At 46.8% G+C, this 64,975-nt stretch overlaps 1 long non-coding RNA gene, 22 other non-coding genes and 1 pseudogene across 23 annotated transcripts; 11 read left to right on the forward strand and 13 right to left on the reverse strand.

Annotated features, from left to right (window-relative positions):
• Positions 1 to 112: 112 nt before the first annotated feature.
• LOC148636604 (uncharacterized) lies at positions 113 to 860 on the reverse strand. Its single transcript, XR_015932089.1, has 3 exons — positions 701 to 860; positions 521 to 579; positions 113 to 351 (listed from the first exon to the last, which is right to left on the reverse strand). It is a non-coding gene; the product is annotated as an uncharacterized LOC148636604 (long non-coding RNA).
• Positions 861 to 2,201: 1,341 nt separating this feature from the next.
• On the reverse strand, positions 2,202 to 2,343 carry LOC148636605 (U4 spliceosomal RNA). The gene has a single exon (XR_015932102.1). It is a non-coding gene; the product is annotated as a U4 spliceosomal RNA (small nuclear RNA).
• Positions 2,344 to 3,636: 1,293 nt separating this feature from the next.
• LOC148636606 (5S ribosomal RNA) lies at positions 3,637 to 3,755 on the forward strand. The gene has a single exon (XR_015932093.1). It is a non-coding gene; the product is annotated as a 5S ribosomal RNA (ribosomal RNA).
• A 636-nt stretch (positions 3,756 to 4,391) lies between these two features.
• On the reverse strand, positions 4,392 to 4,555 carry LOC148636607 (U1 spliceosomal RNA). Its single transcript, XR_015932090.1, has one exon. It is a non-coding gene; the product is annotated as a U1 spliceosomal RNA (small nuclear RNA).
• A 1,300-nt stretch (positions 4,556 to 5,855) lies between these two features.
• On the reverse strand, positions 5,856 to 5,974 carry LOC148636608 (5S ribosomal RNA). Its single transcript, XR_015932107.1, has one exon. It is a non-coding gene; the product is annotated as a 5S ribosomal RNA (ribosomal RNA).
• Positions 5,975 to 7,278: 1,304 nt separating this feature from the next.
• LOC148636609 (U4 spliceosomal RNA) lies at positions 7,279 to 7,420 on the forward strand. Its single transcript, XR_015932103.1, has one exon. It is a non-coding gene; the product is annotated as a U4 spliceosomal RNA (small nuclear RNA).
• A 7,109-nt stretch (positions 7,421 to 14,529) lies between these two features.
• Positions 14,530 to 14,611, reverse strand: trnas-gga (transfer RNA serine (anticodon GGA)). The gene has a single exon. It is a non-coding gene; the product is annotated as a tRNA-Ser (tRNA).
• An 8,311-nt stretch (positions 14,612 to 22,922) lies between these two features.
• On the forward strand, positions 22,923 to 23,039 carry LOC148636611 (U5 spliceosomal RNA). Its single transcript, XR_015932095.1, has one exon. It is a non-coding gene; the product is annotated as a U5 spliceosomal RNA (small nuclear RNA).
• A 391-nt stretch (positions 23,040 to 23,430) lies between these two features.
• On the forward strand, positions 23,431 to 23,547 carry LOC148636612 (U5 spliceosomal RNA). The gene has a single exon (XR_015932101.1). It is a non-coding gene; the product is annotated as a U5 spliceosomal RNA (small nuclear RNA).
• Positions 23,548 to 23,938: 391 nt separating this feature from the next.
• Positions 23,939 to 24,053, forward strand: LOC148636613 (U5 spliceosomal RNA). Its single transcript, XR_015932099.1, has one exon. It is a non-coding gene; the product is annotated as a U5 spliceosomal RNA (small nuclear RNA).
• Positions 24,054 to 24,446: 393 nt separating this feature from the next.
• LOC148636614 (U5 spliceosomal RNA) lies at positions 24,447 to 24,563 on the forward strand. The gene has a single exon (XR_015932098.1). It is a non-coding gene; the product is annotated as a U5 spliceosomal RNA (small nuclear RNA).
• A 390-nt stretch (positions 24,564 to 24,953) lies between these two features.
• Positions 24,954 to 25,068, forward strand: LOC148636615 (U5 spliceosomal RNA). The gene has a single exon (XR_015932097.1). It is a non-coding gene; the product is annotated as a U5 spliceosomal RNA (small nuclear RNA).
• A 759-nt stretch (positions 25,069 to 25,827) lies between these two features.
• Positions 25,828 to 25,969, reverse strand: LOC148636616 (U4 spliceosomal RNA). The gene has a single exon (XR_015932104.1). It is a non-coding gene; the product is annotated as a U4 spliceosomal RNA (small nuclear RNA).
• A 233-nt stretch (positions 25,970 to 26,202) lies between these two features.
• LOC148636617 (U5 spliceosomal RNA) lies at positions 26,203 to 26,316 on the reverse strand. The gene has a single exon (XR_015932094.1). It is a non-coding gene; the product is annotated as a U5 spliceosomal RNA (small nuclear RNA).
• Positions 26,317 to 31,585: 5,269 nt separating this feature from the next.
• Positions 31,586 to 31,755, forward strand: LOC148636618 (U1 spliceosomal RNA). The gene has a single exon (XR_015932106.1). It is a non-coding gene; the product is annotated as a U1 spliceosomal RNA (small nuclear RNA).
• Positions 31,756 to 32,391: 636 nt separating this feature from the next.
• On the reverse strand, positions 32,392 to 32,510 carry LOC148636619 (5S ribosomal RNA). Its single transcript, XR_015932091.1, has one exon. It is a non-coding gene; the product is annotated as a 5S ribosomal RNA (ribosomal RNA).
• A 1,805-nt stretch (positions 32,511 to 34,315) lies between these two features.
• On the forward strand, positions 34,316 to 34,479 carry LOC148636620 (U1 spliceosomal RNA). The gene has a single exon (XR_015932105.1). It is a non-coding gene; the product is annotated as a U1 spliceosomal RNA (small nuclear RNA).
• A 636-nt stretch (positions 34,480 to 35,115) lies between these two features.
• On the reverse strand, positions 35,116 to 35,234 carry LOC148636621 (5S ribosomal RNA). Its single transcript, XR_015932092.1, has one exon. It is a non-coding gene; the product is annotated as a 5S ribosomal RNA (ribosomal RNA).
• Positions 35,235 to 37,008: 1,774 nt separating this feature from the next.
• Positions 37,009 to 37,172, forward strand: LOC148636622 (U1 spliceosomal RNA). Its single transcript, XR_015932100.1, has one exon. It is a non-coding gene; the product is annotated as a U1 spliceosomal RNA (small nuclear RNA).
• A 636-nt stretch (positions 37,173 to 37,808) lies between these two features.
• On the reverse strand, positions 37,809 to 37,927 carry LOC148636623 (5S ribosomal RNA; annotated as a pseudogene).
• A 966-nt stretch (positions 37,928 to 38,893) lies between these two features.
• LOC148636624 (U5 spliceosomal RNA) lies at positions 38,894 to 39,010 on the reverse strand. The gene has a single exon (XR_015932096.1). It is a non-coding gene; the product is annotated as a U5 spliceosomal RNA (small nuclear RNA).
• Positions 39,011 to 41,045: 2,035 nt separating this feature from the next.
• Positions 41,046 to 41,116, reverse strand: trnag-gcc (transfer RNA glycine (anticodon GCC)). The gene has a single exon. It is a non-coding gene; the product is annotated as a tRNA-Gly (tRNA).
• A 1,443-nt stretch (positions 41,117 to 42,559) lies between these two features.
• On the forward strand, positions 42,560 to 42,633 carry trnat-agu (transfer RNA threonine (anticodon AGU)). Its single transcript has one exon. It is a non-coding gene; the product is annotated as a tRNA-Thr (tRNA).
• An 18,199-nt stretch (positions 42,634 to 60,832) lies between these two features.
• Positions 60,833 to 60,906, reverse strand: trnai-aau (transfer RNA isoleucine (anticodon AAU)). Its single transcript has one exon. It is a non-coding gene; the product is annotated as a tRNA-Ile (tRNA).
• Positions 60,907 to 64,975: the final 4,069 nt, after the last annotated feature.

Here is a 64,975-nt window from a genome sequence, read left to right on the forward strand (position 1 = left end):
TCTTGCTCAGGGCCGCTGGAATGCAGGTATATTCTTTTCAACATGCTTTTACATAATATGTTGTAACAATGATTTCAAAAAGAAACTACAGAAGCCTTACAGATTAAAAATATCTCACCTTGCCAATGTGTCTTCAGGCTCCCCATGTACAAAAAGGCCCAAGGACTCTAGCAGTCTTACAACCACTATCCTGTTTGCCTCACCAGACACGATCTCTATTCTGTGGTAATCCACGATGACCCCGTTTTTCAGGTGATTCATCATGTCCTCCCTCGCCTGTTGAGAGGCCATCCTGATCTCTTCTGCCGTGGCGTGCTTCATACACGACCTCTTCAAGTGAGCGGGTTTCCTCTGAAAATAAATAATACCATCTGTGTATAGAAACAAGCTAAGACTGATTTCTTAAATTATCCTTAATTTTCTCTCTCATAGTTTGAGCATAATGATTTTATTGCATTTATAAAAGAATTGCTCATTGCTCCTAAATAAATAATGGTTTCATAAAAAAGTGAACACTTACTTGGTCTCAGTCACAGACTTTCCAATAGAAGCCATTGTGGAGTTCAGCAACTGCAGGTCCTAGAAGTGGGGAAGGAATTTTAAAAGAGAAATTGAATTACAATACAGAAGGAATGGCTGAGGGATCACTGAAATATATATATACAAATTCCAAAGACTGAGTCCATATAGAAACAACTACCTTTCATTTTCAGTATAAGAAAAAAAAACATTATCTTCCAAAGCATCATAAAATTGTCCCTTCTTCCAGACTCTACTTCTCTCTTGTAGTAGTATAGCAGACCTTTCCAGGTGAGCAGATCACAGAGTCCGAAATGAGCTTCCTCCATCAAGCAAAGTACCTGAACATGACTCTGTCTTCATAAAAGCGCCCCTGTAATAAAGAAATTAAATCCGAAATCAAGAGGGCAGTTGCCTACTGAAATACAAGAAGTCATCAATTTTAACCTAGCAACACATTAAAGGCTGAATCTATACAAGTACGATTCTAGAAATGCTCACCAGATGACGTTTTAAGAAGGAACTGCGCCTCAGGTTCCGCCGAGATCTTAACTCGGATGGCAGGATTCAGAGTCCGGAGTGCGGACTGATGGCGCACGGAGGGTCCATATACTGTGGATCCCTCAGTGATCTTCCGCGTATTCAAACCGCCAGCGTGTGACTCCCCTGTCCCCGTGACCTCATTGCTCTGCTCTCTCCTCTGTGCAGCTGAGCCCGACTCACGGTAAAATGGAAAAAAATATGCCCTCGACGTGAGATTTATTCTGGAGCGAGCCAGTGTTGCGCATAGCTGCCTTCAAAGCAGTTAACCCAGGTTCGATTCCCGGCCAACGCAGTTGCGAATGTTTTCAAATGCTGTCATGAGCCTTGGATTGTGACTAGCAAAGCGAAGCCTTTTGAAAGAGCTAAAGCACTGCAAAACGGAATTGAAGGAGAATCTTACAGGGGATTCTGAGCAGTGTCTGCATACATGCAGTCAGATAAAGGTGCTGAAAGCTTGAGCTACTCTCAATGTCATGCTGCCCTTCCCCGGAGTAAATCTGTTACATTGAAAAAATGCTTCTGGCAGGTTCAAAAAGGGACCCTTGTTAATTGGAGAAATCAATGATTTCGAATGAATTCTGTATGCGTTAAAAGACAGCTATACACAGAAAACATGCAGGACACTGCTCATGATGTTTCCCGAGCCGAAACACAGTGCGTTTTTCCAAGCCATTTGACAAAGCCCACCCACTGAAAACTGCAGCAGATCGTGTAAAGACGTTCAACTTTGTAACTACTGCACGCACAGGAAGCAGAATAAATTCCTCTTTTCAAACTGTCAAAGGTTTGCTTTGCGAACGCTGCAGGACATCGCACAATCTCTTTTGAATGGGGACAAACGATTTATTATGGGGCGCAGTAAGTACAGACGTTTAAAAAGCTCCACTCATGCCGACGATGCAGCATGAAGAAGCGCAACCTAACGTTCGACAGACAAAAGCCGGGCGCCGCTACGAGCAATATGAAATCAAACTGACAGCACACGGCGTTTCGCGCTGACTCAAAAGTGATCTCGACAGACGCTGTTCTCTGCATAACGCTGAAAGAGCTAAAGAGCGTTTCTGTTGAGACGTAACAAGCTTGTTTCTTTCTACCATGATGTTACCATGACAAAATCTGTCTTTAAACACCTTGCTCAGTCTCTGACGAGACTGTCAAAAATTGCTTTCGCCGATTGTATTGCAAACCGGCGGAAGCGGGGTATTGGGAAAAGTTTTCAACTAGCAATAATCGCGCCTCGGCTAAACCTCACAGGCTACGATACTGCCACTGCGCAAAGCTGACGGTTGCCAGGCAACCGCGGGGATCCTATGGAAATCGTTATCGATCGTCTCATGGCATGTCGTTGCTATAAGGCTTCATATTTGTCGTCTTCTTCTTCTTCTAGCTTGAGGTTTTGAAGAATTTCATGACAGACAAGGGCTCCGTTGGGAACAAAGGGCGTTGTGAGAAAACCGTTGCTTATTTTCAGCAGCAGAAATACAACCCTTTAAATACAAGATGACAGAACAATGAGGAAGGGCATGCCGGGAGGAACTCATGCACTACAGAGGAAAGGGGGCGGGCACGTACAGTTCACATTCAAGCCACAAGTACTCTTCTTGGATGTTGCACAAACAAATCCTAACGTCTTGAAAGCATTGCAGCATGTTTGTGTCCCACTTCCCGTGGCTGCGGGACGACTGACACGAACGGACAAACACAATCTGTGGCGTTTAGCGTGACATAGTCTTGCAGGCATCGTGCTGTCTCACTGCAATATTATACCACTGGAGGAAACAGTCCATCTGGCCATGAAACTCATTTGAACGTCTAGCTACAGCAACTAACAATATCATGATTTATTCAGGATGTGTGGAATCAGCACGTCCCGGAGACAGCTTCCGAAATCGTGAGCATTCTCTGGTGGTAGGGGCGTTCAAGATGCCGCTCAGGTGGGAGGTAAAGTTTAGTGGTTGGGGAGTTTTTTTGAGTTTTTCATGACCTGAATGTTAATTTTTGCTTTTTTTGACTACAGAAAAATAAGGACTTAACACTAGTTGTTTAAACTTCAGTTATAATTGAAAGAAAAAAAAAACGATTTTTTTTTAGGTTTAAAAAGTCCGATATGAGTAACACTGGGAAAAGAAAAGAGAGTGCTGGGTCTTCGAAGGAGAACTCTAAGATACCTCAATCGTATATGTATAGCACTACAAAAAAATCGATGGCAACTAAAGGGAAAAGTGAAGCAGCTGCAGGGGCAGCAAGAGGGCGGAGGTGCCGCGCGCCCGGCCGACGTGTTGGACCGGTGTGCTTTACGTGCTGAAATAAACACGCGACAGCCCCGAAATGTTTCCAGAGTGCTGTGCACTGAAGACTTGCCTGGTGCTCCTCCGTGCAGATTGTTTGTCCTCCTCCAGTGCGGGACGAGCCAACACAAGGGAGCGCATTCGCCAACATCCAGGCACGCAATGCGATTTGGAAAGCAGCTCCTTTCCAAAGAGTTGCACACGAACGATCCTTCAGTCCCGCTCGGGGGGCACGGAACCCCCGCCACACACAGCTTCAAGTAGCGAGTCAGGCGCCGGGACTTTCGCTTACGGCCACACCACCCTGAACACGCCTGATCTCGTCTGATCTCGGAAGCTAAGCAGCGTCGGGCCTGGTTAGTACTTGGATGGAAGACTGCCTGGGAATACCAGGTGCTGTAAGCTCTTGCTCTCCCGGCCAGCAGGGGTCGCCGTTGGTGCCGTAGGCTTTGGGAGGAAAACCTGCAGAATGGAAAGGTGATCTATAGCCTCATCTCTAGAGATGTTTTGTTGCTGTGGCATGTGTGTGACCCATATTCGAAAAAAAAAACCCGTCTGTAAAACGAATATCGAAGCTGCCTCTAAATCTGCAAATGAAGATGAGTCGATAAACCACTCGTTTTTCGTATAACTAGACATATATTCATTTGTTACCGATTTCATTCATTGAGCACGAATACAATAGAGGTACAGCCATTCACTGTTTGACATGTCTGCACTGGTACAGAACCGAGCAATCAGAAAACGGGTGAAACTGTCTTTAGACTCAGCATACAGTACCGAGGCCCCCCATGACCAAATAAAGGCTAACCTCGATAATCAGCCTAAAGAACGCAGACTACAGCAAAACGACTGACTTTGAAAAGGGAATGAACGTCCGGAAGGAGTAGTGGAACTAGCTTGAGATGCTTCTCCGGACCCCTAACTAAAAGCCAGCGAGAACCAGCAGCGGCGTCCACTCCTGTCGAACCGGGATCCTTCCGCAGCCACGCAGCTCGTGGTGTCCTAACCCTCCCGTATCTGATTTTGGACCAAGCACATCAGGGGAGAGCGCGAACGCAGTCCCCCACTACCAGAAATTATGCAGTCGAGATTCCCACATTTGGGGAATTCGCAGGGGTCAGCACAGCCGGAGTGCAATGGCCGAGCCTCGCCCTGGGTGAACCTCCTTCTTGATCAAGGTATCTCCCCTGCCAGGTAAGTATGAGTTAAACAGGCCCCTGCAAGCGGCCCGCACCCACAGCACAAATCGCGCAGCCTAGGCCACCTCCTCGCCCTGCACGCCACCGCCTCCTGCTGGGCCCACTCTTTCACACACTCACACGCCACACTAACACTCAAAAGTGTGGGCAAAACGAGAAAACGAGCGCGCCGTTAACTACACATCTGCAGTCGCCGTTGCGCATTCGCAGCATGTCCCGGGATGCAATTCGGCCTCATTGCGACGTGCGCCTGCCACACACCGAACAAACCTTTTCAGCAATTTCCAAAAAACGGGCCTGCTTGCCTGCCCACAAGGCTCCGTCTCTTACCTGCTCTCCAGAGCCTGCTGCCTTCTGTGCTTTTCTCTCGGCACCGCTGCAGTGCACACAACTCCTGCAGCGGGAGGGGGGGAGAAAGTTCCCGCGCTCTGCCGCAGGGAAGGCTCGCTCCGTGCGCACACGTCCTTTCGATGCCAGTCCAACAAGTGCTCCGCATTAGCTGCGTCGGGGCTCCAATGGCCACAATGCCGGGGAATGGCACCTGTAAAGTGTTAATTGGGGCACAGGAACAGCCCGTCTCGTCTCGGGGGGGCCGGCTTCAGAGACAATACAGCAAACACAGAGGGGCGGGGGAAGAAGACGACACCACACATGCGGGTACATTCAGCTCCGGCGGGAACGAGACATTTGTCGGTCTTTTCAAGTGCCGAGAGCCGAGCAATCCTTCACTTGTATCGTTTCTCCCCGGTGACTAGATCTGGCCCTGCGACTCTCGACTGGGCTCACCCCCGGGGCAGCCCAGCAGGTGTGAGCCTGGCCGGCACCCGGATGGGAGATTCCACCCCGGAAAAGCTCCGGTTGCTGCTGCTCCTGCAAGAGGTGTGACTGGGACCAGTAGGGAGCGCTCACCCTGCGGGCTGTGTGGCTCTCTTACGCCCCAGCCTCCTGATGGCGACACTCTGCTGCACAAACAGGCGCCGTCCTTCGGGGGAGGCGTCAAACCGAGGTCCCGACCCTCCTTGGCCATTAGGAAACCCCAGGGCTCAATGAATGAAATCGGTAACAAATGAATAAATGTCTAGTTATACGAAAAACGAGTGGTTTATCGACTCATTTGCAGATTTAGAGGCAGCTTCGATATTCGTTTTACAGACGGGTTTTTTTTTTTTGAATATGGGTCACACACATGCCACAGCAACAAAACATCTCTAGAGATGAGGCTATAGATCACCTTTCCATCCTGCAGGTTTTCCTCCCAAAGCCTACGGCACCAACGGCGACCCCTGCTGGCCGGGAGAGCAAAAGCTTACAGCACCTGGTATTCCCAGGCGGTCTCCCATCCAAGTACTAACCAGGCCCGACGCTGCTTAGCTTCCGAGATCAGACGAGATCGGGCGTGTTCAGGGTGGTGTGGCCGTAAGCGAAAGCCCCGGCGCCTGACTCGCTACTTGAAGCTGTGTGTGGCGGGGGTTCCGTGCCCCCCGAGCGGGACTGAAGGATCGTTCGTGTGCAACTCTTTGGAAAGGAGCTGCTTTCCAAATCGCATTGCGTGCCTGGATGTTGGCGAATGCGCTCCCTTGTGTTGGCTCGTCCCGCACTGGAGGAGGACAAACAATCTGCACGGAGGAGCACCAGGCAAGTCTTCAGTGCACAGCACTCTGGAAACATTTCGGGGCTGTCGCGTGTTTATTTCAGCACGTAAAGCGCACCGGTCCAACACGTCGGCCGGGCGCGCGGCGCCTCCGCCCTCTTGCTGCCCCTGCAGCTGCTTCACTTTTCCCTTTAGTTGCCATCGATTTTTTTGTAGTGCTATACATATACGATTGAGGTATCTTAGAGTTCTCCTTCGAAGACCCAGCACTCTCTTTTCTTTTCCCAGTGTTACTCATATCGGACTTTTTAAACATAAAAGGGTTAACCCTAAAAAAATCGTTTTTTTTTTCTTTCAATTATAACTGAAGTTTAAACAACTAGTGTTAAGTCCTTATTTTTCTGTAGTCAAAAAAAGCAAAAATTAACATTCAGGTCATGAAAAACTCAAAAAAACTCCCCAACAACTAAACTTTACCTCCCACCTGAGCGCCATCTTGAACGCCCCTACCACCAGAGAATGCTCACGATTTCGGAAGCTGTCTCCGGGACGTGCTGATTCCACACATCCTGAATAAATCATGATATTGTTAGTTGCTGTAGCTAGACGTTCAAATGAGTTTCATGGCCAGATGGACTGTTTCCTCCAGCGGTATAGTATTGCAGTGAGACAGCACGATGCCTGCAAGACTATGTCACGCTAAACGCCACAGATTGTTTGTCCGTTCTTGTCAGTCGTCCCGCAGCCACGGGAAGTGGGACACAAACATGCTGCAATGCTTTCAAGACGTTAGGATTTGTTTGTGCAACATCCAAGAAGAGTACTTGTGGCTTGAATGTGAACTGTACGTGCCCGCCCCCTTTCCTCTATAGTGCATGAGTTCCTCCCGGCATGACCTTCGTCATTGTTCTGTCATCTTTTATTTAAAGGGTTGTATTTCTGCTGCTGAAAATAAGCAACGGTTTTCTCACAACGCCCTTTGTTCCCAACGGAGCCCTTGTCTGTCATGAAATTCTTCAAAACCTCAAGCTAGAAGAAGAAGAAGACGACAAATATGAAGCGTTATAGCAACGACATGCCATGAGACGATCGATAACGATTTCCATAGAATCCCCGCGGTTGCTTGGCAACCGTCAGCTTTGCGCAGTGGCAGTATCGTAGCCTGTGAGGTTTAGCCGAGGCGCGATTATTGCTAGTTGAAAACTTTTCCCAATACCCCGCTTCCGCCGGTTTGCAATACAATCGGCGAAAGCAATTTTTGACAGTCTCGTCAGAGACTGAGCAAGGTGTTTAAAGACAGATTTGGTCATGGTGATATCATGGTAGAAAGAAACGAGCTTGTTACGTGTCAACAGAAACGCTCTTTAGCTCTTTCAGCTTTATGCAGAGAACAGCGTCTGTCGAGATTACTTTTGTGTCAGCGCGAAACGCCGTGTGCTGTCAGTATGATTTCATATTGCTCGTAGCGGCGCCTGGCTTTTGTCTGTCAAACGTTAGGTTGCGCTTCTTCATGCTGCATCGTCGGCATGAGTGGAGCATTTTAAACGTCTGTACTTACTGCGCCCCATAAGAAATCGTTTGTCCCTGTTCAAAAGAGATTGTGCGATGTCCTGCAGCGTTCGCAAAGCAAACCTTTGACAGTTTGAAAAGAGGAATTTATTCTGCTTCCTGTGCGTGCAGTAGTTACAAAGTTGAACGTCTTTACACGATCTGCTGCAGTTTTCAGTGGGTGGGCTTTGTCAAATGGCTTGGAAAAACGCACTCTGTTTCGGCTCGGGAAACATCATGAGCAGTGTCCTGCATGTTTTCTGTGTATAGCTGTCTTTTAACGCGTACAGAATTCATTCGAAATCATTGATTTCTCCAATTAACAAGGGTCCCTTTTTGAACCTGCCAGAAGCATTCTTTCAATGTAACAGATTTACTCCGGGGAAGGGCAGCATGACATTGAGAGTAGCTCAAGCTTTCAGCACCTTTATCTGACTGCATGTATGCAGACACTGCTCAGAATCCCCTGTAAGATTCTCCTTCAATTCCGTTTTGCAGTGCTTTAGCTCTTTCAAAAGGCTTCGCTTTGCTAGTCACAATCCAAGGCTCATGACAGCATTTGAAAACATTTGCAACTGCATTGGCCGGGAATCGAACCTGGGTCAACTGCTTTGAAGGCAGCTATGCGCAACACTGGCTCGCTCCAGAGTAAATTTCACGTCGAGGGCATATTTTTTTCCATTTTACCGTGAGTCGGGCTCAGCTGCACAGAGGAGAGAGCAGAGCAATGAGGTCACGGGGAAGAAGGGACAATTTTATGATGCTTTGGAAGATAATGTTTTTTTTTTCTTATACTGAAAATGAAAGGTAGTTGTTTCTATATGGACTCAGTCTTTGGAATTTGTATATATATATTTCAGTGATCCCTCAGCCATTCCTTCTGTATTGTAATTCAATTTCTCTTTTAAAATTCCTTCCCCACTTCTAGGACCTGCAGTTGCTGAACTCCACAATGGCTTCTATTGGAAAGTCTGTGACTGAGACCAAGTAAGTGCTCACTTTTTTATGAAACCATTATTTATTTTGGAGCAATGAGCAATTCTTATATAAATGCAATAAAATCATTATGCTCAAACTATGAGAGAGAAAATTAAGGATAATTTAAGAAATCAGTCTTAGCTTGTTTCTATACACAGATGGTATTATTTATTTTCAAAGGAAACCCGCGAGGATTCCCCTGGTGTGCAAGATGTGCCTGAATACTCTTGATCAGCTTCCTGTTCACTTGAAGAGGGCGTGTATGAAGCACGCCACGGCAGAAGAGATCAGGATGGCCTCTCAACAGGCGAGGGAGGACATGATGAATCACCTGAAGAATGGGGTTATCGTGGATTACCACAGAATAGAGATCGTGTCTGGTGAGGCAAACAGGATAGTGGTTGTAAGACTGCTAGAGTCCTTGGGCCTTTTTGTACATGGGAAGCCTGAAGACACATTGGCAAGGTGAGATATTTTTAATCTGTAAGGCTTCTGTAGTTTCTTTTTGAAATCATTGTTACAACATATTATGTAAAAGCATGTTGAAAAGAATATACCTGCATTCCAGCGGCCCTGAGCAAGAGGCCGCAGTCCAGGAGGAAGAGATGCCAGAGGCTGCTCTAGAAACTGAAACAGAAGCGGATAAGGAAGGGGAAGATGTGAGCTCTGAAGAACTCTATCAGCAGTAAGACTTTTTATTTTTCAGATGTATCTATTTTTTACTAAAATTCTAATTTGTCTTATAGGTATAAAATGTTTAAACCGGTGTTTTATATCCTTACAGGCCCTGAGTAGTTAAAAAGTATCAGCAGGCCGGAAGAGAGTGGCCCAAGCTGGACTCTATAGAAAGCACTCCCTGGATGCTCCTCTCCTGATTGGATTCAAACAGTACCTTACCAAGGATCTGGGAGTGGCAAATTATTCTCAGGAGGTATTTATTTTTTAAACGCATTAAAAATTAAGCAATGGTATCTTCATTGTAAATGTTTTTATTTCTTAGCTTAAAATTCACCCATGTGAAATGATGTCAGCCATAAACATCATGACTCTATATTTCCTACCTGAATCTATTCTACTTAAATTATTACATTATACACAATTTGAGTTCATTTTAAAAAGTAAAAGGTAATGAAAGGAATGCATTTTTAAAAGAAAGATAATACCGATATGCATGTGATAATCTTCCTTATATCATGTAGTGCGTCATTTGGACACTTTGTGGGCTTGAAATACAAAGAAAATCATGTTCTATGGTACAAGATAAATACAAAACTTAAGCTTTTATTTTAATTAGATTTGTTTATAAAGCATAAGCAATCATTTATTACATCGCTTCTTGAATTAAATCTTTTGACAAGAGGTAAGACTTCTATTTTACATTTAAACCCATGTTTAGCTGCGTTTTTTAGATTTAACTGAACCAATTTCTGTGTGTGATAATGTCCTTGAATTCTGACAACATCACACTAAATTACATGATATAAAACAGCTAATGTTTCTAGAGATAAAGTTTCTGGGATGCTTCTAATTACTTTTTATTACCAGGGACAGTTTAATTCACCTTGTACAGTACTGAAAGACCAAGATGCTTTTTTTAAAGTTATTTAACATTTTATAGAACTTTTTCTACTATGGCAACATGATGAGCTTGGTGAAACTTGGAAAAATACTGCTTGGCCACTTATCTTAAGATAAAGATAGGATAAAGGTTTATCTTTTGCACCTACCTGACCCCCAGGGAAGGCCAATGCTTTCTAAGTTGATGGTTCCCTACAGTAGACTGTACCTTATCTTCAAAGGTAATGTATATTGACCCAAATCAGTTTTGGAATCCAATCTACTGCCGAGATGGAGCACATCCTTTTTTCAGGATTTTAGCATCATACGTTTGGTATATTTAGTCCCTAATGCTGAAAGAAATGATCATAGAACATGACATCTAACCTTACCTGTGGTGTCTTTAATCCCTATTGCTCAATGCATGGTGTACATACTGCATACATGTGTCTTGAGAATGAGGAATGGGCCCCTGAGACAGTAATTTGCCTGTTTCACAAATGATCGTATTTTACTAGAGATTCTGTTTGGGATTCAGATGTGCATTCGGACAGCAATCCCTTTCAAGAAATGATACGTTCTGGATGAGGTCAAAGGTGCTGGAACACTGTATTTAGGATGTGTTTGCAGAGACTATGTGTCTCCTGCTTCAACGCAGTGATAAATAGATGTGCTCCTGTAATTCATTGGTACATGCCCAGGGCAGTAAGCAGTCTGAGGATTTATTTCCAGACGGCATAGAGCAGTGAAGTAGTGTAGTAGAGCAACACACTGGATCATTTTATTATTAGAATCTATTCTACTTAAATTATTACATTATACACAACTTGAGTTCATTTTAAAAAGTAAAAGATAATGAAAGGAATGCATTTTCATAAGAAAGATAATACTGATATGCATGTGATAATCTTCTTTATATCATGTAGTGCGTCATTTGGACACTTTGTGGGCTTGAAATACAAAGAAAATCATGTTCTATGGTACAAGATAAATACAAAACTTTAGCTTTTATTTTAATTAGATTTGTTTATAAAGCATAAGCAATCATTTATTACATTAATATATGTGAAAATAACATTTTAGCATCATATTATTACATACAGGTCTCTAGCTTCAACACAGTGATATATATATGCTCAGTGATTTATTGGTACATGCCCAGGTCAATAATCAGAATGAGGATTTATTTCCAGACGGGCTACAGGTAGTGTTGTGAAATACTTCAACACACTGGATCGCAGATTTAGACCCCCTGCACTCTTACTACTTAAAAACCAAAGAAATGAAGATATGTAGCAATCACATTGTAACAGGGGTGACAGTGACTTAATGCTTATACTAGTGGACTTCTGGTACCTTTAGGGTAAGGTGTTCCCTGAAGGGCTCTCAAACCCCGCATTTCAGATGCCTAGCTGTATCGCTGATGTGTTGCACCTCAGAATCACTTTTAAACCTTACCTCTGGTATCTTTAATCCCTATTGCTCAACGCATGGTGAAAGTATTGCATAAATGTGTCTGAAAATGAGCAATGGGCACCTGAGAGACTCATTTGCCTGTTTCACAAATGATCATATTTGACTAGAGATTCTGTTTGGGATTCAGTTGTGCATTCTGACAGCAATCCCTTTCAAAAAACGATACATTCTGGATGAGGTCAAAGGTGCAGGAACACTGTATTTAGGATGTGTTTGCACTTATGAGGATTTATTTCCAGATGTGCTAGGGGTAGTGTTGTGAAATACTTCAACACACTGGATCGCAGGTTTAAACCCCCTGCACTCTTACTCCTTAAAAACCAACAAATGCAGATATGTAGCAATCATATTGTAGCAGACACTCATTTGCCTGTTTCACAAATGATCATATTCTACTAGAGATTCTGTTTGGGATACGGATGTGCATTCTGACAGCAATCTCTTTCAAAAAATGCTTTTACCTTTTCGCGGCTTTGCCCTTCTTGCCTCTTTGGACAATATCTCCATCTTGTGGTCGTTGTTGGTAATGTCTAGACAATATCTCCATCTTGTGGTCGTTCTTGGTAATGTCTTCTTATGCCCTTTTTTATTTCAATTCTCTATTAGTTGATTCTAGAATCTCTACAATAGAGTTGAAAACATCAGTTTTAAAGCAGACTATATGACATTATTTATAGTCCAATTAGAAATGTATTACCCTGATAGATATCCCAACACCCGGAATGTATTGATACCATATCCCCAGTAATGCTCCTCAGGCCTAACAAGCACACTGTTGGTCTTAGGAAGCATCAGACACAGAAACGGTAACAACATCCTTCTTTCTGTTCACTCAGTCTCTGGTGCCGTGGGTCAGTGAAAGTGCGATGCGCGGATCCAGCGATCTCATCCTGTCACTCAGATGGCACAATCAGTAATTGGTGGCAGTTGATATGGTCCCTCCCAGCAGGATTGCAACATCTGGCAGGGTATCTCTTCTTCACCTACACCCACTCGCCAGGTATCCGGTCGTGTCTCCCCTCTGCTGGAGGTCCCCAAGCGTCCGGCACCTGTTCACAAGCCCTGTGCACCGCTTCAGTTAACAAACCTACAACACTTTAATAGAGAGTTATCTACCCACGGTGTCCCTTCAGTTGATATTTCCTTAGTTGGTCTTTCAGACTGTGGGTGATTGGGGCAATGTGACTTCCAACTTACCCCTAGTGAGGCAATTACAGCCTGGCACACCTTCCCAGTGTAGTCTGCCCCTAGATCAGTATCCAAGGGGCAGGGCAGTCCATACCCTGGGATCATCTTTGTCATACACTTGGGTATGTGCCAGCCCACATCACATCATCATACAACCCCACATTCTTTACACATTTGTTCTAACCACTATTAAACATCTATTAAAGGCCTCAACCTGAATTCTCCCCTTTCCCCAATAGAGGTTTCACAGGGGTCTCAGACTCCCGCTCTCCCAGTGCAGCTCATCTGGCATCTGCATCTGCATGGTTGTTACCTTGAGTTACTGGAATTCTTTATTTATTGTGTTATTTACACCTTACTCAAGCTGCTTCTGTCGGCAGCTGTAAAACTACAAATCAGTTCAGAGACAAGCCTAGTATTCTTAACTGGAGTCCCTGCCGTTGTGAGAGAATCCTATTTCTCCATAGCCATCCAGAATTGTGGCCTACATGCAACAAATACATACATTATATACATATACAGTAACCCTTTGTCCACACTTACATACAAAGGAATGGTTGATCCATCTGAGGAAACCCCAGTCTCAGCACCTGTAAGAGAGCTTGTTTCAAATTATTATAGGCGGCTTTTGTTGCGGGAACCAAGGCAATCTTGTCCTTGTACTGCACTCCCCCCTTAAGCAGATCTGTTAAGAGTTGTGCTCACCCTGTAAAAACATTGCACCCAAGCCCTGTTAAAATTTCACAATGCTAGACACAAAAGGGCCTTATCATAACTGCTTCTATTAGACACTCTAAAGCTGAAGCAACTCAGACTTGTGGGTTTCCTCGTCAGGGGAAGCACTCAGAATACTATCAACATACTGAGTGATCACAGTCAGTTGAAGCCACGTGATACCCTGTTCTGGATAGTCATTCTTTGTAATGCATAATATTCCAACCCAATAGATCTGGGATAAAACCACCCATTAAAATCTGGTACTCGGCAAGTAAAACTTGCTGCCCCAATACTCCTGTGGCCTCCTGCCGTCTCCCCATATACATTACTCTATAGCACACTGTTGAACAGAGGAGTGAAACAAGCATGACAGTAGTGCTCCAGTATCCCATAACAGAGAAACCAACACTCCATTAACAGTACATTTTTATCCACTGGACTGGGACAGACTTAGGGAGGGTACAAGGGATTTACAGGATCTAATCGTTAGGTAAACAGATCTTCTCACAAGACGTTATTCTCCCCAGTCTCGATTCTAAACCTACAGCGTTTCAGCATGTCTGAGACATTCGAATAAACCCAAATTGTTTCCTCTATTGCAACTAATTGTATAAAAATACAAACACTGTTTATCTAACTACTTTTACGTCCACCTGTACTGTACTTATACTTTCAGACGCTCTTATATTTTCCAATCTCCTTAAGTTGATTTTCGTCAAGTCTCTTTAGTTACGTCTCTAGCCAGTCCCGCTGGCTAAACACACTTACACCGTCATTTAGCTGCAAAAAGGCATTCGCGGATGCTGAAGAATTTATTTCCAAGGCAGCGGGTACAAGCGATTTGGCGTTTTAAAACCACCAGGAACAGCAAAGAGGCACGCTTCTTTCCTTGCGCCGGAACACAAGGACTGGAGGCGGACAACCTAGTCGGCAGGATTCGAACTTGCGCGGGGAGACCCCAATGGATTTCCAATCCATCGCTTTAATCACTCGGCCACGACTACAGCAAGCCCCACTGCCGCTGCGTTCTTGCTACAATCTTACCTGGATCGCGAGGCGCCGGCGGAAGCCTATTTCAAAGTCATTCTCCGTTTAAAAAAAACATTTCCAAAATACAAGCCTTGCAGACAGACACGCCTCAGAGGACTTAAGGGTGGCTTCATGTCGGAATGATAAAGTCTCCCCGTCCGGACATGAAAATGCCACTTTGTTACACACAAAAAAAGAATCAACAACAGAGAAATGCCCACAAGCATTTGAAAAGCCGCACCACGTCGCACTTGAAATAGCTCTTACATTAGTGGTAGACGCAGGAATCGCCTTTTTATTTACGCTCTTACCAACGCGATGGAAAGCAAAACAAAGCAAAGCAGAGCAAAACAAAACGAACAAACGAAAACCCTCACGTCCCACACTTGCATGTAAGGCCGTTACGTGCCCAAGCGGTATTGTATGTCATCCTAGCACTGCAGCCCGGGGCGTACGGTATATGGGAACGAGCGCACGCCACGAATCGTCTCGAATCACTCCCTACAGCTGTAAGGCACCTTGAAGTGTGCACCCCCAACATTCTTCCTTGCGCATCTGTGAAATCTAAATTAAATCTCACGTTGGGGGCATATTTTTTTCCACTTTATCATGAGTCGGGCTCGGCTGCACAGAGGTGAGAGCAGAGCAATGAGGTCACGGGGACAGGGGAGTTACACGCTGGCGGTTTGAATACGCGGAAGATCACTGAGGGATCCACAGTATATGGACCCTCCGTGCTCCATCAGTCCACACTCCGGACTCTGAATCCTGCCATCCGAGTTAAGATCTCGGCGAAACCTGAGGCGCAGTTCCTTCTTAAAACGTAATCTGGTGAGCATTTCTAGAATCATACTTGTATAGATGCAGCCTTTAATGTGTTGCTAGGTTAAAATTGATGACTTCTTGAACTTCAGTAGGCAACTGCCCTCTTGATTTTGGATTTAATTTCTTTATTACAGGGGCGCTTTTATGAAGACCGAGTCATGTTCAGGTACTTTGCTTGATGGAGGAAGCATATTTCGGACTCTGTGATCTGCTCACCTGGAAAGGTCTGCTGTACTACTACAAGAGAGAAGTAGAGTCTGGAAGAATAGACAATTTTATGATGCTTTGGAAGATAATGTTTTTTTTTTCTTTGAAATTGAAATGAATCAGAATATCAGTGCAAAAGACAAACTCTTGGTTTGGTTTAAAGAGATATGGTTTTAAAACAGACAAAATGTAGAAAACAGGTGTTTCTCACTTTTGGAAGAGAATGGACCGGGGGTAATATTTTACAAGTTATATAATAGTAAAATATTATATAATAGGGGTAATAGTCGCGAGGGGCTTCAGCTTTTTCGTGCTTAATATGGTGCGCTGTGGCCACGGCAGATATGGGATCTATAAAAGCCGAAAATTCTCCGATCATTGCCTGACACAGCTCCTCAAAGCTATTACAGACCTCAGGTCCTTGTCTAGACATCCACTCGTGGACCGCTCGGCTGGTAGTTTTCCTTACTAACATAGCCTTTTCCTGTTCGGACGCTTCGGGCATAAACTGCAAAGTATATCTCAGCTCATCAATGTAGGTCTCCACATTATTCCCTGACACTGTCGGGTCAAACCTTTCTACATCTTTGGCTAACTGCCTCAGGGAGTGGAGGTTAATTTTTACAGTTTCTCCGTGGGCAGGGAGACGGCCGTGATTTCTTTTTCTTTTTCTTTCAAGCTCGCTTCTAGGTCTCTCCTAGCTACCTCAGCCGCAGTTTCTCTAGCAGACAGGTCATCTAATTTACCTAAAACTTCCCTGAGTCTGTCTTCACTTTCCTCACTTTTCACTCTCTTTTCTCTGATTATATCCAACAACTCAACTCGCTCCGCCTTATATCTTTCTAGCTTTCCCTGAAGCGTTTGAAACTTTGTCAGCTCGGACAAAGACAGTTCCAGCTGTTTAGCTAGATTTAAGGCGAAACTAGATAGGACCTGAACTGCGTTCACAGACCCTCCTGTGTTAAGCTGGTTCGCTACCTTAGCTACTAAATCTACTTGCAGCTTCTCAATATCATCAAAGTTCAACTTTTCGATACCGCTCCAGTAACCAGGATTGTCGTCGCTAGAAATAGTACTTATAAGCGACTCCACTTCAGACATTTTAGCAGCCATTGTCATTACGTCAGAGAAACTTTAAGAGTATTACTTTTTTTCCTTTTACCAAAATACAGTATGGAATCTAAACACCCGAGCAGATGGATTTCCAATCAGCACACGTTACACTAAACGCTAGAAAACAGGGGGATTTCTTTACGCAGTTATCAGCACACCCGGTATTCGCGTATAAAAGCCACGGTGCTGTGCTGAACTTGAACTCACAGCAACATCAGTTATTCTGTGCGATTGAGTCTCATTTCATTCTAAACTCGCCCACCCAGGGACGCCATTAAATGTAGTGGTTTGATGGGTTTACTGAGACACTTATTAATTGTAGCAGTAATCACGAGGTTGTTCGTTGGGGCTTTTAGAAAATCAATCGCCAGAACAACTAACAACGCACACACACGGGTTCAATACACGAGATACATTTATTAATATAAATTGTGCACCAAACATATACTAGTCTGCCTGGATACGAGCGGCAGACCTTACTGTGAGGGTTATCAATATACAAGATATATAATCTCGAAGAGGTGCAAACACAAAGAGATACACAACAGAGAATATATGTCAATATATATCGTTCGGTTACCAAATCGCTAATCAGTGTTATTACCCATTGTTACTCTAAACTCGGAAGTAAATACATTACTCATGAATTAAATTGATAACAACTTGTGTTGAGGTACAATTGAATTCTCGAGACGCAATGTAGAACATGGGGTTAACTTATCCACTGTGTATGGATTTGGAATTTCCCGGCACGAACACCAAACCAGCTGACAAGCTCTGTTGCAGCCTCTGTTCCAGCGGTTGTCCAATGGGCGTTGTGTCGGCGTCCTCTGGCTACCAGCCAACCAGTCAAGGTGCAGCTCGGAGTAGGACGGGCGGAGGAATCTGACTGCGGCGCGCAGGGCAGTCGTTGCTCCGAGGGGATCTACCAGCAGTCCGGCTGGCTAGTAGAAAGTCTCTATGCACAGAGTGTGACCGCGAGTCCTCACAAGTCACTCTTTTGCCTGGGAAGAAACTGGTTCGTTCCCGGTCCAGCGCTGCTTCTGAATAAGCTATTCAGGTTGTCGACGAGGGTCCAACTGTAGGCTGCCGTTGATCAAACGGAGCATTCACGTTAGTAGAATTCTGAGTACGTACGGGATGCTTGGCCTCGCGCTTAGAACAAAGTCCAAGTCCCTATGCAGACAACAGCAGTTGTCACGTGATTGTCTCTGAGGATGCGCGAAAATGGCCAAGGAGAGCCCCGATCTGAGCTTGCGCTCCCTTTTTGACCAAGACACAGATGTGTGCTGATTGGTTGAGAGTTTGGCGGGCATTGGAGACCCACGTGGTATTACCACGCCCTGCCAGTCCCTGATTGGTTGGTCAAGGTGAGATATAAGTCACTTACTCTTGACACTTAAGAATGCAGTCCAGATGTCCATTCAGCACTCCCTAGACAGATAGGCGCCAATGGATGACCATTGATCATGATAGCCAGGCTTAGCTAAGTGCATCCCTGTCTGGGAGCTGTTCCCTATCAAAAGAAAACAACTTAAATCAGTCTGCATGAATACTTTCTCTGTGGCTGCACCACAGAGATGGGGGGTGAGATGGGGCTTCATTTAGGACAGCATACCAACGCTTAATTCTGTCTTATTAACAAGCATTGCCGCTACACTTGTATCCCAACTTTTGCAACTCGCAACTGAAAACCCACTGAAGCTAAGCAGGTGTGAGCCATGTCAGTACCAGGATGAGGGTGAGCTACAGGGAAAAACAAAGCTTCCAGCTGGAAGTGGTGTTAATGGGCGCTCACTCTGAGGTCTGTACGGGTCCCAATGTCCCAATATAGTGACGGAGAAGCTGTGTTGGAAAAAGGGCGCTGTCTTTTGGATGAGATGTAAAACCGAGGTCATAGTGCTCTGTGGTCATTAAAAATGACCACCAAAACCTTTGACAAAAGCTCTTGGTAATTGATGGTCTTCAATAATGCTTCTCCTTTAGGTACATTTTAAATCAGCTGAAAAATGCTGTGAAATGGGGGGGCACTTCAGGCCAGTGTAGGATTTGGGTTACAAGAACTATGAAACTGCACGAGAAAGCCCGTACACTGAATTACACGGCTTTCTATTCAAAGGACAAAAGAAATTCCCTGAGCTTGATTTTTTGCAGCACAGAGAGGACCACTGTTGTGAGGTCGGTTAGCTCAGTTGGTTAGATGGTGGTGCTAGTAACGCCAAGGTTGCGGGTTTGAGCCGCGTACGGGCCAGGTCCTTTTCTCCTCTCTTACCAAAGCTGTTAGGTTCCTTTCCGTGGTGAGATGGGTTGTCATGCAACGCTGCCACATAGCGCCGACAGACAAGAGTGTTGCGGGAGAAGAGAAATGTGTTTGAAGATTTAAGAGTGTCTTAGGTGCAGCCAAAATCAAGTGTCACAAATGCAAGTGGTTGGATTTCCATTGTTTAATGTGGTAAAAATAAGCGGAAGTAATCTGCCGGTCCGGCACAGTCTGCCATGCTTTTGTCATTTACTGTAAAGTGGTATTGAACTGGGTGTCGAACTGGAGCCTCACCATTTGCATATGTGAGGCTCCAGTTATACATCGAGTGTCACATTAAATGACAAAAATGAAGAGAGTTAAAGCAGCTGGAGAGGTTTTCTTACAACTTTTGAGCTGACAGTTTTGGAAAATGTTTCCTTCACGCTGCACTGTACAACATAGGCAGCCAAGAGTCTCCAAAACAAAACAGAATTGACAGATAGGAGAAAATTCCCACTCGTCCTGAAGTTCCCAAAATCAAGCACTGAGCGTAAACAAAGTGTCTAAGTAGCGTGGGAATGCTAACCCTAACCCTAGCGTAAAAACATGAGTCAAAGTAACGTCTAATCGGATTAGTTTCCTTAGAGCTGGTTCAGAGTTTGCTGAAGAGTTTACCCAGTGGGCACTGATTCGTCGAATATACGTATATTCACGGCGAAAATACGGCTATACGTATATATACGTCGCCTCGACGTATAATCAAAGTCGAATTGCAACCGTAAAATCGACGACATTAATAAACGCATATATAACGTCGAAAACACATCTAACACAGTGCCTGAGGCTTTTTACTGTATGTATCGTGTGTGCCGCAACTAGGAGTATACGGCACTCTGCACAGTGTACGAAGTAAATTATTTTCGCAGTAATTAATTTACACGTGTATAATAAATATAGTAAATATAATAAATTAATTACTGCGAAAATTACTTCGTACACTGTGCAGAGTGCCGTATACTCCTAGGTAAGTTAGGTACATCTTTTTGCCCAAAACTGAAGGGGCGACATTCCTCCCTCCCCCCGTGATGCCAGGCCTGTCCCCATCCTATTCCATAATGTCATTATACTGTATATAATACCATACAACAGTGACCGATCCTTACTAACTGCATGCGTTAAAATTGCACATCAGCTCATAGCAGGGGGCACATAGCCGCGATGTATTATCAATGTTAAATTTCAACCATAATATCGACAACATTAATAAACGCATACGTTGAGAAAATATCGAACCCAGCATATTTTCCGGTTATATACCACAATGCATTGCTAGTATTCGTTGGTCACCATTTTGGACACGTTTTTCAAACATCTCAGCAATCCTCTTTTGACGAGTAAGTATGAACAATAATAATACTATCTGAATACATACAGATCTTTCTTAATATTATTTTGATTAAAATAGTAAGTGAATAAGCAAAAAATGGCACATAAAAATAGTGGAGCTTTTTAAACGTCTGTACTTACTGCGCCCCATAAGAAATCGTTTGTCCCCGTTCAAAAGAGGTTGTGCGATGTCCTGCAGCGTTCGCAAAGCAAACCTTTGACAGTTTGAAAAGAGGAATTTATTCTGCTTCCTGTGCGTGCAGTAGTTACAAAGTTGAACGTCTTTACACGATCTGCTGCAGTTTTCAGTGGGCGGGCGTTGTCAAATGGCTTGGAAAAACGCACTGTGTTTCGGCTCGGCAAACATCGTGAGCAGTGTCCTGCATGTTTTCTGTGTATAGCTGTCTTTTAACGCATACAGAATTCATTCGAAATGGGGAATGGTGTGAATGGGGAAGATGACACTAAATCGTTTTGCCGTTTCTCTATTCTTATTCTATGTTGTACTTTCAAACTTTGGGTACTCTTTAATTAGGACAGACTTTATTGCTCAACTTCTATGATGCAAGCCAAATTTTATACATTTATTTCAGCTTTGAGCTTAGTAAACCGTTCATTTTTTAGATTATACTAAAGAAGATATTAATCATCATTAATTTGGGAAGTAATATTATATAATTTTCTCCTAGCTGCGGTGCTGAAGTCCCGCCCTAAATCAGCAGAAAAAGAAATAAAGGAGCACGCAATGTGTTACTTGAAGAATGCATATGCAAGGCAGGGGGCCAGGAGATCTGGACACTGAAAATACTAGGTTTTTGGTTCTAACTGTTAGGACAATTACACAGGGTTTGCAAATAGTGGACAAAAATCGTCTTAACTTCCATTGTAATATTTTTTTTCTTGGAAATATAGAAGTTGTACATTTTAAAATGTATATTTGAATCAAAATGTGGTTTTGAGTTAGTGTGTTAATGTAATTAGTTTGTGTTTGCCGTTACTATACTGTATATTGCCATATTACCAGAATTTGTAGCTGAAGTTTAAGACTAGTTGTGTTTTTTATGATTATTGCCCATATGTTGATTGTTGATTGATTGTATACAATGTATAATTTGAAATACATATTTTTCAGGTGTGAATGTGTATTTTCAGAATAAATTTCTAAACCAAATCATTGGGTTGATTTACTAGTTTCTACACCTGTAAAACCTAACTTTGATGTATAATAGACCTCTACCCATATACGTATAATAGACCTCTAAAGTTATCCGTATAATAGACCTCTAACCATATACATATAATAGACCTCTAAAGTTATCCGTATAATAGACCTCTACCCATATACGTATAATAGACCTCTAAAGTTATCCGTATAATAGACCTCCAACCATATACGTAGAATAGTCCTCTAAAGTTATCCGGAACTCCTACCATATATGTATAATAGTCCTCTAAATTTATCCGTATAATAGAACTCCAACCATTTACGTATAATGAACATCTAATCATAGACGTATAATTGACGTATAACAATAGACATATATTAGAATTTCATTCTAGACGAATTGCAGACCACATTTAGACGTCTAAGGTATGCGTTTAATAGACGTATATTATACGTCTTTTGCCCACTGGGTTACGTCTCAACAGAAACGCTCTTTAGCTCTTTCAGTGTTATGCAGAGAACAGCGTCTGTCGAGATCACTTTTGAGTCAGCGCGAAACGCCGTGTGCTGTCAGTTTGATTTCATATTGCTCGTAGCGGCGCCCGGCTTTTGTCTGTCAAACGTTAGGTTGCGCTTCTTCATGCTGCATCGTCGGCATGAGTGGAGCTTTTTAAACGTCTGTACTTACTGCGCCCCATAAGAAATCGTTTGTCCCCGTTCAAAAGAGATTTTGCGATGTCCTGCAGCGTTCGCAAAGCAAACCTTTGACAGTTTGAAAAGAGGAATTTATTCTGCTTCCTGTGCGTGCAGTAGTTACAAAGTTGAACGTCTTTACACGATCTGCTGCAGTTTTCAGTGGGCGGGCTTTGTCAGATGGCTTGGAAAAACGCACTGTGTTTCGGCTCGGGAAACATCATGAGCAGTGTCCTGCATGTTTTCTGTGTATAGCTGTCTTTTGACGCATACAGAATTCATTCGAAATCATTGATTTCTCCAATTATCAAGGGTCCCTTAAAGGATGAGTCAAAGTAACGTCTAATCGGATTAGTTTCCTTAGAGCTGGTTCAGAGTTTGCTCAAGAGTTTACCTTTCACAGATGTGCAAAGAAGAATGTTGGGGGTGCACGCTTCAAGGTGCCTTACAGTGCGTCGTTTCCGGCACAGTGTGGCTGGGTGTTTTCCGACTTATCGCACAGATTGGGCACGGCCGCAAGCTGAGAGCCGCAGGCGATGAGCCCGGAGCTGAACGGGCCCCACTGGCTCGTTTGTAAGGCCAGGTGTATTGCCAACCATGACCGGCAGCGCAGAGGCTTTGAAGGCGGCCTGGGCTCCTGCAGCTGTGCAGCCACGCACTCTGGTTTCTCTTCATCTCGTACAAATCTTTCGCCTTTTGCTAAAAATTTCCGTGGAGAGGAGCATGAATGAGTTCCATGCAATTTTTGTGCTTCCCTGCCTTCGGGTGGGGCGCAGCCTGGCTGGTCAAAGAGAGAAAACAAAAACGCTCGCAATCGGTCTTGTTATGGCGATTGTGGCAGTCTGCTCCGCGAGTCCTCGGTCTCCGGCCGTCTGATTGGCGCTCTTTTCTTTGGGGGGTGGGAAGTGTCCGGCCGCAGGGGATCTTGGGACCTCGCTTTGCATAGCGGCTTCCCAGAGTGCGTCGTTTCCGGCACAGTGTGGCCGGGTGTTTTCCGAGTTATCGCACGGATTGGGCACGCTCGCAAGCCGTGAGCCGCAGGCGATGAGCCCGGAGCTGAACGGGCCCCACTGGCTCGTTTGTAAGGCCAGGTGCATTGCAAACCACGACCGGCAGCGCAGAGGCTTTGAAGGCGGACTGGGCTCCTGCAGCTGTGCAGCCACGCACTCTGGTTTCTCTTCATTTCGTACAAATCTTTCGCCTTTTACTAAAGATTCCCGCGGAGAGAAGCATGAATGAGTTCCATGCAATATTTGTGCTTCTCTGCTTTCGGGTGGGGCGCAGCTGGGCTGGTCAAAGAGAGAAAACAAAAACGCTCGCAATCGGTCTTGTTATGGCGATTGTGGCCGTCTGCTCCGCGAGTCCTCGGTCTCCGGCCGTCTGATTGGCGCTCTTTTCTTTGGGGGGCGGGAAGTGTCCGGCCGCAGGGGATCTTGGGACCTCGCTTTGCATAGCGGCTTCCCAGAGTGCGTCGTTTCCGGCACAGTGTGGCCGGGTGTTTTCCGAGTTATCGCACGGATTGGGCACGCTCGCAAGCCGTGAGCCGCAGGCGATGAGCCCGGAGCTGAACGGGCCCCACTGGCTCGTTTGTAAGGCCAGGTGTATTGCCAACCACGACCGGCAGGGCAGAGGCCTTGAAGGCGGCCTGGGCTCCTGCAGCTGTGCAGCCACGCACTCTGGTTTCTCTTCATCTCGTACAAATCTTTCGCCTTTTACTAAAAATTTCCATGGAGAGGAGCACGAATGAGTTCCCTGCAGTTTTTGTGCTTCCCTGCTTTCGGGTGGCGGGCAGCTGGGCTGGTCAAAGAGAGAAAACAAGCACGTTTGCAATCGCTCTTGTAATGGTGATTGTGGCCGTCTGCTCCGCGAGTCCTCGGTCTCCGGCCGTCTGATTGGCGCTCTTTTCTTTGGGGGGCGGGAAGTGTCCGGCCGCAGGGGATCTTGGGACCTCGCTTTTCATAGCGGCTTCCCAGAGTGCGTCGTTTCCGGCACAGTGTGGCTGGGTGTTTTCCGACTTATCGCACGGATTGGGCACGGCCGCAAGCTGAGAGCCGCAGGCGATGAGCCCGGAGCTGAACGGGCCCCACTGGCTAGTTTGTAAGGCCAGGTGCATTGCCAACCATGACCGGCAGCGCAGAGGCTTTGAAGGCGGCCTGGGCTCCTGCAGCTGTGCAGCCACGCACTCTGGTTTCTCTTCATCTCATACGAATCTTTCGCCTTTTACTAAAGATTTCCGTGGAGAGGCGCATGAATGAGTTCCATGCAATTTTTGTGCTTCTCTGCCTTCGGGTGGGGCGCAGCTGGGTTGGTCAAAGAGAGAAAACAAGCACGTTCGCAATCGCTCTTGTAATGGTGATTGTGGCCGTCTGCTCCGCGAGTCCTTGGTCTCCGGCCGTCTGATTGGCGCTCTTTTCTTTGGTGGGCGGCAAGTGTCCGGCCGCAGGGGATCTTGGGACCTTGCCTGCATAGCGGCTTCCCAGAGTGCGTCGTTTCCGGCACAGTGTGGCCGGGTGTTTTCCGAGTTATCGCACGGATTGGGCACGCTCGCAAACCGTGAGCCGCAGGCGATGAGCCCGGAGCTGAACGGGCCCCACTGGCTCGTTTGTAAGGCCAGGTGTATTGCCAACCACGACCGGCAGGGCAGAGGCCTTGAAGGCGGCCTGGGCTCCTGCAGCTGTGCAGCCATGCACTCTGGTTTCTCTTCATCTCGTACAACTCTTTCGCCTTTTACTAAAGATTTCCGTGGAGAGGAGCACGAATGAGTTCCCTGCAATTTTTGTGATTTCCTGCTTTCGGGTCGCGGGCAGCTGGGCTGGTCAAAGAGAGAAAACAAGCACGTTCGCAATCGCTCTTGTAATGGTGATTGTGGCCGTCTGCTCCGCGAGTCCTCGATCTCCGGCCGTCTGATTGGCGCTCTTTTCTTTGGGGGGCAGGAAGTGTCCGGCCGCAGGGGATCTTGGGACCTCGCTTTGCATAGCGGCTTCCCAGAGTGCGTCGTTTCCGGCACAGTGTGGCCGGGTGTTTTCCGAGTTATCGCACGGATTGGGCACGCTCGCAAGCCGTGAGCCGCAGGCGATGAGCCCGGAGCTGAACGGGCCCCACTGGCTCGTTTGTAAGATCTGCGGCAGATCGTATAAAGACGTTCAACTTTGTAACTACTGCACGCACAGGAAGCAGAATAAATTCCTCTTTCAAACTGTCAAAGGTTTGCTTTGCGAACACTGCAGGACATCGCACAATCTGTTTTGAACGGGGACAAACGATTTCTTATGAGGCGCAGTAAATACAGACGTTTAAAAAGCTCCACTCATGCCGACGATGCAGCATGAAGAAGGGCAACCTAACGTTTGACAGACAAAAGCCGGGCGCCGCTACGAGCAATATGAAATCAAACTGACAGCACACGGCGTTTCGCGCTGACTCAAAAGTGATCTCGACAGACGCTGTTCTCTGCATAACGCTGAAAGAGCTAAAGAGTGTTTCTGTTGAGACGTAACAAGCTTGTTTCTTTCTACCATGATGTTACCATGACAAAATCTGTCTTTAAACACCTTGCTCAGTCTCTGACGAGACTGTCAAGCATTGCTTTCGCCGATTGTATTGCAAACCGGCGGAAGCGGGGTATTGGGAAAAGTTTTCAACTAGCAATAATCGCGCATCGGCTAAACCTCACAGGCTACGATACTGCCACTGCGCAAAGCTGACGGTTGCCAGGCAACCGCGTGGATCCTATGGAAATCGTTATCAATCGTCTCATGGCATGTCGTTGCTGTAACGCTTCATATTTGCGGCCGGACACTTCCCGCCCCCCAAAGAAAAGAGCACCAATCAGACAGGCGGAGACCGAGGACTCGCAGAGCAGACGGCCACAGTCGCAGTAATAAGAGTGATTGTGAGCGGTTTTGTTTTCTCTCTTTGACCAGCCCAGCTGCGCCCCACCCGAAGGCAGGAAAGCACAAAAATTGTATGGAACTCATTCATGCTCCTCTTCATGGAAATCTTTAGTAAAAGGCAAAAGATTTGTACGAGATGAAGAGAAACCAGAGTGCGTGGCTGGACAGCTGCAGGAGCCCAGGCTGCCTTCAAGGCCTCTGCCCTGCCGGTCGTGGTTGGCAATGCACCTGGCCTTACAAACGAGCCAGTGGGGCCCGTTCAGCTCCGGGCTCATCGCCTGCGGCTCTCGGCTTACCTGGCAGGGGAGATACCTTGATCAGCCTGTAGTTGGAGTAGTTGGATTGTTTTCTTGTTTTGTGGAAGCAGTGTTTGTTTTGCAGTTTGAGATGGCAACCTTTGGATCCCGCAAGAATGCTGTACGTTTTGAGCTTTTGGATGACCTGTTCATGGATCGTATGCAGTTCAGCAGAAAAGTGTTACAGAAGGAACTTGGCTTTGAACCTCGGCACTTGGATTTCATCTTTGCTCTCCCAGGTCAGAAAGCATTTGAGGTTGTATTTGGTACCTATCCTCTGTTTGAACAATGCGTGGATGTGTTTGAGGCAAAAAGAGGGAAAGTTCCTGCACTTGAGAAGATCAACTTGCAGCCTCTGACACAGAGAGAGAGGAAAACGGTGCATGTTGTTATGTTCTCGGAACTGGCAAAGACGGAGGACATTCACACCTGGCTTAACCAGTACTGCACCGTCCACCATGGAACTGAGGTTAGAGATGTTGACGGTATAAAAACAGGAGCAAGGAAATTCGAGGTTCGCTTACTACCGGACAATGTAAATGGAGGCTTAAGGCACCTGCCCTCTACAATCCGGCTGGGCGCCTGCAATGGCTATGTTTTTTATGTGGGACAACCAAAGGTGTGTCGGCGCTGTGGTGCTGTGGGACACCTGGCATCTTCCTGCACTGTGAAATGCTGCAAGACCTGTGGCAAACAGGGACATTTAGCCTCTGACTGTTCAATGCTGCCAAAGTGCAATTTATGTGGCTCGGAAGGACACGTTTTTAAGAACTGCCCTCACGCCTACGCCAATAAACTCAAAATGAGAAAGGATGAGGCAGTGCTTGTTTCAGCCAAACCGGCCCGAAAAGCCAAAGCAAACAACAAGTCAAACAAAGAACCCTTGTTGGACAAAGAGTCTCAGCCTCCAGCCAGGATCAGTCCTGCTGTGGCTCCGGGGCCGGTGGAAGAGAAATCCACTACGCTCCCACAACCGCAGACTGCACCAGACAAGCACGAGGGTTTGAAAACCCCCGAGAACAGCGAGGACCCCTCCCCCACTCCTGCTCCTCAGAACGAGGGCCAGTGTGGGGCCCCCCGGTGGAGCGGGTCCAGCGACGATACCCAGGATTCAGCGGAGCTGCTTTTCTCAGACTCTGCAAGTGCTACAGATGCCCTCCTCTCCTCCATCCAGTCCATCACGGAGGATCTGCAACAGCTGGTGGGTGAGGGGGAAGAGGAGACTGGTGCATCGGCTGCACCCCTTTCCCCTCAGTGCTCCCAGGAGCTGGACTTGAGGAAAAGGAAAAATGACTCTGTTTTCTCCCCGAGCGAGGAGGAAGGAGAGAATGGCGATGGGGACAGCTGGAACCCCTCCACCCCTCCCTCTACCCCCTTCCTTGAAATGGACTCCGTGAATGCTTTTACTGCTGCCACCCTGATGAAGGCTCATTCAGAGGATGGCTGGCAGGAAATTGGTAAGAAGAAAAAGAAAAAGAAGAAGGTAACAGGTGAGACCGAAGAGAAATGTGTTTTGTAAAGACTGGTTCCACTTTCTTATGTAATATGGCTCTAAACATAATTTCTCTTAACACCAGAGGTATCAATGACGGAGTTAAATGTCAGTGTGTCTTTGATTACCTCCAGCAGAGAGAGGGAGATGTGTTGATGTTGCAGGAGTGTGCTTTAGCCTATCAAGAGAGGTATAAAAGCTTTGAAGATAGGTGGGATAAAGGGCCTTCTGTTTGGTCAGGGGACAATAACAACAGAGCCTCTGGCGTGGCCATTCTTTTCAAAGGATGGGCTTTCAAATTGAAAAGTATTCAGAGGGTCATAGATGGCAGGTTGCTGTGTGTGGATGTGGAATGGGGGACCGTTAACCTGCGGCTAATCAATGTGTATTGTCCTACTGACGTGGGAGGAAGGGTGGAGCTACTCAAGGCACTCTCTCCCCTATTGTTAAGTAGCACAGACGTGATAGTGGGAGGGGATTTTAATTGTATCTTAGAGCACACAGACAGGCAGTCTAGCTCTCCGATAAAATTGGATTCCAGCTCACTGGCCCTGCAAAACTTAGTTCAAGACTTTAAACTCTCAGACACATATAGATGTATATATCCCACAACAGCAGGATATGCATGGTCAGGGAGGAATAGCAGCTCCAGAATTGACTATTGCTTTGTCTCAGAGAGAGTGAAAGTTGTTGGGGTCACTCTTCAGCCTGTCTTCTTCTCAGATCATCAGGCTTTAGGGTGTAGAGTGGAACTCCAGGGCGGGACTGTCTTTGGCCCAGGCCTCTGGAAACTCAACACAAAGCTGCTAGAGAACGAGGGGGTAGTATCCCGCTACAAGGAGAAACTATCACAGTGGCTGTCCTTGCAGTGTCTGTACGGGTCAGTAGGAGAGTGGTGGGAGGAGGTGAAGATGAGGACAAAGACCTTTTTCATGGCTGAGGGAAGGAAGGCTGCTGCCAGACGGAGAGGAGTGCTAGCCAGGAAACAGAGGCAGCTGCAGCGTCTCTACACGATGCTGCACAGTGGCTTCGATGTGCTCGAGGATATCACCCTTTTAAAAAAGGACATCCGGAGCATAGCCGAAGAAAGTAGTCGAGGAGTGCTGTTAAGAGGCAGAGTGCAGTTCTTGGAAGAAAATGAGAAGTGTACTCGCTTCTTTTTCAGGAAAGTGGTAGGCTCCAAGTCTGTCATGGAAAGTGTAGTTGATGAGGAGGGACGAGAGAGAACAGAGCCGAGTGCTATCCTCTCCTGCACCAAGGCCTTCTACTCAAGACTGTACAGCTCTACAGAGGTAAAGGATGAAGAAATTCATTTTTTTACCTCAAAGCTAGAAAACGTTTTGAGTGAAGAAGATAGGGAAGTACTTGAGAGGGATTTGACAGTAGAAGAGCTGAGACAGGCTATGGAGAGCTTACAGAAGGGGAAAACTCCAGGTGCTGACGGGCTCCCTAAATAATTTTATTGCACCTTTTGGGATCTGCTTCAGGATCCGCTACTGGTCCTATTCGAGGAAAGATATAAGACAGAATTGCTGCCTGACTCCTTAAGAGAAGGCACTATCTCTCTCTTGTTTAAGAAAGGAGCAAAAAATGACAAAAAGAACTGGAGACCCCTCAGCCTGTTAGGCGTGGACACTAAGATCCTGTCCAAAGCCCTTTTCCTGCACCTACAAAATGTAGTGGCCTCACTGGTAGGGAAAGAACAGACTTGTGGGATAGCAGGACGCCTGATGAGCGACAACCTGGCCTTGTTGAGGGATGTCTGTCTGTACTCTGAGGATCGCTCCCTCCCTCTTTGCATTTTAGGTGTAGACCTAGAAAAGGCCTTTGACCGCCTAAACCGGCAGTACTTAACATCGGGACTTGAGCACATGAAGTTTGGCCCCATCATGAGAAAGTGGATTAACCTGCTGTACACAGGTAGCAACAGCAGAGTCATGGTTAATGGCAATAGATCACGCCCCTTTGAAGTCTGTTCAGGGGTGAGGCAGGGCTGCCCATTATCCCCCTTGTTATGCGTTTTGGCTATGGAGCCCTTAGCCTGTGCCTTGCGCCAGGATCAGGCCATTAATGGGATACCAGTGCCTGGAAGTGGGGGAGGAGAGGTAAAGACATCTCTATACATGGATGACGTCACCCTGCTCCTCTCTGACAATGCCTCAATTAGCAGAGCTCTGCAGTGCTGTGATCGTTTCTCTTTGGCTTCCTCCGCAAAAATTAACAAATCTAAGAGTGAGATTTTTTATCAGAACTGGAGGGAGCCAAAAGAAGGACATGATCTCAGGCTGCAAGAGAAGAGAATTAAGGTCCTGGGGGTGTATTTTGGAGAAGAGATGGGAACAGTAAATTGGCAGAACAAATTGCCAATCTTAAACAAAAAACTGATGCAATGGAAGGACCGAGACCTCACCATGACAGGGAAGGTGCTGGTCATCAAAGCCGAGCTCTTGCCTGTCTTGAATTTTCTGGCTTCTACCTTCCCAATCCCACACCGTGTTGCGGCGGTGATGAGGAGATTGATGTTTCAATTTCTATGGGGTGGGAAGCAGGAAAGACTCAGAAGGGAAATAATGTACAGGCCGCTACCCTCAGGGGGGAAGTCTGTCCCAGATATTGCTACGAAGCTGCTGTGCATTTTCCTGGCCTCTGTGCTGAGAGGCTTTGCAACAGCACTTGCAGCGCGTACCTGGACTTATTTTTCCAGGCTCTGGGTAGGTAGGGAGGTGTTCAGAGTGTGGGGTGTCAGACCCAAGCTGGACGTCCCACTCTCTGACACATGCCCTGCAATTTATGGGACAGTTAAAAGTTTTCTAAGATCTCACCCAATTGGCCATATTCCCCTCCGAGATGTCAGCGTCCAAAAACTGGAAGATTTCGTTGCACCCCAGAACAATAGGCAGACCCATGTGGGCATTTTAACATCAGCCCAAACAAGGAAGGTGTGGAAACACACATCCTCTAAGTTTCTGTGCAACATTCACAGAGATTTAGCCTGGAGTGTCGTCCACCAGTGCTTACCGGTACGAACTTTCTTGTACCGTAGGGGCCTCACCCCCAGCCCTCGCTGCGTTAGGGTGGGCTGCGGCGAGGAGGAGACTGTATCCCATCTCCTGTGGTCCTGCTTTTTTGCTAAGGCCTTCTGGGCACAGTTTGAAGATTGGTTGCTGGCTCTCTCGCCCCAATTTACCCTGACCGCTGCTTTCGTCATATACGGCATCTCTCCTGTCAAACTTCCTCCTGACGTGTTTGACAGGATCTGGGCCGTGGTGAACAGTGGGAAAGTTGCCCTGTGGAGAGTGAGGAACATGGGGCTGTTCAAAGGCATCGAGATCCCAGTCAAGGCAGCAGGTAGCCTGGCCCTGTTCATCACCCGAGAGAACTATTACCTCAGAGATCTGTGGAGAGAAGGGAGGGAGGAAGCAGAAAATCTGTGGGAAATAGAGAGCATAGGTCAATATCTCAAGAAACTGTGAAAAACATTATCAAGTTTAAGTAAAGAATGTGATTTGCACCAGAAAAAAAGAAAATTGTTGCTATGTAACTGTTACCATGTCAAAATGTAATGAGATCATATATGATCATATATACTGTTTTAAGTATGTATATGAATGTAAAGCTTTCTGATTTGTGATGTCCTGTATTTTTTTGTGAAAAGAAAATAAAGTTCTTAAAAATCGAAATCGGTTCACCCAGGGCGAGGCTCGGCCATTGCACTCCGGCTGTGCTGACCCCTGCGAATTCCCCAAATGTGGGAATCTCGACTGCATAATTTCTGGTAGTGGGGGACTGCGTTCGCGCTCTCCCCTGATGTGCTTGGTCCAAAATCAGATACGGGAGGGTTAGGACACCACGAGCTGCGTGGCTGCGGAAGGATCCCGGTTCGAAAGGAGTCGACGCCGCTGCTGGTTCTCGCTGGCTTTTAGTTAGGGGTCCGGAGAAGCATCTCAAGCTAGTTCCACTACTCCTTCCGGACGTTCATTCCCTTTTCAAAGTCAGTCGTTTTGCTATAGTCTGCGTTCTTTAGGCTGATTATCGAGGTTAGCCTTTATTTGGTCATGGGGGGCCTCGGTACTGTATGCTGAGTCTAAAGACAGTTTCACCCGTTTTCTGATTGCTCGGTTCTGTACCAGTGCAGACATGTCAAACAGTGAATGGCTGTACCTCTATTGTATCCGTGCTCAATGAATGAAATCGGTAACAAATGAATATATGTCTAGTTATACGAAAAACGAGTGGTTTATCGACTCATCTTCATTTGCAGATTTAGAGGCAGCTTCGATATTCGTTTTACAGACGGGTTTTTTTTTTGGAATATGGGTCACACACATGCCACAGCAACAAAACATCTCTAGAGATGAGGCTATAGATCACCTTTCCATCCTGCAGGTTTTCCTCCCAAAGCCTACGGCACCAACGGCGACCCCTGCTGGCCGGGAGAGCAAAAGCTTACAGCACCTGGTATTCCCAGGCAGTCTCCCATCCAAGTACTAACCAGGCCCGACACTGCTTAGCTTCCGAGATCAGATGAGATCGGGCGTGTTCAGGGTGGTGTGGCCGTAAGCGAAAGCCCCGGCGCCTGACTCGCTACTTGAAGCTGTGTGTGGCGGGGGTTCCGTGCCCCCCGAGCGGGACTGAAGGATCGTTCGTGTGCAACTCTTTGGAAAGGAGCTGCTTTCCAAATCGCATTGCATGCCTGGATGTTGGCGAATGCGCTCCCTTGTGTTGGCTCGTCCCGCACTGGAGGAGGACAAACAATCTGCACGGAGGAGCACCAGGCAAGTCTTCACCAGACAAAAACCTCCAGTGCACAGCACTCTGGAAACATTTCGGGGCTTTCGCGTGTTTATTTCAGCACGTAAAGCGCACCGGTCCAACACGTCGGCCGGGCGCGCGGCGCCTCCGCCCTCTTGTGGCCTTGCGGCGTCAGAGCAAGAGGCTCCTTCTCGCTGCCCTTCCGCTGTGTTGCAGGGCCCCGAGAGGGAACCCGGAGCGCGCACTTTGTGGGGGGCGGGGGACCGCGTTCGCGCTCTGCCCCCGGTCTCTTGCGCGAGTACTAAATCTCACGGACAGGGGGGCCTCGTCATTGATTGTTACAGGTGAGACGGGGATTAGGAGGAGACCCCGACTGATGGGTAAAGGGGAGCACTAACACCAGAGGGACACCCCCGGCGTCTCTTTTTGAGAGACGCCCTGGGGTTTCCTAATGGCCAAGGAGGGTCGGGACCTCGGTTTGACGCCTCCCCCGAAGGACGGCGCCTGTTTGTGCAGCAGTGTCGCCATCAGGAGGCTGGGGCGTAAGAGAGCCACACAGCCCGCAGGGTGAGCGCTCCCTACTGGTCCCAGTCACACCTCTTGCAGGAGCAGCAGCAACCGGAGCTTTTCCGGGGTGGAATCTCCCATCCGGGTGCCGGCCAGGCTCACACCTGCTGGGCTGCCCCGGGGGTGAGCCCAGTCGAGAGTCGCAGGGCCAGATCTAGTCACCGGGGAGAAACGATACAAGTGAAGGATTGCTCGGCTCTCGGCACTTGAAAAGACCGACAAATGTCTCGTTCCCGCCGGAGCTGAATGTACCCGCATGTGTGGTGTCGTCTTCTTCCCCCGCCCCGCTGTGTTTGCTGTATTGTCTCTGAAGCCGGCCCCCCCGAGACGAGACGGGCTGTTCCTGTGCCCCAATTAACACTTTACAGGTGCCATTCCCCGGCATTGTGGCCATTGTCGGTGCTCACACGCGATAAGATAAGGCGGAGGAGAGCGGGGCATGCCCAGCGGCAGACATTCAAGGAGGGGGCAGTGCGAGGTGAGGTGAGGTGCGACACGCCGGAGCCCCGACGCAGCTAATGCGGAGCACTTGTTGGACTGGCATCGAAAGGACGTGTGCGCACGGAGCGAGCCTTCCCTGCGGCGGAGCGCGGGAACTTTCTCCCCCCCTCCCGCTGCAGGAGTTGTGTGCACTGCAGCGGTGCCGAGAGAAAAGCACAGAAGGCAGCAGGCTCTGGAGAACAGGTAAGAGACGGAGCCTTGTGGGCAGGCGAGCAGGCCCGTTTTTTGGAAATTGCTGAAAAGGTTTGTTCGGTGTGTGGCAGGCGCACGTCGCGAGCTTGCGTGGCGATCTGCCGGTCTGGAGTTATGCAAATGAGGCCGAATTGCATCCCGGGACATGCTGCGAATGCGCAACGGCGACTGCAGATGTGTAGGAAACGGCGCGCTCGTTTTCTCGTTTTGCCCACACTTTTGAGTGTTAGTGTGGCGTGTGAGTGTGTGAAAGAGTGGGCCCAGCAGGAGGCGGTGGCGTGCGGGGCGAGGAGGTGGCCTAGGCTGCGCGATTTGTGCTGTGGGTGCGGGCCGCTTGCAGGGGCCTGTTTAACTCATACTTACCTGGCAGGGGAGATACCTTGATCAAGAAGGAGGTTCACCCAGGGCGAGGCTCGGCCATTGCACTCCGGCTGTGTTGACCCCTGCGAATTCCCCAAATGTGGGAATCTCAACTGCATAATTTCTAGAAGTGGGGGACTGCGTTCGCGTTCTCCCCTGATGTGCTTGGTCCAAAATCAGATACGGGAGGGTTAGGACACCACGAGCTGCGTGGCTGCGGAAGGATCCCGGTTCGACAGGAGTGGACGCCGCTGCTGGTTCTCGCTGGCTTTTAGTTAGGGGTCCGGAGAAGCATCTCAAGCTAGTTCCACTACTCCTTCCGGACGTTCATTCCCTTTTCAAAGTCAGTCGTTTTGCTGTAGTCTGCGTTCTTTAGGCTGATTATCGAGGTTAGCCTTTATTTGGTCATGGGGGGCCTCGGTACTGTATGCTGAGTCTAAAGACAGTTTCACCCGTTTTCTGATTGCTCGGTTCTGTACCAGTGCAGACATGTCAAACAGTGAATGGCTGTACCTCTATTGTATCCGTGCTCAATGAATGAAATCGGTAACAAATGAATATATGTCTAGTTATACGAAAAACGAGTGGTTTATCGACTCATCTTCATTTTCAGATTTAGAGGCAGCTTCGATATTCGTTTTACAGACGGGTTTTTTTTTTTGAATATGGGTCACACACATGCCACAGCAACAAAACATCTCTAGAGATGAGGCTATAGATCACCTTTCCATCCTGCAGGTTTTCCTCCCAAAGCCTACGGCACCAACGGCGACCCCTGCTGGCCGGGAGAGCAAAAGCTTACAGCACCTGGTATTCCCAGGCAGTCTCCCATCCAAGTACTAACCAGGCCCGACGCTGCTTAGCTTCCGAGATCAGACGAGATCGGGCGTGTTCAGGGTGGTGTGGCCGTAAGCGAAAGTCCAGGCGCCTGACTCGCTACTTGAAGCTGTGTGTGGCGGGGGTTCCGTGCCCCCCGAGCGGGACTGAAGGATCGTTCGTGTGCAACTCTTTGGAAAGGAGCTGCTTTCCAAATCGCATTGCGTGCCTGGATGTTGGCGAATGCGCTCCCTTGTGTTGGCTCGTCCCGCACTGGAGGAGGACAAACAATCTGCACGGAGGAGCACCAGGCAAGTCTTCACCAGACAAAAACCTCCAGTGCACAGCACTCTGGAAACATTTCGGGGCTTTCGCGTGTTTATTTCAGCACGTAAAGCGCACCGGTCCAACACGTCGGCCGGGCGCGCGGCGCCTCCGCCCTCTTGTGGCCTTGCGGCGTCAGAGCAAGAGGCTCCTTCTCGCTGCCCTTCCGCTGTGTTGCAGGACCCGGAGCGCGCACTTTGTGGGGGGCGGGGGACCGCGTTCGCGCTCTGCCCCCGGTCTCTTGCGCGAGTACTAAATCTCACGGACAGGGGGGCCTCGTCATTGATTGTTACAGGTGAGACGGGGATTAGGAGGAGACCCCGAGTGATGGGTAAAGGGGAGCACTAACACCAGAGGGACACCCCCGGCGTCTCTTTTTGAGAGACGCCCTGGGGTTTCCTAATGGCCAAGGAGGGTCGGGACCTCGGTTTGACCTCTGTTTGTGCAGCAGAGTGTCGCCATCAGGAGGCTGGGGCGTAAGAGAGCCACACAGCCCGCAGGGTGAGCGCTCCCTTCTGGTCCCAGTCACACCTCTTGCAGGAGCAGCAGCAACCGGAGCTTTTCCGGGGTGGAATCTCCTATCCGGGTGCCGGGCAGGCTCACACCTGCTGGGCTGCCCCGGGGGTGAGCCCAGTCGAGAGTCGCAGGGCCAGATCTAGTCACCGGGGAGAAACGATACAAGTGAAGGATTGCTCGGCTCTCGGCACTTGAAAAGACCGACAAATGTCTCGTTCCCGCCGGAGCTGAATGTACCCGCATGTGTGGTGTCGTCTTCTTCCCCCGCCCCGCTGTGTTTGCTGTATTGTCTCTGAAGCCGGCCCCCCCGAGACGAGACGGGCTGTTCCTGTGCCCCAATTAACACTTTACAGGTGCCATTCCCCGGCATTGTGGCCATTGTCGGTGCTCACACGCGATAAGATAAGGCGGAGGAGAGCGGGGCATGCCCAGCGCAGACATTCAAGGAGGGGGTAGGGCGAGGTGAGGTGAGGTGCGACACGCCGGAGCCCCGACGCAGCTAATGCGGAGCACTTGTTGGACTGGCATCGAAAGGACGTGTGCGCACGGAGCGAGCCTTCCCTGCGGCGGAGCGTGGGAACTTTCTCCCCCCCTCCCGCTGCAGGAGTTGTGTGCACTGCAGCGGTGCCGAGAGAAAAGCACAGAAGGCAGCAGGCTCTGGAGAGCAGGTAAGAGACGGAGCCTTGTGGGCAGGCGAGCAGGCCCGTTTTTTGGAAATTGCTGAAAAGGTTTGTTCGGTGTGTGGCAGGCGCACGTCGCGAGCTTGCGTGGCGATCTGCCGGTCTGGAGTTATGCAAATGAGGCCGAATTGCATCCCGGGACATGCTGCGAATGCGCAACGGCGACTGCAGATGTGTAGGAAACGGCGCGCTCGTTTTCTCGTTTTGCCCACACTTTTGAGTGTTAGTGTGGCGTGTGAGTGTGTGAAAGAGTGGGCCCAGCAGGAGGCGGTGGCGTGCGGGGCGAGGAGGTGGCCTAGGCTGCGCGATTTGTGCTGTGGGTGCGGGCCGCTTGCAGGGGCCTGTTTAACTCATATTTACCTGGCAGGGGAGATACCTTGATCAAGAAGGAGGTTCACCCAGGGCGAGGCTCGGCCATTGCACTCCGGCTGTGCTGACCCCTGCGAATTCCCCAAATGTGGGAATCTTGACTGCATAATTTCTGGTAGTGGGGGACTGCGTTCGCGCTGTCCCTTGATGTGCTTGGTCCAAAATCAGATACGGGAGGGTTAGGACACCACGAGCTGCGTGGCTGCGGAAGGATCCCGGTTCGACAGGAGTGGACGCCGCTGCTGGTTCTCGCTGGCTTTTAGTTAGGGGTCCGGAGAAGCATCTCAAGCTAGTTCCACTACTCCTTCCGGACGTTCATTCCCTTTTCAAAGTCAGTCGTTTTGCTGTAGTCTGCGTTCTTTAGGCTGATTATCGAGGTTAGCCTTTATTTGGTCATGGGGGGCCTCGGTACTGTATGCTGAGTCTAAAGACAGTTTCACCCGTTTTCTGATTGCTCGGTTCTGTACCAGTGCAGACATGTCAAACAGTGAATGGCTGTACCTCTACTGTATCCATGCTCAATGAATGAAATCGGTAACAAATGAATATATGTCTAGTTATACGAAAAACGAGTGGTTTATCGACTCATCTTCATTTGCAGATTTAGAGGCAGCTTCGATATTCGTTTTACAGACGGGTTTTTTTTTTTGAATATGGGTCACACACATGCCACAGCAACAAAACATCTCTAGAGATGAGGCTATAGATCACCTTTCCATCCTGCAGGTTTTCCTCCCAAAGCCTACGGCACCAACGGCGACCCCTGCTGGCCGGGAGAGCAAAAGGTTACAGCATCTGGTATTCCCAGGCAGTCTCCCATCCAAGTACTAACCAGGCCCGACGCTGCTTAGCTTCCGAGATCAGACGAGATCGGGCGTGTTCAGGGTGGTGTGGCCGTAAGCGAAAGCCCAGGCGCCTGACTCGCTACTTGAAGCTGTGTGTGGCGGGGGTTCCTTACTTTTTGATGACATAACACCCAAAGGGGCTTCTTTGGAGCTGGATTCCAACCGGCATCCTAAAGTTTCTTGGCGGTATCTTTTACAGTCCTCTGTTCGGTCGACAAGGGACAGAAGGGGGCAGCTTTCCTCACACATACAGTTCAATGTACTGTAGTGTTCCTGTTCATTGAATTTGCAGTTCTGCATCAGACCTCTAACTCGTTTCCTTAGCTTGGATTTAAGCCACGAAGCAGGCTTCTACTGTATAAACGTCTATAGGAATCACAAACTATTTGAGAGGCCATCATCCCAGGGGGAACTGACAAAGTCTATCCCTAAACACCTAGCGCAGTCTCTCGAGAGACTGTCAAAAATCGCTTTCTCCTTTTGCGTTGCAAGTAAGTGAAAACGCAGTCTCAACCCAGAGCCACTTGGCAGCAGCGGCACGTAAATACTGTTACTGTTACTGCTCGATACCGACGTTAACCTACTATACCATGTTCAGCCACTGCTAGAAAATGTACGGCTCTAGTACCGGAGCAAACGACAGGAAGGCCAACGTCGAACGGGCACACGTGTCAGACATGGAGAGCAACGAGAATGGGATTAGAACCCATGCGTTCTTTCCACCGTGGGGCCCGTTCAGCTCCGGGCTCATCGCCTGCGGCTCTTGGCTTGCGGGCCTGCCCAATCCGTGCGATAACTCGGAAAACACCCGGCCACACTGTGCCGGAAACGACGCACTCTGGGAAGCCGCTATGCAAAGCGAGGTCTGAAGATCCCCTGCGGCCGGACACTTCCCGCCCCCCAAAGAAGAGAGCGCCAATCAGACGGGCGGAGACCGAGGACTCGCAGAGCAGACGGCCACAATCGCCATAACAAGAGCGATTGTGAGCGTTGTTGTTTTCTCTCTTTGACCAGCCCAGCTGCGCCCCACCCGAAGGCAGGGAAGCACAAAAATTGCATGGAGCTCATTCATGCTCCTCTCCACGGAAATCTTTAGTAAAAAGCGAAAGATTTGTACGAAATGAAGAGAAACCAAAGTGCGTGGCTGCACAGCTGCAGGAGCCCAGGCCGCCTTCAAAGCCTCTGCCCTGACGGTCGTGGTTGGCAATGCACCTGGCCTTACAAACGAGCCAGTGGGGCCCGTTCAGCTCCGGGCTCATCGCCTGTGGCTCTCGGCTTGCGGGCGTGCCCAATCCGTACGGGTGTGCCCAATCCGGAAGCCTATTTCAAAGTCGTTCTCTGTTTCAAAAAAACATTTCCAAAATACAAGCCTTGCAGACAGACACGCCTCAGAGGACTTAAGGGTGGCTTCATGTCGGAATGATAAAGTCTCCCCGTCCGGACATGAAAATGCCACTTTGTTACACACAAAAAAAGAATCAACAACAGAGAAATGCCCACAAGCATTTGAAAAGCCGCACCACGTCGCACTTGAAATAGCTCTTACATTAGTGGTAGACGCAGGAATCGCCTTTTTATTTACGCTCTTACCAACGTGATGGAAAGCAAAACAAAGCAAAGCAGAGCAGAGCAAAACAAAACGAACAAACGAAAACCCTCACGTCCCGCACTCGCATATAACGCCGTTATGTGCCCAAGCGTTATTGTACGTCATCCTAGCACTGCACCCCGGGGCGTAAGGTATATGGGAACGAGCACACGCCACGAATCGTCTCGAATCACTCCCTACAGCTGTAAGGCGCCTTGAAGCGTGCACCCCCAACATTCTTCTTTGCGCATCTGTGAAAGGTAAACTCTTGAGCAAACTCTGAACCAGCTCTAAGGAAACTAATCCGATTAGACGTTACTTTGACTCATCTTTTTACGCTCAGTGCTGGATTGCTCAAACTCCAGCTAGGGTTAGGGTTAGCATTCCCACACTAGTTAGACACTTTGTTTACGCTCAGTGCTGGATTTTGGGAACTTCAGGACGGGTGGGAATTTTCTCCTATCTGTCAATTCTGTTTTGTTTTGGAGACTCTTGGCTGCCTATGTTGTACAGTGCAGCGTGAAGGAAACATTTTCCAAAACTGTGTCAGCTCAAAAGTTATAAGAAAACCTCTCCAGCTGCTTTAACTCTCTTCATTTTTGTCATTTAATGTGACACTCGATGTATAACTGGAGCCTCACATATGCAAATGGTGAGGCTCCAGTTCGACACCCAGTTCGACACCACTTTACAGTATCTGACAAAAGCATGGCAGACTGTGCCGGACCGGCAAATAACTTCCGCTTATTTTTACCATATTAAACATTGGAAATCCAACCACTTGCATTTGTGACACTTGATTTTGGCTCCACCTAAGACACTCTTAAATCTTCAAACACTTTTCTCTTCTCCCGCAACACTCTTGTCTGTCGGCACTATGTGGCAGCGTTGCATGACAACCCCTCTCACCACGGAAAGGAACCTAACAGCTTTGGTAAGAGAGGAGAAAAGGACCTGGCCCGTATGGGACTCGAACCTGTGACCTTGGCGTTATTAGCACCACGCTCTAACCAACTGAGCTAACCGGCCTCACAACAATGCTTCTCTCTGTGCTGCAAAAAATCAAACTCAGGGAATTTCTTTTGTCCTCCTTTGAATAGAAAGCCGTGTAATTCAGTGTACGGCCTTTCTCGTGCAGTTTCATGGTTCTTGTAATCCAAATCCTACACTGGCGTGAAGTGCCCCCCCATTTCACGGCATTTTTCAGCTGATTTAAAATGTACCTAAAGGAGAAGCATTTTTGAAGACCATCAATTACCAAGAGCTTTTGTCAAAGGTTTTGGTGGTCATTTTTAATGACCACAGAGCGCTGTGATCTCGGTTTTACATCTCATCCAAAAGACAGCGCCCTCTTACAACACAGCATCTCCGTCACTATACTGGGGAATTGGGAACCGCACAGACCTCAGGGTGAGCGCCCCCCCCGCCGGCACCATTAACACCGCTTCCAGCTGAAAGCGTTGTTTTTCCCTGTAGCTCATCCTCATCCGGGTACTGACCTGGCTCACACCTGCTTAGCTTCAGTGGGTTTTCAGTTGCAAGTTGCAAGGGGATGCAAGTGATGGAGCCGTTCGCTTCAAAAGCCACTGCATTGGCCGGGAATCGAACCCGAGCCTCCCGCATGGCAGGCGAGAATTCTACCACTGAACCACCAATGCTTAGTGCCTGGGCCTTCAAAAAAGACGCTTTTTTGGTGCTCTGTGCAAAACGCGTCGACATCTGCTTCCAGCTGCAAAATGCCATTCACGGACGCTGAAGAATTTATTTCTAAGGCAGCGGGTACAAGCGATTGGGTGTTTTAAAACCACCAGAAACAGCAAAGAGGCGCGCTTCTTTGCTTGCGCCGGAACACACCAACTGGAGGCGGACAATGTAGTCGGCAGGATTCGAACAGGCGCGGAGAGACCCCAATGGATTTCTAGTTCATCGCCTTAACCACTCGGCCACGACTACAGCAATCGTCATAGCACTGCACCCCGGGGCGTACGGTATAAGGGAACGAGCACACGCCATGAATCGCCTCGAATCACTCCCTACAGCTGTAAGGCGCCTTGAAGCGTGCACCCCCAACATTCTTCTTTGCGCATCTGTGAAAGGTAAACTCTTGAGCAAACTCTGAACCAGCTCTAAGGAAACTAATCCGATTAGACGTTACTTTGACTCATCCTTTAAGGGACCCTTGTTAATTGGAGAAATCAATGATTTCGAATGAATTCTGTATGCGTTAAAAGACAGCTATACACAGAAAACATGCAGGACACTGCTCATGATGTTTCCCGAGCCGAAACACAGTGCGTTTTTTCAAGCCATCTGACAAAGCCCGCCCACTGAAAACTGCAGCAGATCGTGTAAAGACGTTCAACTTTGTAACTACTGCACGCACAGGAAGCAGAATAAATTCCTCTTTTCAAACTGTCAAAGGTTTGCTTTACGAACGCCGCAGGACATCGCACAATCTCTTTTGAACAGGGACAAACGATTTCTTATAGGGTGCAGTAAGTACTGTTACTGTCACTGCTCGATACCGACGTTGGCCTACTATACCATGTTCAGCCACTGCTAGAAAATGTACGGCTCTAGCACCGGAGCAAACAACAGGAGGGCCGACGTCAAACAGGCACACATGTCAGACATGGAGAGCGATGAGAATGGGATTCGAACCCATGCCTGCAGAGCACAATGGATTAGCAGTCCATCACCTTAACCACTCAGCCACCTTATCGACGAAACTGGGCTGTCCGGACATGGGTTGGCGCGCTCCAGATGATCTTTTTCTTTTTTTCCCCACGTACTCGAGGGTCATTTTCCTGTTCCACATGTGATTTCAACATTTTCCTTGGGAGATGTCAAGCCAGCAAGCCACTGCTGTGGTTCAGTGGCCAGTGTGGAGTTCAGTGGCCCTGTTGTACACAGAAAGCACATTGAGCTCCTTGGACATGAAAAGTTCCAGATAAAAGCCATTTGTCATCCTTTCTCTTGGTGTCGATGTTGCTATTGTATGTAAAGGTGGCAACTTGCTCAGCAAGCAGGCGGAGCACACACCGAATGCAGATGTGTCTGAGTGGTGTGTCCAAGTGGCTGCAAAAGGACAGCACTCCTGGGGCACCGTGGCTTAGTTGGTTAAAGCGCCTGTCTAGTAAACAGGAGATCCTGGGTCCAAATCCCAGTGGTGCCTTCTTTGTTGTGTCTTCTCAAACAGAACTGGTCCTTACAGACAACCGCCTACGGCTAGACTTAATTAAATGCAAGTATTCATTTCCTGTCTTTAACGCGACTTGTTTTTCTTAAAATGGATGCAACTTGCAAAACATGAAATACAAACCTTGCTAATCAGCGCTAGCGGCTGGCAAAAAAAAAAGAAGTCAGCTATTTTTTTTTCTTTAACCTTAACCCTGCTAACGGAGAAGAGTTAAACGACCGAGTCTATGCAGCTTAAACGGTGCGCAAGTCGGGTTCTTAGCTGAAAGGGTGGTAAATCACGCTCACCCCAGTCCTTAATCTTTTAAAGAGGATACAAAATTGAACCTAGTCGCCACATCACATACATCCTGTTCAGTGATAAAAAGGTAACATCTATCCTCGCTCCAGAGTAAATCTCACGTTGAGGGCATCTTTTTTTTCACTTTACCGTGAGTCGGGCTCGGCTGCACAGAGGAGAGAGCAGAGCAATGAGATCATAGGGACAGGGGAGTCACACGCTGGCGGTTTGAATACGCGGAAGATCACTGAGGGATCCACAGTATGTGGACCCTCCGTTCGCCATCAGTCCACACTCCGGACTCTGAATCCTGCCATCCGAGTTAAGATCTCGGCGGAACCTGAGGCGCAGTTCCTTCTTAAAACGTAATCTGGTGAGCATTTCTAGAATCGCACTTGTATAGATGCAGCCTTTAATTTGTTGCTAGGTTAAAATTGATGACTTCTTGTATTTCAGTAGGCAACTGCCCTCTTGATTTTGGATTTAATTTCTTTATTACAGGGGCGCTTTTATGAAGACAGAGTCATGTTCAGGTACTTTGCTTGATGGAGGAAGCTCATTTCGGACTCTGTGATCTGCTCACCTGGAAAGGTCTGCTGTACTACTACAAGAGAGAAGTAGGGTCTGGAAGAAGGGACAATTTTATGATGCTTTGGAAGATAATGTTTTTTTTTCCTTATACTGAAAATGAAAAGTAGTTGTTTCTATATGGACTCAGTCTTTGGAATTTGTATATTTATACATTTCAGTGAACCCTCAGCCATTCCTTCTGTATTGTAATTCAATTTCTCTTTTAAAATTCCTTCCCCACTTCTAGGACCTGCAGTTGCTGAACTCCACAATGGCTTCTATTGGAAAGTCTGTGACTGAGACCATTATTTATTTTGGAGCAATGAGCAATTCTTATATAAATGCAATAAAATCATTATGCTCAAACTATGAGAGAGAATTTTAAGGATAATTTAAGAAATCAGTCTTAGCTTGTTTCTATACACAGATGGTATTATTTATTTTCAAAGGAAACCCGCGAGGATTCCCCTGGTGTGCAAGATGTGCCTGAATACTTTTGATCAGCTTCCTGCTCACTTCAAGAGGGCGTGTATGAAGCACGCCACGGCAGAAGAGATCAGGTGGCCTCTCAACAGGCGAGGGAGGACATGATGAATCACCTGAAGAACGGGATCATCGTGGATTACCACAGAATAGAGATCAAAGGACACTTTGTGGGCTTGAAATACAAAGAAAATCATGTTCTATGGGACAAGATAAATACAAAACTTAAGCTTTTATTTTAATTAGATTTATTTATAAAGCATAAGCAATCATTTATTACATTAATATATGTGAAAATAACATTTTAGTATCATACGTTTAGTATATTTAGTCCCTAATGCTGAAAGAAATGATCATAGAACATGACATCTAACCTTACCTGCTGTGTTTTTAATCCCTATTGCTCAATGCACGGTGAAAGCATTGCATACATATGTCTGACAATGAGGAATGGGCCCCTGAGACAGTCATTTGCCTGTTTCACAAATGATCGTATTTTACTAGAGATTCTGTTTGGGATTCAGATGTGCATTCGGACAGCAATCCCTTTCAAGAAATGATACGTTCTGGATGAGGTCAAAGGTGCTGGAACACTGTATTTAGGATGTGTTTGCAGAGACTGTGTGTCTCCTGCTTCAACGCAGTGAGAAATAGATGTGCTCCTGTAATTCATTGGTACATGCCCAGGGCAGTAAGCAGTCTGAGGATTTATTTCCAGACGGCATAGAGCAGTGAAGCAGTGAAGTAGTGCCACACACTGGATCATTATATTATTAGAATCTATTCTACTTAAATTATTACATTATACACAATTTGAGTTCATTTTAAAAAGTAAAAGGTAATGAAAGGAATGCATTTTCGTAAGAAAGATAATACCGATATGCATGTGATAATCTTCCTTATATCATGTAGTGCGTCATTTGGACACTTTGTGGGATTGAAATACAAAGAAAATCATGTTCTATGGTACAAGATAAATACAAAACTTAAGCTTTTATTTTAATTAGATTTGTTTATAAAGCATAAGCAATCATTTATTATATTAATATATGTGTGTAGCGGCGAGGCTTATTAATAAGGCAGAATTAAGTGTTCTGAGCCTTCCCAAATGAGGCCCCATTTCTCTGTTCATCTCTCTGGTGCAGCCACAGAGAGACTATTCATGCAGGGTGATTTAAGGTCCTAGGACAGCTCCCAAAGGGGGATGCACTTAGCTTAGCCTGGCTATCATGATCAATGGTCATCCATTGGCGCCTATCTGTCTAGGGAGTGCCAGTTGGACATCTGGACTGCATTACTAAGTGTCAGGACTAAGTGACTCATATCTCACCTTGATCAATCAATCAGGGACTGGTAGGGCCGAGTAACCCACGTGGGACTCTGATGCCCATGGAACTTTCAGCCAATCAATGAGTTGAAGTTCCTCCAGGTAAAAACAGGCAACACAGAGAGCCTGTGAGATTCAGTAAGATTCAGAAGGGAGGATTCAGAGGATTCTGTGGACAATTCTAAAGGGAATTCAAAGGAGAATTCCAGGGCAGGACGGCCCAGGAGCAGAAGGCTCCCAAGGGCAGGACATTCTCGCAGCGCGCCTCCTGACCATCCTGAGACTCAGCCCGGACAACCACGGAACGGCCAGTGTGTCCGAGTGCCAGAACTTTCCTTTGTTCTAAGAGTCTAGAGCGGAGGTTGCCAGAGAATAACCAGAGGATCCACCCGAGGTTAGCACCAGCAGCAGGCCTCGTGAACAGGTCGGAACTGTGGACAGCTGAATCACTATTCAGAACTAGCTCTTCATCAGAAACGAACCGGTCCTCTTCCTGACTTGCTCGGACCCACAGTCATCTTTTCTCCTGTGCACAAACTTTGCTAGTTAAAGCCAACACTAACTAGCCGGTCAGTGAGCATCAGCAGCGCACCGTCGCAAGCCGCACAGCACAGCCTGGCACGGAGCCAGAGAGCGCGGATTGGACAGCAACAGCCTGCAACTGTTTCTTTGTGCCTGCAGGAAGATCTGAATCCCCAAAGATTGGATGAGTATTCAACTTCAATGCATTACAGCTCGAGAATTCAATTGTTATCCCAACCAGTTGATATCAATTTAATTCCTAAGAGTTATGTACTTGTTTGAGTATCTAATGTAGAAGTTATAACCAAGTTCATTAACGAAACGGTCTTAATGAAATATATACTGAACGTATGTCCTCTTGATATGTGTAACACTTCGTAACTGACTGAATATATATCTTTTGTATTCTGATAACGCTCTCGATAAGATCTGTTAGGTTTACATGCATATTTTATGTATTAATAAATGTATCCTCGTGTATTAGTACCTGTGTGTGCGCGTTGTTTGAGTTATGTCGCATGGTTGGATTCTAAAGCCATCAAAAGAATCAACTTTGTGATTTACTGCTACAATTAATAATTGTCTCAGTAAATGCCCAAACCCTACAGAACTGGTGCCTTCAGAGAGCCACTACATTTAATTTTGCTATGGCAACATTACATATTTGGCGTCCCTGAGCCGGTTTTCTTACATTATTTGGCGTCCCTGGGTGGGCGTGGCAAGACTGAAATGAGTCAACCAAGCGGAATAATTCAATATAAAACGCCGCTGGTTTCATACACAACAATACGGTGTGCTGAAAGCCGAAAGAAAAAAAAGTTCCCCTTGCTCTTTAAGCAGTGCTTGATTGTTTTGTGATCTTTTGCGATCTACCGGGTTGATTGCATACTTGATCTTGTGGTTTTCTGTGGTAAAACTATGATTTCGTACTTAAAAGTAATACTCTTTAAGTTTAACGATGGTTGCTAAAAGGTCTGAATTCGAGTCGCTATTTAGCACTCTCTCTAGCAGCGACAGGTCTGACCACGATCTCTTCCATATCTCCGTCAGCGGAGAAGCTAGAAGGATAAATCTCCATTCTCTGAGAGAGCTAGCGAAGGACATAGAGAGATTTGACCCCGCAGTGTCAGAGAATAATATCGAGAGTTATATTCAGGACCTCAGGTATACCCTGCAGTATCTGCCAAACGCCACAGAACAGGAGAAAGTGTTTCTGGTCAGGAAAACTACCAGCAGAGCTGTACATGAGTGGATGGCTAGGCAGAAGAAAGAAGTCTGTAATGATTTTGAGAAGCTTTGTCAAGCACTTATTGAAGAATAAAGTGCGTTTATTGACCCGACTGCTGCGATAGCCGCCGCTCTTAACATTAAGCACGAGAGAGCAGAGTCCCCTCGCGAATATTACGAGAGACTTAGACGAACTTATTTTGCAGGGCGAAATGATGAGGGTTGCGAAGAGAACACACATTTCAAGGGTTTATTCATTGCGAATCTCCACCCGTCAGTCAGAAAGATGATCTTAATGCATACAGATGCACAGACCATGAAAATGACTGATATTAAGAGATTCGTGCAGAAAGCCTGGGAGTATGATGTCCAAAGTCGCTCTGAGCAAAAAGCTGTTAAAGTGACTGTGTTTGCCGTCAGAGCCAGCAGGGTTAATTCCCCCCTGCTCGAAGGAGCACAGGCTCCTGAGCTGGCTAAGCCCCGTTCCAAAGCATGCACACAGGACTGCACCCAGCGTCCTAAGTGCCATGAGAACACCGGGGGAGGGAAAGGGCTAGATAAAGCTGAACAAAAGGATTCAGTAGCCGCCCACCTGGCCAGGCTTGAACAAGCTTTATTAGGACAGGGACAACCGCTCCCCAAGGCTGCCGGAAGCGTGAATGAGCTGATACTCTCCACTGGAGGAGGCGGAGACCCGCCCCCTCTCCCTCCCTCAGTCTATCTGATTGAGCGGAAGGGTTCCTGCCTGGATGAATTCAGCCACTCCCAAGTCAGTGCTGACTCCACCCCTGAAGTCACAGAGCAGGCAGTAAAACACAGAGGAAAAGCAAGTAGCTTTTACCTCAAAGCTGCCATGGGAGATGTCTTACACAGTGAGACACTGATTGACACTGAGGTTGAAAGGTGTTTGATGTCACACGGCAAGCTCAAACGGGTTGAAAAAGAAAAGGGCATGCGACTCAGAGAGGAACCTTTGGTGGATCACCAGAAAGGCAAAGTGTGGAAACAGGTCAAGGCTCCTAAGCCTTCTGTACAGAAGGAAAGGGGGGCCAAGAGGCAGACTGTGCTCACACAATGCCCACCGAACACATAAGCCTATGTGGAGATTCCTTCTGTTCCCTCTGGACAAGAAATAAAAATATTTCCTTGTTCCCCGGATATACAGGGAAGTCGTGTCCCGGCCAAGGTCCCAACAGCCTCCATGCCACAGGAGCGGTGCTCCAAGCAGCCGCCTGATCCACCAGGTAAAGCACACACCTTTTACATCCCTAAAGAGGAGCAGATCTCCCCACCTGGCGATGAAAAGGAGCTTTCCCTGTGCACCCTGGCACCCAAGAGGGGTCAGGAACACCACCCTGCAGTGGTGGAAGGGATCCAGATGGCAGGAGAGCAGGTTGGTGATGTAGCCCTCACCCTTAGCCCTGAGAGGTCCTCTATTAGTGAGGATCTGCTTGAGCAGCTGTCACAGGGCCACCGCCAGGTGCCCCTGGTGCAACATTCACAGGTTAGACAGGAGGCCCAGCTGGACGCTGAGACTACTGCACTGTGGACACACCTGATCCCAGATGCCGATTCCCTCTGCTGTGACCCAGGGAACCTGCAGTCAGGTAACATTATTTCTCACAACTACCAGGTAGTGAGTGAGACTGACCTGATTGTTCCTGCCTCAACGGCAGGGTTGCCAACACACACAGTCCCCCAGAAGGGACAGGGAATGAAAGCCGAGCCGGGTTTCTTACAGCCACCAGCTCAGTCTGTCAGTCTGAGTCTGACCAACAGTGGTTCAGCCAGACTGGAGCTGGATGGTCAAGTCACCCGCCTGCCAGTGCAGGACATCGCAAAGAGGGGTGTCAGATTCCCCGCCTGCACTGACATGGGCCTGGTGAGTGATAGTAAGTTCAAAGACAGTGAACTAGCTATCCCAGTACTGGGGCAGCTCCCCGAACCCCTAGCAAGGGAAGGGGGGAGTGAGCAGGTGTCCTACACCCAAGCCCAGCGAACGATTGTAAACATGCCGATAGAGGGATTCCTCAATCAGGAAGTGTGCAGGGTGGACCTGAACAGTGAGAATGGGGTAACAATCCCAGATCACTCAGGTGCTCCAGATGACCACTCAGCCGAGGGTCAGGCATGCTCCACCGCTGCACCGCCCCCTGCAGGGTTCCTAGAGCACAGGCATGAACAAATCGAAAAAGCAGATGCCCTGGAAAAGGAGGAGCAGCATCAGCAGCTGCGTCAGATCTCCCCATATTTCCAGGATGTTGGTGCCCAAGATGCCACAGGGCATACTGAGAAAGACACCATGTACACGCTGCGCCAGCTTAGAAAGGCGACAGTCATTCAGAAGGAGATGACTGGGATCAGCCACCCGAAAAGACTTTTGGGAGGACTGATTGCTGCCGCCACTGTTGCACGTTTGCTTTTTTCTGGTAGGTTTGTGTGCTACTGGCACTCTCACCCTGACTGCCCCAAGAAGGCAGGGGTCAGAGATGCCGGAGGGTAGTGACAGACTGTATCGACAGCAGCAAAAGTTGGAAAGCTTAGGGAAAACCCTACAGGCAATTTCCTATGCAACAGGGTTAAACCTTATTCCCCAACCAGTGGACATGATTGTTGGTGTTATACAGTGGGTTTATGCTTGTGTGCAACAGGCCAGAATGTTGACACAAGACCTATTAAGGGAGCTTAGTGCCACTGTAGCCAGTCTAACCACGGCACGATTCCCAACCCACTTGATTCCACTCTTCTCAGTAGAGGAGTATGTGACATTAACCCCATCGCTCATAGCTCACCCAGAAGGCAATCCAAGATTGAATTTGGTTCCAAATCTTGAGATGGGTATGGCTACCAAAGCTATCCATTGGCTGTGTCTAAACGATTCACCAATGAAGGGTGTAAAGCTACTATCGAGCAGAGGGAGGTTAATGAACCCCATGAAGAGCAGGTAGGAAGTAAATGGCTGGTCAGCACACCACATTTAACTGACACTATGACTTGTGACAGGCATGATACAGCTACCACAATGCAGCTACCTAATCAAACAGTTTTCCTGCAAGTTCCCGAGGAGGCCATAGTACAGCATGGTAACTTAACACTGTACGGTCTGGAACCAGACAACATAAGACCAAACTTGAGGTCATGGATGCCTTCAGGTGCCACACTATTGAATTGGATAGAAATCCAAGAAACAGTAAGCCCTGAAGAGGTACAGGTAGTTAGTTTGCTTTAATGGAACAAACCTCCAAACCACCCTAGCAGATACCCAACACAGGTGTTGTGGTTTATCGCGGGGCTGGGAACAGGAACTGGTTATATTTTAACACTGCTGCTGGGAAGCTGGATCATGACTGACAGTGTACTCTGAATGCTGTACTCTTGCATCAAAATGTAATCTGGGTAGCATGAATGAGTCAAAGGTAGCATGTCAAAAGAAAGGAAGTGATTTCTCCCCAAATATCTACTACAGAGGTATCAGATATTGACAGTGAACTTCCTGATGTGTAATTCCTAGACCTAGATAATGTCTCCTACCGTGTTTATACATACTCCAGATGTTATTCATCCTGTTTGTATCCAACACTGGTTCCGGTATGAATTCTCGAGGAGTAATGTGGACATTTAAGATTAATGTTCTAATGGCAAGGGACATCACTTAACTCTGTTTTGTTTTGAAGGCAACAACGCCTCAGGACCTCGTGACCTTCAAAAAGGGGGGATATGTAGCGGCGAGGCTTATTAATAAGGCAGAATTAAGTGTTCTGAGCCTTCCCAAATGAGGCCCCATTTCTCTGTTCATCTCTGTGGTGCAGCCACAGAGAAACTGTTCTGCAGGGTGATTTAAGGTCCTAGGACAGCTCCCAAAGGGGGATGCACTTAGCTAAGCCTGGCTATCATGATCAATGGTCATCCATTGGCGCCTATCTGTCTAGGGAGTGCCAGTTGGACATCTGGACTGCATTACTAAGTGTCAGGACTAAGTGACTCATATCTCACCTTGATCAATCAATCAGGGACTGGTAGGGCCGAGTAACCCACGTGGGACTCTGATGCCTATGGAACTTTCAGCCAATCAATGAGCTGAAGTTCCTCCAGGTAAAAACAGGCAACACAGAGAGCCTGTGAGATTCAGTAAGATTCAGAAGGGAGGATTCAGAGGATTCTGTGGACAATTCTAAAGGGAATTCAAAGGAGAATTCCAGAGCAGGACGGCCCAGGAGCAGAAGGCTCCCAAGGGCAGGACATTCTCGCAGCACGCCTCCTGACCATCCTGAGACTCAGCCCGGACAACCACGGAACGGCCAGTGTGTCCGAGTGCCAGAACTTTCCTTTGTTCTAAGAGTCTAGAGCGGAGGTTGCCAGAGAATAACCAGAGGATCCACCCGAGGTTAGCACCAGCAGCAGGCCTGCCTTGTGAACAGGTCGGAACTGTGGACAGCTGAATCACTATTCAGAACTAGCTCTTCATCAGAAACGAACCGGTCCTCTTCCTGACTTGCTCGGACCCACAGTCATCTTTTCTCCTGTGCACAAACTTTGCTAGTTAAAGCCAACACTAACTAGCCGGTCAGTGAGCATCAGCAGCGCACCGTCGCAAGCCGCACAGCACAGCCTGGCACGGAGCCAGAGAGCGCGGATTGGACAGCAACAGCCTGCAACTGTTTCTTTGTGCCCGCAGGAAGATCTGAATCCCCAAAGATTGGATGAGTATTCAACTTCAATGCATTACAGCTCGAGAATTCAATTGTTATCCCAACCAGTTGATATCAATTTAATTCCTAAGAGTTATGTACTTGTTTGAGTATCTAATGTAGAAGTTATAACCAAGTTCATTAACGAAACGGTCTTAATGAAATATATACTGAACGTATGTCCTCTTGATATGTGTAACACTTCGTAACTGACTGAATATATATCTTTTGTATTCTGATAACGCTCTCGATAAGATCTGTTAGGTTTACATGCATATTTTATGTATTAATAAATGTATCCTCGTGTATTAGTACCTGTGTGTGCGCGTTGTTTGAGTTATGTCGCATGGTTGGATTCTAAAGCCATCAAAAGAATCAACTTTGTGATTTACTGCTACAATTAATAATTGTCTCAGTAAATGCCCAAACCCTACAGAACTGGTGCCTTCAGAGAGCCACTACATTTAATTTTGCTATGGCAACATTACATATTTGGCGTCCCTGAGCCGGTTTTCTTACATTATTTGGCGTCCCTGGGTGGGCGTGGCAAGACTGAAATGAGTCAACCAAGCGGAATAATTCAATATAAAACGCCGCTGGTTTCATACACAACAATACGGTGTGCTGAAAGCCGAAAGAAAAAAAAGTTCCCCTTGCTCTTTAAGCAGTGCTTGATTGTTTTGTGATCTTTTGCGATCTACCGGGTTGATTGCATACTTGATCTTGTGGTTTTCTGTGGTAAAACTATGATTTCGTACTTAAAAGTAATACTCTTTAAGTTTAACGATGGTTGCTAAAAGGTCTGAATTCGAGTCGCTATTTAGCACTCTCTCTAGCAGCGACAGGTCTGACCACGATCTCTTCCATATCTCCGTCAGCGGAGAAGCTAGAAGGATAAATCTCCATTCTCTGAGAGAGCTAGCGAAGGACATAGAGAGATTTGACCCCGCAGTGTCAGAGAATAATATCGAGAGTTATATTCAGGACCTCAGGTATACCCTGCAGTATCTGCCAAACGCCACAGAACAGGAGAAAGTGTTTCTGGTCAGGAAAACTACCAGCAGAGCTGTACATGAGTGGATGGCTAGGCAGAAGAAAGAAGTCTGTAATGATTTTGAGAAGCTTTGTCAAGCACTTATTGAAGAATAAAGTGCGTTTATTGACCCGACTGCTGCGATAGCCGCCGCTCTTAACATTAAGCACGAGAGAGCAGAGTCCCCTCGCGAATATTACGAGAGACTTAGACGAACTTATTTTGCAGGGCGAAATGATGAGGGTTGCGAAGAGAACACACATTTCAAGGGTTTATTCATTGCGAATCTCCACCCGTCAGTCAGAAAGATGATCTTAATGCATACAGATGCACAGACCATGAAAATGACTGATATTAAGAGATTCGTGCAGAAAGCCTGGGAGTATGATGTCCAAAGTCGCTCTGAGCAAAAAGCTGTTAAAGTGACTGTGTTTGCCGTCAGAGCCAGCAGGGTTAATTCCCCCCTGCTCGAAGGAGCACAGGCTCCTGAGCTGGCTAAGCCCCGTTCCAAAGCATGCACACAGGACTGCACCCAGCGTCCTAAGTGCCATGAGAACACCGGGGGAGGGAAAGGGCTAGATAAAGCTGAACAAAAGGATTCAGTAGCCGCCCACCTGGCCAGGCTTGAACAAGCTTTATTAGGACAGGGACAACCGCTCCCCAAGGCTGCCGGAAGCGTGAATGAGCTGATACTCTCCACTGGAGGAGGCGGAGACCCGCCCCCTCTCCCTCCCTCAGTCTATCTGATTGAGCGGAAGGGTTCCTGCCTGGATGAATTCAGCCACTCCCAAGTCAGTGCTGACTCCACCCCTGAAGTCACAGAGCAGGCAGTAAAACACAGAGGAAAAGCAAGTAGCTTTTACCTCAAAGCTGCCATGGGAGATGTCTTACACAGTGAGACACTGATTGACACTGAGGTTGAAAGGTGTTTGATGTCACACGGCAAGCTCAAACGGGTTGAAAAAGAAAAGGGCATGCGACTCAGAGAGGAACCTTTGGTGGATCACCAGAAAGGCAAAGTGTGGAAACAGGTCAAGGCTCCTAAGCCTTCTGTACAGAAGGAAAGGGGGGCCAAGAGGCAGACTGTGCTCACACAGTGCCCACCGAACACATAAGCCTATGTGGAGATTCCTTCTGTTCCCTCTGGACAAGAAATAAAAATATTTCCTTGTTCCCCGGATATACAGGGAAGTCGTGTCCCGGCCAAGGTCCCAACAGCCTCCATGCCACAGGAGCGGTGCTCCAAGCAGCCGCCTGATCCACCAGGTAAAGCACACACCTTTTACATCCCTAAAGAGGAGCAGATCTCCCCACCTGGCGATGAAAAGGAGCTTTCCCTGTGCACCCTGGCACCCAAGAGGGGTCAGGAACACCACCCTGCAGTGGTGGAAGGGATCCAGATGGCAGGAGAGCAGGTTGGTGATGTAGCCCTCACCCTTAGCCCTGAGAGGTCCTCTATTAGTGAGGATCTGCTTGAGCAGCTGTCACAGGGCCACCGCCAGGTGCCCCTGGTGCAACATTCACAGGTTAGACAGGAGGCCCAGCTGGACGCTGAGACTACTGCACTGTGGACACACCTGATCCCAGATGCCGATTCCCTCTGCTGTGACCCAGGGAACCTGCAGTCAGGTAACATTATTTCTCACAACTACCAGGTAGTGAGTGAGACTGACCTGATTGTTCCTGCCTCAACGGCAGGGTTGCCAACACACCCAGTCCCCCAGAAGGGACAGGGAATGAAAGCCGAGCCGGGTTTCTTACAGCCACCAGCTCAGTCTGTCAGTCTGAGTCTGACCAACAGTGGTTCAGCCAGACTGGAGCTGGATGGTCAAGTCACCCGCCTGCCAGTGCAGGACATCGCAAAGAGGGGTGTCAGAATCCCCGCCTGCACTGACATGGGCCTGGTGAGTGATAGTAAGTTCAAAGACAGTGAACTAGCTATCCCAGTACTGGGGCAGCTCCCCGAACCCCTAGCAAGGGAAGGGGGGAGTGAGCAGGTGTCCTACACCCAAGCCCAGCGAACGATTGTAAACATGCCGATAGAGGGATTCCTCAATCAGGAAGTGTGCAGGGTGGACCTGAACAGTGAGAATGGGGTAACAATCCCAGATCACTCAGGTGCTCCAGATGACCACTCAGCCGAGGGTCAGGCATGCTCCACCGCTGCACCGCCCCCTGCAGGGTTCCTAGAGCACAGGCATGAACAAATCGAAAAAGCAGATGCCCTGGAAAAGGAGGAGCAGCATCAGCAGCTGCGTCAGATCTCCCCATATTTCCAGGATGTTGGTGCCCAAGATGCCACAGGGCATACTGAGAAAGACACCATGTACACGCTGCGCCAGCTTAGAAAGGCGACAGTCATTCAGAAGGAGATGACTGGGATCAGCCACCCGAAAAGACTTTTGGGAGGACTGATTGCTGCCGCCACTGTTGCACGTTTGCTTTTTTCTGGTAGGTTTGTGTGCTACTGGCACTCTCACCCTGACTGCCCCAAGAAGGCAGGGGTCAGAGATGCCGGAGGGTAGTGACAGACTGTATCGACAGCAGCAAAAGTTGGAAAGCTTAGGGAAAACCCTACAGGCAATTTCCTATGCAACAGGGTTAAACCTTATTCCCCAACCAGTGGACATGATTGTTGGTGTTATACAGTGGGTTTATGCTTGTGTGCAACAGGCCAGAATGTTGACACAAGACCTATTAAGGGAGCTTAGTGCCACTGTAGCCAGTCTAACCACGGCACGATTCCCAACCCACTTGATTCCACTCTTCTCAGTAGAGGAGTATGTGACATTAACCCCATCGCTCATAGCTCACCCAGAAGGCAATCCAAGATTGAATTTGGTTCCAAATCTTGAGATGGGTATGGCTACCAAAGCTATCCATTGGCTGTGTCTAAACGATTCACCAATGAAGGGTGTAAAGCTACTATCGAGCAGAGGGAGGTTAATGAACCCCATGAAGAGCAGGTAGGAAGTAAATGGCTGGTCAGCACACCACATTTAACTGACACTATGACTTGTGACAGGCATGATACAGCTACCACAATGCAGCTACCTAATCAAACAGTTTTCCTGCAAGTTCCCGAGGAGGCCATAGTACAGCATGGTAACTTAACACTGTACGGTCTGGAACCAGACAACATAAGACCAAACTTGAGGTCATGGATGCCTTCAGGTGCCACACTATTGAATTGGATAGAAATCCAAGAAACAGTAAGCCCTGAAGAGGTACAGGTAGTTAGTTTGCTTTAATGGAACAAACCTCCAAACCACCCTAGCAGATACCCAACACAGGTGTTGTGGTTTATCGCGGGGCTGGGAACAGGAACTGGTTATATTTTAACACTGCTGCTGGGAAGCTGGATCATGACTGACAGTGTACTCTGAATGCTGTACTCTTGCATCAAAATGTAATCTGGGTAGCATGAATGAGTCAAAGGTAGCATGTCAAAAGAAAGGAAGTGATTTCTCCCCAAATATCTACTACAGAGGTATCAGATATTGACAGTGAACTTCCTGATGTGTAATTCCTAGACCTAGATAATGTCTCCTACCGTGTTTATACATACTCCAGATGTTATTCATCCTGTTTGTATCCAACACTGGTTCCGGTATGAATTCTCGAGGAGTAATGTGGACATTTAAGATTAATGTTCTAATGGCAAGGGACATCACTTAACTCTGTTTTGTTTTGAAGGCAACAACGCCTCAGGACCTCGTGACCTTCAAAAAGGGGGGATATGTAGCGGCGAGGCTTATTAATAAGGCAGAATTAAGTGTTCTGAGCCTTCCCAAATGAGGCCCCATTTCTCTGTTCATCTCTGTGGTGCAGCCACAGAGAAACTGTTCTGCAGGGTGATTTAAGGTCCTAGGACAGCTCCCAAAGGGGGATGCACTTAGCTAAGCCTGGCTATCATGATCAATGGTCATCCATTGGCGCCTATCTGTCTAGGGAGTGCCAGTTGGACATCTGGACTGCATTACTAAGTGTCAGGACTAAGTGACTCATATCTCACCTTGATCAATCAATCAGGGACTGGTAGGGCCGAGTAACCCACGTGGGACTCTGATGCCTATGGAACTTTCAGCCAATCAATGAGCTGAAGTTCCTCCAGGTAAAAACAGGCAACACAGAGAGCCTGTGAGATTCAGTAAGATTCAGAAGGGAGGATTCAGAGGATTCTGTGGACAATTCTAAAGGGAATTCAAAGGAGAATTCCAGAGCAGGACGGCCCAGGAGCAGAAGGCTCCCAAGGGCAGGACATTCTCGCAGCACGCCTCCTGACCATCCTGAGACTCAGCCCGGACAACCACGGAACGGCCAGTGTGTCCGAGTGCCAGAACTTTCCTTTGTTCTAAGAGTCTAGAGCGGAGGTTGCCAGAGAATAACCAGAGGATCCACCCGAGGTTAGCACCAGCAGCAGGCCTGCCTTGTGAACAGGTCGGAACTGTGGACAGCTGAATCACTATTCAGAACTAGCTCTTCATCAGAAACGAACCGGTCCTCTTCCTGACTTGCTGGGACCCACAGTCATCTTTTCTCCTGTGCACAAACTTTGCTAGTTAAAGCCCACAGTGAGCATCAGCAGCGCACCGTCGCAAGCCGCACAGCACAGCCTGGCACGGAGCCAGAGAGCGCGGATTGGACAGCAACAGCCTGCAACTGTTTCTTTGTGCCCGCAGGAAGATCTGAATCCCCAAAGATTGGATGAGTATTCAACTTCACTGCATTACAGCTCGAGAATTCAATTGTTATCCCAACCAGTTGATATCAATTTAATTCCTAAGAGTTATGTACTTGTTTGAGTATCTAATGTAGAAGTTATAACCAAGTTCATTAACGAAACGGTCTTAATGAATGATATACTGAACGTATGTCCTCTTGATATGTGTAACACTTCGTAACTGACTGAATATATATCTTTTGTATTCTGATAACCCTCTCGATAAGATCTGTTAGGTTTACATGCATATTTTATGTATTAATAAATGTATCCTCGTGTATTAGTACCTGTGTGTGCGCGTTGTTTGAGTTATGTCACATGGTTGGATTCTAAAGCCATCAAAAGAATCAACTTTGTGATTTACTGCTACAATTAATAATTGTCTCAGTAAATGCCCAAACCCTACAGAACTGGTGCCTTCAGAGAGCCACTACATTTAATTTTGCTATGGCAACATTACATATTTGGCGTCCCTGAGCCGGTTTTCTTACATGTGAAAATAACATTTTAGCATCATATTATTACATACAGGTCTCTAGCTTCAACACAGTGATATATATATATACTCAGTGATTTATTGGTACATGCCCAGGTCAATAATCAGAATGAGGATTTATTTCCAGACGGGCTACAGGTAGTGTTGTGAAATACTTCAACACACTGGATCGCAGTTTTAGACCCCCTGCACTCTTACTCCTTAAAAACCAAAGAAATGAAGATATGTAGCAATCACATTGCAACAGGGCTGACAGTGACTTAATGCTTATACTAGTGGACTTCTGGTACCTTTAGGGTACGGTGTTCCCTGAAGGGCTCTCAAACCCCGCATTTCAGATGCCTAGCTGTATCGCTGATGTGTTGCACCTCAGAATCACTTTTAAACCTTACCTCTGGTATCTTTAATCCCTATTGCTCAACGCATGGTGAAAGTATTGCATAAATGTGTCTGAAAATGAGCAATGGGCACCTGAGAGACTCATTTGCCTGTTTCACAAATGATCATATTTGACTATAGATTCTGTTTGGGATTCAGTTGTGCATTCTGACAGCAATCGCTTTCAAAAAACGATACATTCTGGATGAGGTCAAGGTGCAGGAACACTGTATTTAGGATGTGTTTGCACTTATTCTGTGTCTCTAGCTTCAACACAGCGATATATGTATATGCTCAGTGATTTTTTGGTACATGCCCAGGGCAATAATCATTATGAGGATTTATTTCCAGATGTGCTAGGGGTAGTGTTGTGAAATACTTCAACACACTGGATCGCAGGTTTAAACCGCCTGCACTCTTACTCCTTAAAAACCAACAAATGCAGATATGTAGCAATCATATTGTAGCAGACACTCATTTGCCTGTTTCACAAATGATCATAATTTACTAGAGATTCTGTTTGGGATCCGGATGTGCATTCTGACAGCAATCTCCTTATCGCGGCTTTGCCCTTCTTGCCTCTTTGGACAATATCTCCATCTTGTGGTCGTTGTTGGTAATGTCTAGACAACATCTCCATCTTGTGGTCGTTGTTGGTAATGTCTTCTTATGCCCTTTTTTATTTTAATTCTCTATTAGTTGATTCTAGAATCTCTACAATGGAGATGAAAACATCAGTTTTATAGCAGACAATATGACATTATTTATAGTCCAATTAGAAACTTATTACCCTGTTTTTAACATAATAACAAATTAAAATTGATTAAAACTAAGTTTGGAACACCAGGGAACATAACAAATGATTTTTAGGAAAACCATGAGGTTCTCTGTGTCCGATGCCTGCAAGGGGAGAAAGCTAGAATCCTTTGATTTTTTCAAAATTTGAAAATAAACATCATATAACAACAGCTTTCATTCCTAGGAGTGAAAAATAACCATTTTTGAAGACATAGTAGTTTCTAAAACACTACAATAAAGTTAAAAACATCAGTTTTATATTACATTATTTTTAGTGAAATTAGTCATTTTTTGCACTATTTTTAATAAAATATCTAATTAAAAGTGATTAAAATTAAGTTTGGAACAACAAGGAACACAAAAAAAAAAGATTTTCAGGAAAACCATGAGGTCCTCTGTGCCCGATGCCTGCAAGGGGAGAAAGCTAGAATCCTAAAAAAAAGTTATCAATTCTAGAGCCTAAGAGGAAAACAAGACAAATGTATATCTCCAAATAATTTTATGTGCTTCAGAAGAGCCCAGGAAAGTTTTTTGCATACATGAAACCACGCCCGTTTGCACATAAGCAGACATGGTTGCACACACGACTGCATGAAAGCACACGTGCAAGCGAAGTCATCCTGTTGAGCATTTGAAAAGCCGCACCACGCCGCACTTGAAATAGCTCTTACATTAGTGATAGATGCAGGAATCGCCTTTTTATTTACGCTCTTACCAACGCGATGGAAAGCAAAACAAAGCAAAGCAGAGCAAAACAAAACGAACAAACGAAAACCCTCACGTCCCGCACTTGCATATAACGCCGTTACGTGCCCAAGAGGTATTCTACGTCATCCTAGCACTGCACCCCGGGGCGTAAGGTATATGGGAACGAGCACACGCCACGAATCGTCTCGAATCACTCCCTACAGCTGTAAGGCGCCTTGAAGCCTGCACCCCCAACATTCTTCTTTGCGCATCTGTGAAAGGTAAACTCTTGAGCAAACTCTGAACCAGCTCTAAGGAAACTAATCTGATTAGACGTTACTTTGACTCATCTTTTTACTCTCAGTGCTGGATTGCTCAAACTCCAGCTAGGGTTAGGTTTAACATTCCCACACTACTTAGACACTTTGTTTACGCTCAGTGCTGGATTTTGGGAACTTCAGGAGGAGTGGGAATTTTCTCCTATCTGTCAATTCTGTTTTGTTTTGGAGACTCTTGGCTGCCTATATTGTACAGTGCAGCGTGAAGGAAACATTTTCCAAAACTGTGTCAGCTCAGAAGTTGTAAGAAAACCTCTCCAGCTGCTTTACCTCTCTTCATTTTTGTCATTTAATGTGACAATCGATGTATAACTGGAGCCTCACATATGCAAATGGTGAGGCTCCAGTTCGACACCACTTTACAGTATATGACAAAAGCATGGCAGACTGTGCCGGACCAGCTGGTAACTTCCGCTTATTTTGACCATATTAAACATTGGAAATCTTCCCACTTGCATTTGTGACACTTGATTTTGGCTCCACCTAAGACACTCTTAAATCTTCAAACACTTTTCTCTTCTCCCGCAACACTCTTGTCTGTCGGCACTATGTGGCAGTGTTGCATGACAACCCCTCTCACCACGGAAAGGAACCTAACAGCTTTGGTAAGAGAGGAGAAAAGGACATGGCCCGTACGGGGCTCGAACCCGCGACCTTGGCATTATTAGCACCACGCTCTAACCAACTGAGCTAACCGGCCTCGTGACAGTGCCCCTCTCTGTGCTGCAAAAAATCGAACTCAGGGAATTTCTTTTGTCCTCCTTTGAATAGAAAGCCGTGTAATTCAGTGTACGGGCTTTCTCATGCAGTTTCATGATTTCACAGCATTATTCAGCTGATTTTAAATGTACCTAAAGGAGAAACATTATTGAAGACCATCAATTACCAAGAGCTTTTGTCAAAGGTTTTGGTGGTCATTTCTAATGACCACAGAGCACTATGACCTCGGTTTTACATCTCATCCAAAAGACAGCGCCCCTTTACAACACAGCTTCTCCGTCACTATATTGGGAGATTGGGACCCGCACAGACCTCAGGGTGAGCGCCTCCCCGCTGGCCCCATTAACACCGCTTCCAGCTGGAAGCTTTGTTTTTCCCTGTAGCTCACCCTCATCCAGGTACTGACCTGGCTCACACCTGCTTAGCTTCAGTGGGTTTTCAGTTGCGAGTTGCAAAAGTTGGGATGCAAGTGATGGAGCTCTTCGCTGCAAAAGCCACTGCATTGGCCAGGAATCGAAACCAAGCCTCCTGCGTGGCAGGCGAGAGTTCTAACAATGAACCACCAATGCTCAATGCCTGTACCTTCAAAAAAGACGCTTTTTTGGTGCTGTGTGAAAAAAGCGTCGACATCTACTTCCAGCTGCAAAATGCCATCCGCGGACGCTGTGAATTTATTTATTTAGACACTGCTCAGAATCCCCTGTAAGATTCTCCTTCAATTCCATTTTGCAGTGCTTTAGCTCTTTCAAAAGGCTTCGCTTTGCTTACCAAAGGCTTGTGACAGCATTTGAAAACACTTGCCACTGCGTTGGCCGGGAATCGAACCCGGGTCACCTGCTTGGAAGGTAGCTATGCTCACCACTATACCACCAACACATGCCCGGGGGAGCCCTCCAGGACACCACCAGAGAATGCTCACGATTTCAGAAGCTGTCTCCGGGACGTGCTGATTCCACACATCCTGAATAAATCATGTTATTGTTAGTTGCTGTAGCTAGACGTTCAAATGAGTTTCATGGCCAGATGGACTGTTTCCTCAAGTGGTATAGTATTGCAGTAAGACAGCACGATGCCTGCAAGACTATGTCACGCTAAACGCCACAGATTGTGTTTGTCCGTTCGTGTCAGTCGTCCTGCAGCCACGGGAAGTGGGACACAAACATGCTGCAATGCTTTCAAGACATTAGGATTTGTTTGTGCAACATCCGAGAAGAGTACTTGTGGCTTGAATGTGACTGAGCAAGGTGTTTAAAGACAGAGACTGAAAACTGTTAAAGGATGAGTCAAAGTAACGTCTAATCGGATTAGTTTCCTTAGAGCTGGTTCAGAGTTTGCTCAAGAGTTTACCTTTCACAGATGCGCAAAGAAGAATGTTGGGGGTGCACGCTTCAAGGCACCTTACAGTTGTAGGGAGTGATTTGAGACGATTCGTGGCGTGTGCTCATTCCCATATACCGTACGCCCCGGGGTGCAGTGCTAGGATGACGTACAATACCGCTTGGGCACGTAACGGCGTTATATGCAAGTGCGGGACGTGAGGGTTTTGCGTTTGTTCATTTTGTTTTGCTCTGCTTTGCTTTGTTTTGCTTTCCATCGCGTTGGTAAGAGCGTAAATAAAAAGGCGATTCCTGCGTCGACCTCTAATGTAAGAGCTATTTCAAGTGCGCCGTGGTGCGGCTTTTCAAATGCTTAACAGGATGATTTTGCATGCACGCGTGCTTTCATGCAGTCGTGTGTGCAACCATGTCTGCTTACGTGCAAACGGGCGTGGTTTCATGTATGCAAAAAACTTTCCTGGGCTCTTCTGAAGCACATAAAATTATTTGGAGATATACATTTGTCTTATTTTCCCCTTAGGCTCTAGAATTGATAACTTTTTTTTCATTTTTGGCATTTTTCATCATTTTCCAGAAAGTGGTTTCAAGCCCGATATCATGCGAAGAAACTTCAGGATTCGTGGATCAGTCAATGGATTTTCTTCAAAGTTGGATTTTTGCACTCTGTGGACCAAGAGATGTTGTTCTACAATGTTTTTTTTTTTCAAATTTAAAAATATCATTTTTTCATGGAGCTTTGAATGGAATGGATTCACCCTCCTTTAGCCAGGACAGAGCTCCAGGAGCCTGGGTAGGATTCTAGCTTTCTCCCCTTGCAGGCACCTGGCACAGAAGACAATATTTTTTTCCTTAAAATCTTTTTTTTTGTGTTCCTTGTTGTTCCAAACTTAATTTTAATCACATTTAATTAGAGATTTTATTAAAAATAGTGCAATAAATGACTAATTTCACAAAAATTAATGTAATATAAAACGGATGTTTTCAACTTTATTGTAGTGTTTTAGAAACTAATATGTCTTCAAAAATGGTTGTTTTTCACTCCTATGAATGAAAACTGTTGTTATATGATGTTTTTTTTTTCAAATTTTAAATGATCATTTTTTCATGGAGCTTTGAAGGGGATGGATTCACCCTCCTTTAGCCAGGACAGAGCTCCAGGAGCCTGGGTAGGATTCTAGCTTTCTCCCCTTGCAGGCACCTGGCACAGAAGACATCATTTTTTTCCTTAAAATCTTTTTTTTTTGTGTTCCTTGTTGCTCCAAACTTAATTCTATTCACTTTTAATTAGAGATTATATTAAAAATAGTGCAATAAATGACTAATTTCACTAAAAATACTAAAAGTAATATAAAACGGATGTTTTTAACTTTATTGTAGTGTTTTAGAAACTAATATGTCTTCAAAAATGGTTATTTTTCACTCCTAGGAATGAAAGCTGTTGTTATATGATGTTTATTTTCAAATTTTGAAAAAGCAAAGGATTCTAGCTTTCTCCCCTTGCAGGCATCGGACACAGAGAACCTCATGGTTTTCCTAAAAATCATTTTTTATGTTCCCTGGTGTTCCAAACTTAGTTTTAATCAATTTTAATTTGTTATGTTACGAACAGGGTAATAAAGTCTTAATTGGACTATAACTAATGTCATATTGTCTGCTACAAAACTGATATTTTCAGCTCTATTGTAGAGATTCTAGAATCAACTAATAAAGAATTGAAATAAAAAAAGGGCATAAGAAGACATTACCAACAACGACCACATGATGGAGATATTGTCTAGACATTACCAACAACGACCACAAGATGGAGATATTGTCTAGACATTACCAGCAACGACCACAAGATGGAGATATTTTCCAAAGAGGCAAGAGGGGCAAAGCTGCGATAAGGTAAAATCATTTTTTGAAAGAGATTGTTGTCAGAATGCACATCCGTATCCCAAACAGAATCTCTAGTAAAATACGATCATTTGTGAAACAGGCAAATGAGTGTCCGCTACAATATAAAGCGCTTTGAGTGGAGTGTCCAGAAAAGCGCTATATAAGTGTAAGCAATTATTATTATTATTATTAATATGATTGCTACATATCTGCATTTGTTGGTATTTAAGGAGTAAGAGTGCAGGTTTAAACCTGCGATCCAGTGTGTTGAAGAATTTCACAACACTACCTCTAGCACATATGGAAATAAATCCTCATAATGATTATTGCCCTGGGCATGTACCAAAAAATCAGTGAGCATATATATATATATCACTGGGTTGAAGCTAGAAACACAGAATAACTGCAAACACATCCTAAATACAGTGTTCCAGCACCTTTGACCTCATCCAGAACGTATCATTTCTTGAAAGGGATTGCTGTCCGAATGCACATCTGAATCCCAAACAGAATCTCTAGTAAAATACGATCATTTGTGAAACAGGCAAATGACTGTCTCAGGGGCCCATTTCTCATTGTCAGACACATGTATGCAATGCTTTCACTGTGCATTGAGCAATAGGGATCAAAAACACCGCAGGTAGAGTTAGAAGTCATGTTCTATGATCATTTCTTTCAGCATTAGGGACTAAATATACTAAATGTATGATGCTAAAATGTTATTTTTACATATATTAATGTAATAAATGATTGCTTATGCTTTATAAACAAATCTAATTATAATAAAAGCTTAAGTTTTGTATTTATCTTGTACCATAGAACATGATTTTCTTT

The sequence above is a fragment of the Lepisosteus platostomus genome, unplaced genomic scaffold (assembly GCF_059453375.1).
Source record: "Lepisosteus platostomus isolate fLepPlt1 unplaced genomic scaffold, fLepPlt1.hap1 Scaffold_162_H1, whole genome shotgun sequence".
In the NCBI taxonomy this organism is placed as follows: domain Eukaryota; kingdom Metazoa; phylum Chordata; class Actinopteri; order Semionotiformes; family Lepisosteidae; genus Lepisosteus; species Lepisosteus platostomus.